At 44.4% G+C, this 72,089-nt stretch overlaps 3 protein-coding genes across 4 annotated transcripts; 2 read left to right on the top strand and 1 right to left on the bottom strand.

Annotated features, from left to right (window-relative positions):
* The first annotated feature begins 21,419 nt into the window (after positions 1-21,419).
* Positions 21,420-29,009, top strand: LOC109787382 (CBL-interacting protein kinase 7). The gene is made up of 3 exons (XM_020345943.4): positions 21,420-22,796; positions 27,470-27,632; positions 28,654-29,009. Exons 1-3 carry the CDS (start codon positions 21,505-21,507, stop codon positions 28,798-28,800), a joined length of 1,602 nt encoding a protein of 533 aa, XP_020201532.1. The 5' UTR covers positions 21,420-21,504; the 3' UTR covers positions 28,801-29,009.
* A 218-nt stretch (positions 29,010-29,227) lies between these two features.
* On the top strand, positions 29,228-35,501 carry LOC109787381 (protein OSB1, mitochondrial). Of its 2 annotated transcripts, XM_020345942.4 has the most exons (5): positions 29,228-29,663; positions 30,379-30,517; positions 30,625-30,697; positions 31,354-31,511; positions 35,054-35,501. In XM_020345942.4, exons 1-5 carry the CDS (start codon positions 29,305-29,307, stop codon positions 35,249-35,251), a joined length of 927 nt encoding a protein of 308 aa, XP_020201531.1. In that variant the 5' UTR covers positions 29,228-29,304; the 3' UTR covers positions 35,252-35,501. The 2 variants fall into 2 exon arrangements, with proteins under 2 accessions (XP_020201531.1, XP_040246798.1); XM_040390864.3 differs by lacking the exon at positions 31,354-31,511 and having other exon boundaries at positions 29,259-29,663.
* Positions 35,502-37,147: 1,646 nt separating this feature from the next.
* LOC109787380 (auxin-responsive protein IAA12) lies at positions 37,148-38,413 on the bottom strand. Its single transcript, XM_020345941.4, has 3 exons — positions 38,051-38,413; positions 37,574-37,942; positions 37,148-37,484 (listed from the first exon to the last, which is right to left on the bottom strand). Exons 1-3 carry the CDS (start codon positions 38,254-38,256, stop codon positions 37,412-37,414), a joined length of 648 nt encoding a protein of 215 aa, XP_020201530.1. The 5' UTR covers positions 38,257-38,413; the 3' UTR covers positions 37,148-37,411.
* Positions 38,414-72,089: the final 33,676 nt, after the last annotated feature.

Here is a 72,089-nt window from a genome sequence, read left to right on the forward strand (position 1 = left end):
TCCCGTCGCTGGAGGTGGGATGGGAAAACGAAGGAAGGAGAAGACCAGACCGAGAGGAAAGGATAAGGTGGGCGGGCGGTGCGTGGGTCCCATGGGGACGCGTGTCACGCGAGGGACCGGGCCAGTGCACGCGCTGCCAGGACACGTGGCTGGCTGCCAAGGCGGTGGATCGGTGCGAGTAATCAGCCGGTTTAAAACAAGAGTTTTCCTACACCAAATAAGAAGTCGTACTAGTTGTTTTTGTTTTTGTTTCCTAAGATTTAATCAAGTCCGTCGTTATGTTTTGGTAGGTCATTGTTTTCCCTTTGGATTAGGAGTTTGGTTAGCGTGTTGGACAAACCATGTACGAGTCAGCTATGCTTGTATAAATAGCCACAGTCCGGTCATTGTAAAGGGCAGGTTATATTTTGATAAAATAGACACGATGTGTTTTTAAGGGTAGACACCCGTATCAAGTTTTAGAGGGATCTTTAGAAAACCTCTGTGTTATGATTTCTTGGTAGAAATTGTTTTTGCGCGTGAGTATCATCGTCGAGATTGATTTTCTCGTGCTGGGCCGCAAGGTTCAAACCCTCTATTTCGTGCATATCGTGTGCGCGGGCGAGAGGCTATTGCTGCTGAAGCTGGAGTGTCGTGAAAGGTCGGGCCACAACAACGGAACGGATCTCGCCAACGGGGTTCGGTCTATATCAGTTTTTTTTTTGGGTTTCCTTTGTCTTCTTTGTTTTCTTGTGTACTTTACACTTCAGGTGTACTGGCTAAACACGGGAGTAAAGTTGCATCATGCGGGGAGTACATGTTGTATTGCATGATGAACAAGTTGCATTGTGTGGGCGTGAAAGTTTTGCAACATGAGAGTACAGTACCCATGGGGGAGTACACGTATGTTATTGCGTGAAGTACAACTATGTTATCGCAGGAGCAAAAGTTTGTTACATTTGGTATTACATGTTACACCAAAAAACGTTCTTCAACACCTATCAACATGGAACCAAGTTTCAATTGTATTAACGCAAAACAACACAAACTGTGACAACAAATTAATAATTTAGACGCTCGGTTCAAGAGATATTTTGTTTTCAAATTCAGATCTAAATGCTCTCCCATGAAAAAAAATCTACCAAAACTCTCTAGTTACGTCATATGTCCCTACGAGAATAGTTTTACAGTAACCTTTGCAAGGGATGCTCATTAACATGACCTCCGATTTGCTGCGTAGATCGGCAATTAGCCACCAATCACGCAACACATCGCGCCCCGGTGTGCATTTTGGGCCAGCCCATGTACGGGCTGGTCACCCTTCATTTCTTTTTCTTTCTATTTTGTTTCTTTATATTTATTTTATTTCAAGAACCGCTCATTAATCTCAAATTCGAAAAAAATGAGATTTTAAAATTGTTCCGTAATTCATGAACATTTTTGGAAATACGGAACAATGTTCTGAATTTTAAAAAATTCCCCAATTTGAAAAAATGTTCTGGATTTCATAAAATGTTCATGAATTTGAAAAATGCTTACTAATTTCAGAAAATGTTCATCAGATTTAAAAAATGTTCTCAAGTTTTTGAAATGTTCACAAGTTTGAAAAATGTTCATGAATTTTAAAAACATATTCATGAATTCAAATATGTTTGTGAATATGATTTTTTTTGCATTTTCAAAATGTCTACGTGAATTAAAAATAGATTCATGAATTAAAAAAAGATCCACGAATTAAAAAACTATCATGAATAGAAAAAATATTCATGAATTCGATTTTTTACTGAATTTAAAAACATTCGTGAATTTGAAGATTATTCACAAATTCGACAATGGCTCATGTATTTTGAAACTATTCAGGAATTCAAAAGGTATTTGTGATTTTAAATAATTCATGATTTCAAAAATATTTGCTATTTAGAAAAAAATAAAATTCGAAAAACTAATTGTGAACTGGAAGATAAAAAGGGAAAGGAAAATAAAACAAAAATAATTGTAAAAAAACTGGGAAAAGGCGAAAAGAGAAAAGACAGAAAAAAGAAACAAAACGGCCTTCGAAGCTTCTCCCGAAAAATCTACATGGACCGGCTCTGTATCTGTCATAGAAAATGAACATGGTGTGCGTTTGCTTGCTACCTAGGGACGAGAGCAACTAACTAATGGGTTACCCCTGCGGCGATACTTACCGGGCACTTTTGGTCGCTATGAGCGTGCCACTTGGTGCGCCCAGCAACCCACGTGTCGCGTGGTGGGTGCTCACCGCAGGAGCACATTTTTTTTCTTTTTTGCATGTGCTTCCACCAAGAGGAAAAGCACAGCATGTGCTTCTACGGGAGGCACCGACGTGCTTCTGCGAGAGCACAACTTTACTTATGTGAGAAGCACTAGTCTGTGCCACCGTGCCTGAAAAAAGAGAAAACGACAACATGTGCTCAAAAAAGAAACTAAACGCAATTGTGCATCCCGGCCTAAGGTTTTTTCTTGTGTTTTTTCTGTTGCCGGTTTTTAGTTTCTTCTAAAAACGGAATGGTGCTTTCGGCCTCTAGTTTTCTTCTTTTGGTTTCCATTTTTTTCATTTTTATTCCAGTTGCTGGTTTTTATTTTGTTTATGTTATGTTATTTTTCTATTTCTGGTTTTCGATTTTTCATGAAAAAAGATTTGGTGAAACATATTAACGTAGGATTTAGTTTCGAAGATCTCAACACTATTAATCCAATGGTGAAAATGATTCAGGATTTGGACACATGATTTAAGAGATAAATTGCTCTAAAAAATGAATCTACTGAAAAACGGTAACTTGTCAGCATGAGAAAAGGTGGGGGAGTGATCTTTGCAAGGGACACCTTAACTACTGAGTTCGCCTAGCGACCTACGCGATAAATATGGCTGGTCCTCATTAACCGGTGATTTTGATCTTTTTTATTGATTGGCTTGTGCGCAATGTGTACATGCGTCCAGCGCCCCTCGATTTAGAGGGCGCCCCTATATCTCGCCTTCAGCGAGTATACCTTGCCACTCACTGAAGGGGAAAACGACATAGGCTGGCCCACGCGCGCGGGAAGCCGCAACCTGTCTTTTTTTTTTAAAAAAATCTGCTTTCTTTTTTTGCTTTATATATATTACAAAATACACTCGACAAATAATATTCAAAAACAATGTTGAACAAGTATTTCAAAATGTTGAACAAGTACTTAAATGTGAATCCAACATTAAAAAAATGTTGAACACGTATTTGAAAAATGTTAATCAAGCATTCAGAAATGTTGAAAATGATAGAAAAATTGTTAATCATGTATTAAAAAATGATCAACTTTTTATCATGTATATAAAAATGTTAATCTAGAATTTGATAGGAATGTTGAAAAAGTATTTCAAAAATAATAATCAATCATTTGGGAAAGGTTAAATGTGTAAAGAAAATAATGTTGAACATGTATTAAAAAAATGACGAAAAAATTCGATCATGTATATTAAAATGTTAATCAAGCTTTTGAATAAATATTGAACAAGTGTTTGAATAGTGTTAATCAAATGTTTGGAAAATGTTAAATATGTATAGAAAAATGCTGAAATGCATTGCAAAATATTAATCTTTTTATTTGAAAACTTTTAATCAAGCATTTGAAAAAAAGTGTGTATACAATTTTTTTGACCAATTACTCACAAAATGTTAATCTTGTATTTTAAAAATATTAATCTAGCATTTAAAAATATAAAAAATGTGTATTAGAAAAATGTTGATCATGTATTTAGAAATGTTAAATTTGCATTGGTAAAATGTTAAACATGTTGTTGACATATACAAAAAATGTAGAATGAAAACCAAAAGAATCAACGAAAATCAAAACGAAAAGAAGCAAAATAAACTAAAGAACAATAAACAAAATCCTGAAGAAAAATGAAGAAAAGGAAAGAAATAAAAATAGGCAGTGAAAACTAAAAAAGAAACAAAGAAAAATAACAACAAAAAAAGAAAGAAGAAAAAACAGTAAAACCAAACAATAGAACAAAGATAAAAAAGTGAAAGAAAACAGAAAAAAAAAAGAAGAAAACCCGGCTCTCAAGTATGTGGCAACCCTACTATTTATTAAGAGGAGGACATGGACGCTGAGAGCAGAGCTCAATCCCACTCCTTTTATTCAGTGCGAGAGCAACTAATTAAGAGTACTCTTTTGGGAGCCCTTCCAAAGGGTCACTTGAAGTGGACAGACGTCGCCATGTGTCGCGCTCTGGATGCTAGAGCTTCTTTCGGAATTTATTTATTTTGTTTTCTAAACGAGCTTTTAGCTTTTAGATAAAAAAATGGTTTTTTGGCTTCTTAATTTTTCACTGTTTTTTCTCAGCTTTTGGATAAAAAATTCAATCTTTTTGTGTGTGAAAAAATATGTTTTCTTTTTCCCGCTTCCGCGAGAGACATAAATTGACTTGTCGTGAAGGTACAGATTTTCTTACGCGTTTTTTTTCATTCCACAAGAGGCACAATTACTTCTCTTGGAGGCACGGGTTTGCTCTTGCGAGACGCACGGTCGTGCCTCTCGAAAAGAGAAAAACGTGCTTCCGATTCGGTTTTCTTCATCCCTTTTTTTGTGATTTTTTTTCATCGAAACCTATCAACATAGGATCTAATTTTAAAGATCACGACACGAAGAATCCAACGGTGAAGACAGTTTGAGACTTCGACGCGCGGTTTGAGAAGAAACATTTTGAATAAATGAATCTATGAAAAAAATTGAAAAACTCTCAGATTGCGACAAATGACGCACATGCAGTGTGACACTTGTCACAAGATCAGAAAATGGAAGTGACCTTTTCAAAGAGTACTCTTTAATTAGTGATTTCGACTCAGTGCAGCCTAGTTTTGGGCCTGGAGACTAGTTTGTGATTGATGTTCTCTTTTCCAATCCATCGACAGGGCATAGTTTTGCCGCGAATCCTATTTAGTGCATCACGTCTGGTTAAAGGCATATTTGTACCCAACGCAAAGGGAGGTTTTCACTACGTGACTAATGGCAAGGTCCATTTCTAGTCTATTCCCTTTGACCTTTTAGAACATTCTAGGAGGTTCCCTCCTGTTCTTACAGGCCAGTTTTGTTTCAGTTTTCCCCTGCTACCTTTTTTCCTTTTTTTTTCTTTGTTCCATTATTTCCTTTTCCCTTCCCATTTTTTTCGTTTTCTTCTTTTTTTATTTTCTTAAATTTCTCATGAACTTATCCTTTTTTTGAAATTTATGAACTTTTTGAAAATCATGAATATTTTTTAATTTACGAACATTTCCAAATCCATGAATGTTTTTCAAACTCTTGAACATTTTTAAATCATATAATTTTTTCAAATCCATATTTTTTTTAATCTTTGAATATTTTTCAAATTCATGAACATTTTTTCAATTCTTGAACTTTTATTTAACCCGTGAACATTTTTCAAATCCATCAGGTACATGTGCGACCATCGCTGCTGCATAAGCATTCCTCTACATCAAGCCATCATCCATATGATAATAATAATTTTATTATTGTCTCTAGGGCATATTTTCAACACATGCCACTACGCGGGCACAGTCTGAGACGCCATAGAGTGGGCGCTCACTGATGCCCATGCTGTCACGCGAGCAACAGTCTCGCTGCCACCTGATGGCTCCAAGCCGCCTCGTAGCCACAAATCTAGCCGTGGAAGGACCAACTGCGTCGTTGAGGCCGAGAGACGCCCATTGCCCGGCTACCCAAGGAATCACCACAGCACAAGTACCACTGAGAGATCTCGGGGTCGCCGCCCCGGCACCCTAGCTCCACCGCCAACACCATGCCGTTCGTGTCTGCTACGCTATAACAATAGGAGCGCTCCCAGTCAGAAGAGATGTCGAGTGAGGGAGCAACCCCTCTGCCGTCGTCGAGCGAGCGAGCTTCGCTTGCCGGTGTCCCTCGGTGGCAGTTAGGGTTTCAGCCCGAGCCCCCCCATGAGAGTGACACAGATGACGTGTACGTTTTGTGTCCCGCTTGATGCCATCGGATTTACATGGAGAGTTAAAACAGTTTAAAGCTTTATTGAATTTGTAAAAACAAATGTTGATGACTCATTATTTGTATCGTAGTGCAGGCATGCTCTTGGAATATAGCGCGTACATCCACCTGTAGTGGTGCCCTACAATAATATTATTACACGTACAAGTGCTCACAATAGTATAGGATCATTTTCCATATGCGTCTCTACATGGCCAGAAACCATTCTTCCCCGGGAAAAAGATCTTGACGTGGGGCGAGGGAGGCTCTACCACCAGCCTGGCCGAGCAGGGCCGGCCGGCCGGTGGCTTGGCCACTGGTACCTAGAAAATTTCATACAAGAACAAGTAGTCACCAATGGACCTTTGCTTTCCCTAACACCATTTGTCTTTGTTTAAGCAAAACCCCAGGGCCTGTAGGCCCGATTACAGGGACGCTGATGAGACGCGCAGCATAACAATATATATGATCGCCAGCAAGAAAACAAGGCGCCCGATTGGCTCAATCTTTCCGGTCCGTATCTTTGTCCTTTAAGCACGGTCTAATTTAGTGTTTACAGTAGCGAACAACGGCGAAGGGCTCCATTGACAAATTCGCCGGATCGCCCTACCCCACGAGATATTTATCGCTGTTGTTCCTCAGATGATACGGACCACACATTGTGCGATTCGCAGCGTGGGTCGATGGTGACTGCCAACCATGAATTGTCAAGATTTGCTCCCGGAGATTTTTGTTTCTGATTCCTCCGAGTGGCCTATGCGAATTTTCAATACTAATTTAGGGCTTGTCCATGAACAGCACTGTTGACACTTTGAATTACTGCTAAATACGGAGTACTCATCAGCCGAGGCCATTTCCCCGGCAGAACGCCGTGAGCGGAAGTGTGCCATGGTTAACTGTTCAAGTTCAATTGCATGCACTGCTCGACGAAGTTAGTGGGGCTGTTTCTGAAGGCATGCATCATCACCCTACGTCAGCCCTCAACAGCTTTGGAATAAAAAATCTGAGCGTGGAATTAATAGATCTCGGATCTAGACCTCCAGCAGGTCAATTCTGTGCTTGAACCACAACATCATCAAATGTTAAACACCGCCATCAACCGAACCTTGACAGCGAAATGCGGATCTAAAGCTTGGCTCTCATTTCACGCGAGATCACTATCTGTGGAATGGATGGCCTACGCAAACGTGTGGTTAATTTATGCCTAATCATGTGGGGTTCTTCTGCTGCTTACTTGTCACAGTCTGATCATTATATTTAAGCTAGAGATAGCTGCATTGCACCGCTTTGTTCGATTGTATGTTAGCGGGTTGTTTAGTCCGCGCGGTGTTTGCCATACAGACATTTATACTGCACAAATATGCGTAACTATGCTCCAAACTATTGATGTCTACTTCAATTATCTATCATGGGACTAAGAGCATCTTCAACGTTAGAGCAACGCCAATAGCTCCAAATAACTACCATTACAGAAAGTTGAGGCAAAAAAAAAAGCCTCCAATAGCTCCCGTAAACCCCTTTCTTTACATGATCCCGTATAATTGCCAAAAACTCCCCTCCGTAAAATTTTGGCGGGCACTCGAGGATTATGCTTCACTAACCTGGTCCTTACTCACTCATATGGACTCCAGGGAGCCTTTGGTTACTGGGTGCACCCAGTGGGAGATGGTAGCACGGGCTATATTCAACCGGTTCGGATGGCGGTCGCATAATAGGATTGGAGTCTAGGGAGCTTATCCTTTATTTTGCCTTACCGGTTGTGATTTTGAGCATGTACTTCTTTTTCTTTGTTTTGCTCCGCTAGCGAGCTGTAATACCTTTATGACTTTGTGATACTTTGAGACTTTTTAATAAGATGGCTGCATGCAACATTATGATGCAGAGACTGGGGGTACGCCTCCATTTCCAAAAAAAAACCTGCTAGTGCTTATTATCGGACAGGGACAACAGAATTTATACTAGAAGTAGAAGAGTTACACAAAGTTCGTGGAAGGATCACAAAGGCTTATGCACTAAGAACGGCCAAGCCTTTTTGGGTTGTATCTTAGAAGACATGGAAAGGGATATTTTTAGGTCAGCAGACGAAGCCAAAAACTTCACGAATGGAACGCCAGGCCGCTGCCACGCCATCAGAATGCCGTGCCTCCGCCGCCGCTGGTCGCGCCGCTGCAAGCTCGCATCGTTATGCTGCCGCGCCACCCTGCCACCAACAGCTCATCGTCGCACCTCCCCGCGCCGCAACATGCTGTCGCCCGTGACACTAACTTGCGGCCCTAGGCTTGTTTAGTGGGAAGTAGAAAAAAAATAAGGAGATGATGTTTACTGGAATGGAGAAAAGACCTCGCCGGACAACTTCCCCTAGATTATACAAACTTTTCGTAAAACCCCTTTTACAGGAAGGTTTTAGGGAGCTATTGGAGTTACTCTTATCTCCTAAAATGGACACACTATCCATCCACAGGCCGTGTCTGGACGCATCCGCGGACACGATATCGGAGTCGGCCATCCCACCCTGTCTCCCAAATGCATGTCTGCCTCTATTATCCTAAAAGAATTAACTTAAAATATAGCAATGCCCTGCTGCCAAATCAACCTTCCATAATTGCCTTCAACCATTTGTGCTATTGTCTTCCACCATTTGAGCTATTGCCTCCCGCCAAATAACAATAGTAGTGGAGTAAAAATAGCTAACAGAAATCAACCTTCCACCAGCATAGCTATTGCCTTTCGCCAAATAGCTAACACAACTACATGATTATTGATTTAGTGTTCTCCTTCCACCAAATAGCAGTTGTCTTCCACCAAATAGCAGCGGACGTGGATACGTGGTAGCTTTTGGCGCGTCCGGATTCCCGCAAACGTCCCACGGGTTTGCTTCCGGTTTACGAGAAAGCGGACACGTCCTTAGACAAATATGGGTCCGTGTCGGATGGCCCAGTTCGGAAGTTTGCGGGCTATTTGAGGGTTCGCGTTGGAGAAGCCCTAACCATATCTTTTGAGTGTCGTAATCTTTAAGCATGAGCCTACCTAGCTATGATAATTGTGCATGCAAATTCATTGTCGCACATAAACATATGATCAACATAAATTAGTTAGTTAAGACTAATCCATTGGATCATTTAATAAATAAAAAGTTTTGTATATTAATCATCCTTTGTGAGTGCTCTTTGTGCTGCACTCATGTGTGTTTCTACAGCAGGGTCTATAGCTTTGTCGGAACAAACAAGATTACAAAGTTTTAGAAAAAAGAAAGATTTGGCTGAAAGTAAGCAAAAAAAAGATGGGAGTGGTAGTGTTTCATGGGTGAGAAAAACAAATTTGAGGTGACATGTGGTGTTTAATTTTTTTACACATGCCAAGTTGAACCTTTTTGCCTAAACTTTGCAGGTAGCATTTGGATGTAACTATGAATACGTAAAAAATTGGGATTTTTTTGCCAATTTAAAAATCATTTTTCACGTGCAGGAGCACGTGCTCCCGGGAGCCAAATTGGATTTCCAGAGTAGGAGCATCGATCAATCATTGGGCAACATGAGCTCTCGTGGAAAGGCTTTCAAGCCATCACATTCCTTTGAGACTGCCTTGAGTCTTTTGTGGAGCTTCGTCGGAAAATATCTTGTTTGTTGTCCTTCTGCAAACCTACCTAGTAGCGACCAGCAAACAGAATGGATGTGAATAGTTCTAATAACACAACACTCTTTTAGGGCCTTTAAATTGTTAAATGAGATGTCACATATGTGTGACATACTTGTTGGAATAGTTAAAAGGTTAAAATCAAAATATATTGTTTTATTTTCGTCCCCTAACTCCTCTTCCCAGTTTACTTCTTGCAATGAGTATAAGCAGATCCCTTGCTTTTGTTCCAAAAATGCATTGTATTTTTTTTGCCAAAAAACATCCAATCTATTCATAAACTGTCAAAGTAGTACAAAGAACACCAAAAGTAAAAAAGAAATACATCCAGGTTCTTAGACCACCTAGCGAAGACTACAAGCACTGGATCAAGTCGAAGGCGCGCCACCGTCATTGCCCCTCCATCATCGGAGCCGGGCAAACCTTGTTGTAGTAGACAGTCGGGAAGTCGTCGTGCTAAGTCCCTAGAGGACCAGCGCACCAGAACAGCAACTGCCCCCGATGCATAGAAGCGTAGATCGGAAGGATCCAACCTGTAAACACATGAACGTAGACGAACGAAGACCAGATTCACCAAAGACAAACGCCGACCAAATCCCGCGAGATTCGTCGGAGACAAATCTCCACATACCTTCCGATGATGCTAGAAGCACCACCAGGACGGGGGCTAGGCAGGGAGAACCTTATTCCATCTTCAGGAAGCCGTCGTCGCCTCGCTTTCCTGAGCAGTACATAAACCTTATGAAAACTCAAAGAATCGCCTGAAACAGGGCCCTCCCACCGGCAAAGACCGTATCCACCACATCTCTATGGCCCTAAGGCCACAGGACACGAGGAAGGCCGGTGGCGGGAGGCAGTAGAAACCCTAGCGATGGCTAAAAAGGGACACTGTATTGTCCCTCTTAACTTTTAAGAGGTAAGAGGAGAATTTAATCCTAGCCACTGATTTATCAAGGGCATACATCTCATATAAATATGGTAAGTATATCAGACTTGACAGGAAATATTGTTGACAGATTTGTTGTTCACTCCTTGCAATTTCCAAATATATCACGCATGTTGAGGAACAAAAGTCATTATAGAATATACCAAAGGATATGCCTATTTTCGAATGTGAAAGGTTGTACAAACTATATTTATGTAACGCGACATCAGAAATGGAGAATGAGCTTCACATCCTATTATGTTCACATTAAATAAACTTAGGGCCAGTTCCTTTGCTAGCTTCTAGAGTAAGCTGGAATAAGCTACCCCCTACCCGGCTTATTGCAGAAGCCCAACCAAATTTATTTTTGTAGAAGCCTACTAATTAAGACCCGACTAGCAGGCTTCTACAAATATATTTTTTGTTGGGCTTCTAGAATAACCTGGGTAGGGGCAGTTTATTCTAGAAGCCCAAAATGCCACCAAAAGAACTGGCCCTTAATTAGTTCATGCATAAACTTACACAAAATTAATAGAAACATTGGATTTGTTAATTTTACCCACCTTTACACAAAACAAATATCAGGTTAAATTTCTCTAACCCCCTTTACTACCGGCGCAGGTGACAGTGGAGGGGCCCAAATCCCTGGTCTCCCCGGTGTCTTAGCTGACTCTAGGAGCTTGTCGTTGTGGAAGGAGAGTGGCTGCGGGTCACGGGAAAAGCAATGGCGACCGTCGATCCCGTTCAATGCTTGAGGTAGCAGGTATTCTATGGATCACACGCCGTTGTTCTCCTTGTGTCTCCGTCCATCCACCACCTCTCCCTCCGGATGCGAGTCTAGGGATAAGTTTTCTTCTTGAGTTCATGTTCATCACATGGCTCCTTTGCAAAAGTTGACTATTTCATGATTGCTTTAAGGATCTTTTGTTGGTTGCACCAGTTCTGAAATTTGAGATTTCTATTCCATGTATGTAACATCTGTAAGTTTTGTATGTTGAGGTTTCTACATCCTGATTCAAATCTAATAAAAATCTAAATTTTAGGATTATCTTATGCTCTTCAAAGTTTCTTGACATGTATGTTGTACAGTGGGGGTGAAAGTTCTTAACCATACATTATAATGTAAGAAATAATCATTATCAAGTGGAACCAAACAACATAAAGGAAAAAACTGTTAGTTTCAATTCCTTTACTGCTTGATTTTCTTTTACCGTTCTTGTTAACATTAGGGGAAACACCCTCAAGCCCCCCACCCCACCCCACCCCCACCCCGATAAACCAGAAAACACATATATCCTTCACATGTTTATAAGTTAAACCTATTGTCCACATCCACACCATGTTGAAGCAGTTTTCTTGGACGTGGTGATGAAGGTGAAGTACGATGACAAGGTTCGGGCCTATATGATGAGTAATCCAGTTCGAGCATTGCTCCAGAAAGCGCCCATACGATATATGAAGATAAAGTGTTTTTTCATGAAAATGCTCTAGCACTGAAGGTTCGCCGCGTTTTTAAGCTTGGTAGCTTGAAATTTGTCCTTATCTGTCTTCCGCTCTATGTGACATATGGGAGGCTCATGTCTTTGCTTAGAAGGTTTTAGAAGATAACTGTGTCTTGAGGATGCAATGACCCGGAGTGATCACAGTGTAGTGTTATTACTATTAATAATTTAGGACAAACATACAACTTTTCTCTTATATTTGGCATTGCTATGTACTGTTCTTGCCCGCAAAATATATGGTTAAGCGACAATCCTAAATTGCAGTTGCTTCATAAAAAAAGTCAAACCTATTTTCACAACCCACTCCCATTTTTCCCAGAAGAGAGCTTCCAGGTCCAACACCCTTAAGCCCACCGTTACAAGTCTACCTTTTTTTAGAGAGAGAGAGAAAGCAAGTCTACTAATTTTTAGCAAAGTCACAAAATGGAAAGCTACATCTATAATTAAGTAGCACGCTATAAGCATTGCTCGTGAAATGATATTACTGGGTGCATGCTCATGCTGGAACTCGGTATCCCTGAAGTATTTTGTTGTGTAATGGCGTTAATCCTCTGTGATGTGCCTAGTGGGGTTAGATGGGCATTAGGTGAACACATGCATATCAGTTGATTAGCTAGTCCTAGTGCGTGATCTTTTGGTAGTGTAGTGACTAATGTAACGTGATAAAGATACACGTATGCTACTTTGCTAGCCTTGTTTATTCCCCGGTTCCTTCTTTCCGTAGTGCAATTGCTTGCTCTGCATATTTAATTCTCCCCTTGTAATAGTAAGACAAAGATGTAATATATGTTTTCTCGAAAGTAGATCGATACGGCAGAAAAGTAGCGGATTTCAGCATATTTTAGAAGCACATTGTGTACGTTGCATTTTTCTAGAGTCTGTACAACTTACAGATCACTACTGCCCTGGAAAGTTCTTCGTGGAAATATTCGTGAAGGCGAAAACTCCTTCAGAGGAACTCTCGGAAGTGTTCTATTGAAATCACACGTTGTTGTCCTCAAGCTCCGATATTTTGGGCGCTCGAGCTAGTTTAGCAAACATATAGTATAATAAAGAAGTACATTATTTTCTCTCAGAAAGAAAAACAAGTACATTATTTTGGTGGTTAGCTGCTGGGAATATTCTCATCATTTTTCTACGTGGAGCGGTTCAGTATGTACGCATAACATAATGCTGGGAAAAAAAAAGTTGCTCCCTGTACTGTTTACAGAAGACCCACAAGGAAAATGTTCTTTTGCTCATGAGATCAGATGCATCCGTGATGAACAGTGAAATAAATAAATCAATCAATCAATCAAAAAATTGAATTTTTCGGGCAACAAGTATTGACAAATAGTCTACACATATGTGTAATTTTTTTGTGAAGAAAAACATTGCTAAATATTCTGGGCAACAAAAAACAAAATCAACGCTCTAAAATGCTTTCAGAAAGTCTTTTTGGAGCATGTTTTTTTTTCCTCAGAGCATTTAGAATTTTTTTCTTCACGGAAATTTGTGCCTATGTCGACAATTCGTCAATATTTGTTACCAAAGCGCTAGGGTTTCTCGTGCCTCCCGTCGGCACCGCCATCGGTCTATCTCGTCTTTTATGGTCATAGAGCCATGGAAGTGCAGTGCATCCCGACCCTTGCAGAGGGGAGTGCTCCGTTTTCAGATGGTTTTTCAGGTTTTGCTACGGTTTGTGTCCTACTCAGAGAGGCGAGGCGGCGGCAGTTCTCTGAAGATGGAATAAGGTCCTCCCGCCTAACCCCGTCCCGATGGTGTTTTAGCATTGTTGGAGGGTGTGTGGAGGTTTGTTTCCGGCGGATCTCGTGGGATCCGGTCGGCGTTTGTCTTCGATGGATCCACATGAATCCAATCTTCGTTCGTGTGTGTTCATGTGTCTACAGGTTGGATCCTTCTGATCTACGCATCTATTCATCAACGGCGGTTGTTGTCCTGGTGCGCTGATCCTATGGGGCCTTAGTACGACGAGCCTTCGGCTCGATACAGTGCTTGTTGTCGTCGCTAGGTGGACTACAGATCTGGATGTTTTTTTACTTCTGGTGTTCTTTGTAATACCTTGACAGTTGATGGCAAGTTTTCCTCGCAAAAAAAAATGTTTGTTGCCAAAAAGTCAGATTATATATACATTTTTTACTTTTTTGAATTTCACAATTCATGAAGAAGCATTTGAGCTCGCGAACAAAAACTCCATGTCCCCTGCTCTCCTCTTTCAAGAGTCGCGGTTTCAAGTTGTACACACACGTGCAGTTCTATCGACCACATGTAAATTTCCCTAAAAGAACCACATGTAAATTGATCTTGAACCAATATTATATTAAAAAAGTGTATTTATGTGTTATTATCCAGAGTATTACGTTTTTCTTTTCCGAAGTAGTAACCTACTGTACATGACATGGCACTATAGAGCACACGGTGTGACTGTGACACGTACGAAAGAAAGTTAGACGAGTAGCCAGTAGGCATCACCCTGCACGTCAGGCCAAGCCAACGCACAAGGGGGAACTAGCCGCTTCTGCTCGATGGCAATGGCGGCCTCTCCATTCGCTGCACCTGCTTTCGAAACTGACGGTGACACTGATGAAGCTACCAGCTGCCTGCCTGATCAAACAACTAAAGCAATTTCATTCACGCATTGACTTAGTCCATATGCGTGTGCCGCATCTCCCATGTGCCGAATTGCCAGTATGATAAGTGAATGATAGTACGGTATAGTACTCATCTTACTGTCCTAGCCAATCAACGTGGCATGTTTGAGCAAAGCAAGTAGACGTGGGAACCTAAATTGTGCACGAGGAGAGATAGAAAGCAGCCATACTCCAAACCGTCGTTACCAAGCGACCAAGCCGCACAGCACAACCTACCAATTATCTTCGAACTGGCCATCTTTGGGTTCTTCGTCATAGGAGTCCTCTTTCTTCTTCTTTCTTCTGCCGATATGTAGACATGCGGACAAATACCCCGTCTTCTTCTTTCTTCGAACTGATCACTCATATGTGTCTTCTTTCTTCTTCTTTTAGCGAGGGAGCCAATATGTTTTTCCGACAAAAGGTAATATGCTATTATTAAAATGATATCAATTACCCCGTCCTCTGCAACAACACAACATCGATCGCGGCCTAGTTGAGACATTCACGAAGAAGAAGAAGAAGAAGAAGAAGAAGAAGAAGAAGAAGAAACAAATAAAGCCGACACAACCAACGACTTGTAACAGCCCAGCAACAACGTCATCCACCATCCTTGACAACAATCGACTTACGAGAAAGGTTATCCAAAAATAGTTGTCGTTGCAGGATCCAACCACTACAGGTCAGATCTTGGGTTTTCATCCCGGATATCACGTTTGATCACACTCCAAAACCAGTGCCTCCAACAAGGACACGACATGTAAGACACCCCCACTGCTAGGTGCAACCATCGAAGGTCGGATCTAGGGTTTTCACCCCAGAGTTCAAGAATCAGTGCTCAAAGAGCACCACCGAACCGAAAACACAATGTGTTGTCACCACCCTCTGCTGAAGGAAACGAAGTTACGCAAATGGAAAGGCATCCAAACACACCATGGTAACGGGGAATTGAGATCCATAGGCTCCATGGAATTCATGCCCGGAGGTAGTTGGTCACGTGCATATTTTTGAAGCATATATCATCAGGCGATCAAATTTATGTGTGCGAACCACCGAATTGTCATAGAATGGGAGAGCAGAACGTCGTCGGGGTCCATCTTAGGCGCATGTGCTCTAGAAATTCCATGGTAGAGCCGCCGCCAACAACTCTCTAGCCGCCACAAGCCATAGCAGCACCACCCCCAACCCGCAAATACATGTCTTTGCATCACCGTAGTCGCTATCGCTGCCACCACCGACCAGCCCCTGAGTCACCATTGTCAAATCTGGGCATCGGAAACCCATCACCGGACGTGGCTACCCATGCAGACCGCCTTAATGCACGCAACACAGAGGCACAACCACCACCTAGGGCACCCCGGGTCGCCTCCCAACATAAAAACTCCATCAACTGCGACATATCATTCAGTATCGCTACATCGCACGGTCAGAGGGCTCCCCACACGAGAAGGCACCCCCATCACCACCGTTGATCAAGCAGGCTTTGTTCGCCGGCGTCCTCTAGTGACAGCGGAGGAATTACCGAGAGGGGACGACGATACGGTGGCTGCTAGGGTTTTGTTCGAGCCGCCTCCCCATGGCAACCCGTGCGTTGGATTGGATTCTTTTGCCTAATACCATCGTGAGCTAATATGTGTGTTCGGACATTGTCTTATTGAAGATCTATGTAGATTGAGGTCAAAATGAATTTCTAGGCATGTAGCCAACTTATATATGTGCATGATCCCACCTAATTTAGACTTTCACAAGAGAGGAGATTAATTTTCATTCTCCTATTCAACAACGATAAGTCATAAATGTAATGAGAATGTTTTACATGTCAATTTATCACCATTATAAATAATATTTTATATTTTTTAGACTAACCTACTGATGAATAACTAGATGAGCGGATTTGCATGTTTAATGTGGGTGATCCCTCGCACTTTCATACACAGAAAAAATTGGAGAGAAAAATCAAACAAGTATAACTTCCTGGATCACGAAGGCACGCAAAAAGAATCCCTCGAAAGTTAGAACCAATCTTGAGGGAGAATCATGTCCTCCAACCACCATGGCCAACCAAAACAAAGGAAACCCGTCTCCTTTCTAGGAAGAAAGCCAATGAAAATGAAGAAGGAGGGCCTTTCCCCTCTATACCAACAGCGCCAGAATGTCACTGAGGGGCACCAACATCACCTTCATTTCCACCACCATCTCCTTCTTTTGTCCAACGGTGTATCTCTCTTCGAACCTCTGTAAAATGTTCGTTACAAAAACACTAAAAATTTTGACGTCGGATTTTTAGGCATTGCAGATCTGACGTTTTTCATGGCAATTTATATTGGCGCAATGATGGCAAATTTAGTTTGCAAGCACGACAATTTTCTGGAAAAAAATGAAGTAAGGTGGATTTGCCATGCTCGCCAACTAAACATTCCATCCTCAAAGAACATAATTTGCCATGAAAAACGTTCAATTTGCCATGGTAAACAATCTGACATTAGATTTGTAGTGCAGTCCTTTCCTTATCCCGTGTAGCATTGGTGATCAGATTTGATTGGTATGAATTGTGTGTTCTGACATAGTTTTCAGCAAGGTATTTTCTGCAAGCACTGAAATTGTCGGAAACATATTGTTTGATAGTAAAGTAATTTGTAACGAGCAACAAGTAGCAATAGTAACAAAGGTGCAGCAAGGTAGCCCAATCATTTTTATAGCAAAGGACATGCCAGAACTTTCTCTTATATCAAGTAAAGCATTCTTGAGGACACATGGGAATTCATCTAGTCACTTTCATCATGTTTGTTTGATTCGCGTTCGTCACTTTGATAATTTGATATGTGGGTGGAACGCTTCTTGGGTGCTATTCTTACTTGAACAAACCTCCCACTTATGATTAACCTCTCTCGCAAGCATCCGCAACTACGAAATAAGAATTAAGATAAATCTAACCATAGCACGAATCATATGGATCCAAATCAGCCCCTTACGGAATAGCGCATAAACTAGGTTTTAAGGTTCTGTCACTCTAGCAACCCATCATCTAATTACTACTCCACAATGCATTCTGTTAGGCCCAAAGATGATGAAGTTTCATGTAGTCGACGTTCACATAACACCACTAAGGGAATCACAACATACATATCATCAAAATATCGAACTAATACCAAATTCACATGATTACTTATAACCAGACTTCTCCCATGTCCTCGAGAACAAAAGTAACTACTCACAAATCATATTCATGTTCAAGATCAGAGGGGTATTGATTATCATTAAGGATCTGAACATATAATCTTCCACCAAATAAACCAACTAGTATCAACTACAAGATGTAATGAACACTATTAGTAACCCACAGATACCAATCTGAGGTTTTGAGACAAAGATTGAATACAAGACATGAACTGGGATTTGAGATGAGATGGTGCTGGTGAAGATGTTGATGAAGATTGGTCCTCCCACGATGAGAGGATCGTTGGTGATGACGATGGCTTCGATTTCCCCCTCCCGGAGGGAAGTTTCCTCGGCGGAATCGCTCCGCCGGAGAGCAAAAGTGCTACTGCCTAGGTTCCACCTCGAGACGGCGGCGCCTCGTCCCCAAACCGTTCTTCTAATTTTTTTTCCTAGGTCTAGTGACACCATATAGGAGAAGATAGGCCGCGTAGGCCTGCCAGGGGCGCCATAAGCTCGGGGGGTGCGCCCCTAGGCTTGTCGCTGCCTAGTGAGTCCTCTTCTGATATTTCTTTCTCCAGTATTTTTTATATATTCCAAAATAAATCTTCGTCAATTTTCAGGTTGTTTGGAGTTGTGGAGAATAGGTGTCTGAGATATAGCCCTTTCTGGTCTAGATTCCAGCTGCCAACAATCTTCCTCTTCATGTGAATCTTGCAAAATAAGAGAGAAAAGGCATAAGAATTGTATCATAAAGTGAAATAACAATCCATAATGCAATAAATATCGATAGGAAAACATGATGCAAAATGGACGTATCAAACACCTGGGTGTTAGAAATATATTATGAGGAATTGATGAAGGGAGGTCGGAGTGAAACAATATTGTTCCTCGAGTTTGTGAATTGTAGCATGAGGGATATATAGGACCCGTAGAACTTAAAGTTATGGTTGGTTTTTTGGTGTTTCGTTTATAATTTCCAATTGCTAGGTGGGTTGGAATTGTAATGCTCATTTATAAGTGGCATGCGATTCAATGGTTTTGAAGCATGATGAGCATTATTCTCGCTCCTATCTATTTGCAACAAGTATGTGTATCGATTTTATTCTCGTGGCTAATTGCCTAGGGAAATTTTATCATCTTCTTCACAATATCACACACATGTTGTCTTTATTGAATCACAATATCCTATCAAACTTATAAAAACACATATCTACTTAAATGCTTAGTAAAATAAACACTAAATGTGCTTGAAAGTTTGTATCAGTAGCAGATAGAGCTTGGGAGGATAGGAAGCATGTGTATTTGTTGCTTTGGGGCTCGGAACTCATTATTTTCACATCCATATTGGTAATAACTACAATTATCACTGCACTTTAGGATAATCATGCTCTTTCTTACTAACGTTGACGGTGGGATAGCATTAAGTTAAATATTCTTGTTTGCATTTGTTTGCTTTGCTATTAGCAAATTTGTATCCATCTTTTTTTTCTTAATAACATACCACAAAATAATAGGTCTCTTTTCTATAGGTTGTTGACGGGTTACTTTAATAAGGGTGATACTGATACTTATGATATCTCTCTTGGTACTAATAGTTGGCATGAAGAAAAGAATGTTTACGATAGTGAAGAACCAATGAAGCAAGCTGATGGAGAAGGGAGGAGCTACTTCTGCCTACATTTCAATGATGGTGGTAACTCCCTAACTCGAAATGACGTTCTCATTTTTTTATATGTTGCTATAATGATGAATTTTAAAATAAACCTTTTGAGAGTTTAAGCAAAGATGAAACAAAAATGAACTGTGACCATATTATGCTTGGTTACCCTCCATGTAAAACAACCATTGCCAGCTTATGAGATTTCCTTTGTGAGAGTGTAGATAAAGATGAAACAAAAATAAATTGTGATCTTATCATGCTTGGCTACACTTCATGTAGAACAATTATTTCTAACCTATGGAAGAATGAAACTGATATTAATGGAATATAAGATCCAATTAATGCTGGTGCCCGTAGGGTGAAACCCTATCGCTTGCCACGAAGGACTCTGGTCTGAACCTCTCATTTATCTGGTGAGGAATGTACCTCTACTCGAGAAACGGGCGAGGACACAAATTAAAATGATAGAATTTCGTGATATTTTTTTAGAGTCAGAGGCACATCAATTTTTGAGCTTATCCCCGCCGTGCTTCTCATTTTCCCAATATCATCTTGAGACCAATGGCAGTATTTTTTAGTGAAAGAACATCATGAAACCATGGGTGTTGACGGTGGGATTTCCATGCGTCCAAATCGTGTAGTTAATAATGCCAACTACAAAATAAGAGAAAAAGGGAAACGCGAAATTCGCATGGTCGGAAACGAGGAGCTGCGTCCATCTATCTCAGGTGGCTGGATAGAGCCACGCCAGAGATGTTCCAATCGTGAAGGTTCCGGCTGCCGCAGGCGACGGGAACACGGCCGCTGTTGACCTCTGGTGTACGCCAGACGGCTAGCCAGTGCACCGCGCTGGAGCGCGACTGGAACCAGCCGCGCGGCCACACGGCGGTAGATCTCCCCTAGCCGTCCCCTTTCGCGGAAAAGTTTGCCTCACCTCAGCGTGGATCTCCTGATATTTCTGCGCCCCTTCCTCTCCGCGTCCACTGGGGTCTAGGTGGGCAAGTAACAAAGCGATACAACAGCACAGCAAAGCCCAGCTTCGCGGTGCATGGGGATGATTCCCTCCTACGCTCTGGGACCCAGCCCCACCAGCTATAGCTGCTGCTGCCTTTCTCTTGGCCCCCGCCCCCCGGCAATAGCAAGGGCCGACATGCCGATATACGTGCAAATTGAATGACACCAGCAGGGACGGGAGCACCTCCCCTCCCCACAAACCAACAAATTTTTGCATCGGCCGGTAGCCTTTACAGTGAGTAGATCTTTTTAGCAACACTCCATTTCCAAAAGAAAATAAATGTCAGTTACTTGCTTTTTTTTTTCTAAATAAAGCTGTTTTTATCGGACGTCTTTTTAGAAGAATTAGCGGAGGTTACTTAAATTATTTGTCAGACGTGCGCCTTTATTTATGTACGTAGACAAGACACAAACCGATGATTCTGCGTTTAATTCCAGAGCAAGATTTACTATAGTATGTTTACAAAAATCAAAATACTAGAAAGAAAGTACAAAATGAAAATCTGCACTTGATGAGGGAAAAGACAACTTGGTGGAGATATTTTTTTAAACGATTTTGGCATGTACTATTATATTTTACACTTGATATTTATAAAGGATTTTTATCACACGTAGATGTAATATCCATGTGAAAGCACAGTGACAGCTCAGTCCTCGCCGTGACATGCGAAGTTCAGCTTCAGCCGGACCATATCTTCCTGCCAATGAAGAAGATCTACTTTTATTATGCTTAATTTAACAAAACGAATATCATGCAATTTCTACGCTCCAATTACCATTTGTTTCTCCGAAGCGAATACTCCACGAGAAGTAACACTCTTCTGCCAGCACTAATACAAAAAGCTTAGAGACAAAAACAGAGAGGCCACTGGGGCATAAACAACGTGAGGAGCCCAACCACAGTCGCCCCAATATATACCGACGCCCCCTGTAAACCACAGCACCACCGCGTAGCCCGCCAACCAGAGCATCCCGCCCGCTCTCGCCTCGGTGTCGCCGCCGCCCATGGCCGTCGCCAAGAGCAAGGCAGGCAAGCACGCCGCCCCGCTGCTCGGCAAGTACGAGCTCGGCCGCCTCCTCGGCCGCGGCACCTTCGCCAAGGTCTACCACGCGCGCTCCCTCGTCGGCGGCGAGGCCGTGGCCATCAAGGTGCTCGACAAGCCGGAGCTGGCCGCCACGGCCGGCATGGACGCGCGCGTGCTCGGCGAGGTCTCCGCCATGCGCCGCCTCCGCCACCCCAACGTGCTGCGCCTCCACGAGGTGCTCGCCACGCGCTCCAAGGTCTACCTCGTCATGGAGCTCGCCCCCGGCGGCGACCTGCTCTCCAGGCTCGCCTCGCTCCCCAAGCGCCGCCTCCCCGAGCACGCCGCGCGCCGCGTCTTCCTCCAGCTCGTCTCCGCGCTCATCTACTGCCACGCGCGCGGCGTCTCCCACCGCGACGTCAAGCCGCAGAACGTCCTCATCGACGCCGACGGCAACCTCAAGGTCTGCGACTTCGGCCTCGCCGCGCTCCCGGAGTCCCACCGCGACGACGGACGCCTGCACACCGCCTGTGGGACGCCCGCCTTCGCCGCGCCCGAGGTGCTCCGCCGCAAGGCCTACGACGGCGTCAAGGCCGACGCATGGTCCTGCGGCGTCATCCTCTACGTCCTCCTCGCCGGCCGCCTGCCGTTCGACGACTCCAACATCGCCGAGATGTGCAGGAAGGCGCACCGCCGCGAGTACACGCTCCCGGAGTGGGTGTCCCAGCCGGCGCGCCGCCTCGTGAGCCGCCTGCTCGACCCCAACCCAGCCACCCGCCTCACGGTCGCCGAGCTCTCCAGCCACCCGTGGTTCAAACGGTCGCTCAGCCTCGACTCGCAGCTCGGCAGCCTCCTCGGCGGCGCGCCGGAGCGCGACCTCCTGTTCCAGGCCCCGCCGACGCTCAACGCGTTCGACATCATAAGCATGTCGCCGGGGCTCGACCTGTCGGGACTCTTCGGCGAGAACCGGCGGAGCCGGGAGAAGCGGTTCATGACGACGGCGACGCCGGAGCAGATGGTCGAGCAGCTCGGGCACTCGGGTGCAAAGCTCGGTTACTTCATGGTGGGCAAGAAAGGAGTAGAGCGGCTGCCACTAGGCGGCCTGTCGGGGCTCGTGGCCATGTCCATGGAGATGTCGGAGGTGGCGCCGCCCCTGATGCTCGTCGAGCTTCGGCTGGAAGCAGGCGACGACGAGGAGGTCCAGGCGTTCGGATGGGACGAGCTCAGGACGGAGCTTGGGGAGGTGGTCATGGCGTGGCATGGCTGCGAGGAATTGTGAGGAGGAGTTGGGGGATGTACATGTATGATCTGATGCCAGAAAGAGCTAACTAGGACTTTGTGGCAGATTGAAGGGGGTAGATTTGTTATTAGTTCATTCACTCTGATTTTGATGCTTGTGATTAGAAATTTTGTGCGAATGAATCTAGATTCTGTGTCTTTGTGGTGCTAGCCTGAAGGTCTGAATCTAATGATAATAACCTTGCCTGGTAATTGTGTCACTGCATGTACCAAATTGGAACCTAAATTAACACAATGACATAATTTTTGTCCTTGGTTGTTAGTCCATTCAATCAAAGTGATGTTTGCTTTGCAAGGAGATGCTAGGTTGTTAGTTGAACCATGATTTGTGATGCTTACTTCAACTTGAAGGCTTGAATCTAATGGTACTACATGGTAGCCTTAGCCCATAGGCGACATGATTCAGGTTGCAACATTGTCTGAACTCTCTGGAAGGTAGCCTACTTCTTTCCTTTAAAAACTCCACATGCATAATGCAGACCTGAGGGCTTTCCAAAGACAATTAGTGCCAATAAATTAGTGCCAGGACAGCTGCTACAAGGTGTTTCATTCGAGCACAATAAACTCTTCTTCCCTGGCAGGTACTCTACTCCGCTGAACGTCTGAACCATAAGAAAACTGCAGCTCTGCTGCCTGCAACTGTCCCTACGAATTATGCACACATAGCTGCTTACCCATTAATGACTACTGTAATTGTTTTCAGGATTTGGAAATTGAAAAGGACCAAGGAACGAATTCCCTGTCTTACCTCGCAACAATATCTCAGCGCGTTCTTGTTTGTTGTGCTGGTCGTTTTCCATGTCAGTTCCTTCATGTCTGTCCTTCAGTGGTGGCCTGATGATTGCCCAGATATGGAAGAGTCATCTGCGTCCGTCCGTTTGAAGCGCCAATGAATTTGCCTTGCTGAAGAATATGCCGTGATCGCTTTTCATGCCGCACAAGGTTGGCAGGATGATTGGAACCTGTCGACGAGTAAGCATCTCGGTAAAAGCAGTTTATTTTTTTGAGCAAAATCTCGGTAAAAGCAGTGGGAGTCGTGGTCAAACAGAAGCAATCGATTCCAATAACTGGCTCGTATACGCTATGGAAATGCCTGAATATCAGAACTGGAAATGGACACTAAAGGTTTTTATGCATGATCCTGTTTAGAAGTATAATTGGTGATTTATGTTAAGTGATTAGCACGCACATTCTAGTTTCCCAAACTCCTAATTTCTGTTAAGTGATTTGCGCGCACATTCTAGTTTCAGGAACTCCTAATTTGTGTCAAGTGATTAGCATCAATGGTAAACCTATTGCCGGTGTCAGTGGGCAGTAGTGAATGAGAAGTCAAAACAGGTTCAGAAAGCCTATGAGTTGATCGATGTCGACGAAAGCGAGTGGGTCAGATATCAGCGGGCGAAAAAGGAGAGACCTTGACATGGGCATCCTGGAATTAAGGTACTTGACAGTAGCTCAGGGACAAAACTATAAGTAACTTGCAATGCCAGCTTATCTCCTACAGTAGTTTATTCTCTGAAGCTACTGTAGTCGGAACAGGATCCTCTAACATTGAGAAGGGAAGTTAGAGAAGTTACAGTACCCTAACTTCCCTTCTTTCTATTCATATGATTAAGGTTAAAATGATTCAAATTAATTTGCAAATTGATGATCTACTGTGTACATTTATATAGTAACTACACACAAATAAATTGATGGTGAAATAAAATTAGTTTAAAACACAATAGTAAATAACCTGCTAACTACCTACTAACCTTCTCTAACTTTCCTTCTTCATTTTACACTAGGCTAACACTGTAGTACCATGACTTTCCTTCTCTATGTTAGAGGATCCGGTTCCACTATAGTCTGCAAGCTCTCCGGTCTAAACTGGTGAAAAGGGAGAACGAGGTATAGCATTTGAGTATGTGTGCTGGCCGACAAGGCCATGAGAAGAAAATAGGTGCAATGGAGCAGCTGCAGCATGAGCGAATAGAGAGGCGCATGCATACTGAAGTTGGTGTTTGACAATCTGCTGCCAATTCTGAATCGACAGACATTGCAAAGAGAAGCCAAAACAATCTTCTGTTCTTTTCATCTTTTTCTTGGTAGGCCTATCGTCATGAGTACTACTACCGTCAGCGGAGAGGAAAATGGAGAGGATTGGTGGCGATGATGAACACGTACGACGGCATATATTCCACAACAGTTTGGCACGTCTGCACCTGATAAATTACTCTCTCCATTGACAAATATAGGATTTTTACATATTTCAACAAGACTGCATTCGGACCAAACTAAGTGAAAAAACACACTAAAACATGTATATATCCATTCAATTCACAAAAAATTAAAACACCTTATATTTATGAATAGATGAAGTATACCTTTTAAATGAAGGATCGAGATGAACCCGACTTTATGTTAATATAAACTATAAAGCCAACAACCAATCAGGAATTGCAGCGACTAACATCATATAGACATGTTTATACAAAAAACCACCATATCGACATTAAAAAAACAGCCACAATAGTGTCGAGGAAACAACTACTCATAGAGAACAACACAAGGAAGCAAAATAGATACAATGTCAAGGCCTTGTTCACCCTGCTGACTACACCAGAGCGGAAAGGCGGTATCCCAAAGGGAGAGAGGCCATCGGAGAAAGATCTCACCTTTATTTGCTCCCAGTCGGCGAGATGTTGTCAAAGTGGCATATATCTACACGACTGAAGAAAGCCTCTCCCCTCTCGCCCAGGATCGAAGGGTGTTGCACTGCCGGCAAGGCAGAACCACTCAGCCGAGAGCCCGCATGAACACTGGATAGATTGCCAGGTTTCCAAAACGCCATGCACGCACCAAGAAAACAAACCACGAACACCGCCGCCTCCCGCAACACATATCACACAGAAGACATAAGCATTAGAATGAGGTCGACGAGAGCTGAAAAGATAGTTCAACAATGCCACCAAGACTGGTTGGAGCTCTTCAAGACCATTGGATCATCACCACCCTTGAAAATCTCATTTGAAGTTAAAAAAAATTCTAAGAATTCACATGCATTCATATTGATGTATAGTACATGTGTGTAAAATTTGAAGATGAAACACATTATGGTGACAGCTACACAAAAAAGGAGAAAATCATGATTTTAAAATGGTGGACAGTACACACACTGTTCACTATAAAAATGCGCAAATTTGTCTTTTTGTGTAGTTGTCACCATAATGTAGACTTTACACACATGTAAAACACATCAATATAAACGCGTGTTATTTTTTTCAGATTTTTTGAATCTTAAAAATATGATACTCAATTTTTTCAAAAAAAAAGTGCCATGGAGCTCGTCCTCCAAAATGCCCTACTCTGCACATGCAACATTTTTTGCGAGCACCTTACTTAAAAAAAACTGCAAGAGGATGTAGTCATCCCAATCACAGAAGAACAGTTGCAGCATTGGTTTTAGGGGAAAGAACAATTGCACAAATGTTGGGTATCTGATCAGAGATAGCCATTGGACTGAAACCCAGAAGATCAATCCTAATGGTTAGCCGGCTATTGCGAGACAGCGGCCTCTTTGACCTAGCCAGCCGCCCCTCCAAAAAGCTAGGGTACTCTGCCTCCCGCCGGCGCCGGCGCCGGTCCGTCCCGTCTCCGATGGCCTTAGGCCATGGAGGCGGAGCGGATCTCGCCCCTTGCCGGTGGGAGGGCTCCGTTTTTAGATCTTTTTTCGAGTTTTGTTAGGGTTTGTGTCCTGCTCAGGAAGGCGAGACGGCGGCGGCTCCCTGAAGATGGAATAAAGGTCTCCCCGCCTAGCCCCCGTTCCGGTGATGCGTCCAGCATCATTGGTGGGCGTGTGGAGTTGTGTCTCCGGCTGATCTGTCTTTGGTGGATTTGCTCGGATCTGTTCGTCGTTCGTCTTCGTTCGTGTGTCTTCAGGTTGGATCCTTTTAATCTACACTCTTCATCTACGGCGGTTGCTGTTCAGGTGCGTTGGTTCTATGGGGCCTTAGCACGACGACTTCCTGACTGTCTACTACAACAAAGTTTGCCCGGCTCCAATGAGGGAGGGGCGATGGCAGTGGCGCGCCTTCGGCTCGCTTCAGTGCTTGTAGTCGTCGCTAGGTGGTCTACGGATTTGGATGTAATTTTTATTATTTCTAGTGTTCGTTGTACTACCATGATTGAAGATGAATAGATTGGAAGTTTTTCCCGCAAAAAAGAAAAGAAACCCAGAAGATCAGTGATGTTCTTCTTTTTGCAGCAGAAAATCAGTGATGTTTATTTCTCGCCTGCTCGCACAAAACAATTATAGCCATTGTCAGTGGCCCAATCATATGGGCCGGACCATATGACGGCCCATGTGCATCGAACAATCGTCGAGGCACGAGACAAGCACGTGCTAACGCAGAAACCACAGAACGCTATCCCATCAGAAAAATCTCCGCGACTCCTCCCATTTCCTATCACTCCGGCGAGCGAGCGGCAGCCATGGTGATTGCTCCAGTCGCGACCTACTCCTCCTCCCGAGCGCCACCGCCGGCGAGGAGCACGGCGTACCGAGCGCGCCTCGCCGCAGCCGGGCTCTCCTCGAGGGCGTCCTCCTTCGCCGCGGGCAGCGGGCTCGCCGTGGCGGCGGCTTCCGTGGCGGTGGCCGCGCGGCCCAGGCGGACGGGGGCGGGGGGCGGCGCGCTCGGGTGCAAGTGCCTGTTCGGGCTCGGCGTGCCGGAGATGGTCGTCATCGCCGGCGTCGCCGCGCTGCTGTTCGGGCCGAAGCAGCTCCCCGAGATCGGCCGCAGCGTCGGCAAGACCGTCAAGAGCTTCCAGCAGGTACGGAATTGGACCCTAAATTAGTAAAGATAGCGTGTATCCGTCTGTAAAATAGCGAAATTGGATGAAACCCTGGCACTGGCAGTATAGCAAAGTCGTGTAAGGAAAGGCAACTGAAAAACCAGTACTCGACTTCTAGATGCCTAATTCAGGTAGTTAAATCACTGAAATATTTGAGCTTATGGGAATATGGGACATGCTTTGTGCCTATTGGCTGAGGTAGGATTTTGGCACTATTCATGTGCTGCTATCTGATATTGATATAGGAGCACTTTATTTATTGTATAAACTGTAAATGGGTATTCGTGGTAGCTTCCGTGCTATATTACTTTCAAATGTAACCGTGAGTGGGTTTCCATGTATGTGTTCTGTCCTTTCAATCATTTTAACATGAACTGAACTAGCTCTAGCATTTTCATTGGGCATAAGCATGTCAATCAGGGAATATGGGTTGATGTGAGAAACTTATCGATTAAGACGGGGTAGTTTGGGAATATTTGAAGCTTTAAGCTTGATCACTATGTCCATTTTGATTGTGCCAACAGGCAAGCTTGAGCTTGTCTGCACGGTTTGCAGTTATCAGATTAAGTTATCAAGGAATTCAGTCGGTGGATACATATGCATATATGCCTTAGTAGATGATATTGGTCTCTGTTCATGCTGTCGTTTGCTTCACAATGCGTATGCGTGGTTGTCCCATTCCTTTTAGTTTGTGCAACCATGCTGATTTGTGCTTGCACTTGCTGATGCATGGGCCAGCATGAGTGTGAGTCTCGGATCTGGGGTCGACTCTAGTGCGCTTTTCATTTGCCCGTGAAGCAATGGGGATATGGGAGACATATTGGAGAGAAATAGAGAGTTATGCTAAATACATGGCTAGGCAGAAGGTCTGCACTGCACACACTTGATTTCCTTACCTGTCAAGTGATATAACTATTATACACTTCTCTGTAGGCAGACCATTCAATTCCAGTTTACGACTTGTTTCCTTACCTGTCTGTCTATCTAAATCCATTCTCAGGCAGCCAAGGAATTCGAAACAGAACTGAAGAAAGAACCTGAGGAAGGCGGCGACCAGCCTCCACCCACAACCCCCACCGCGGTCAGCAGCAGCGACGATGAAGAGAAAAAGGAGCTAGAGGCATCGAGTAGGAAAGAGAGCACATGAGGACCAGGCCAACCATCGCGAACTAGAAGAGTAAAGTTGTGTATGTAAAAACATCGTGATGTTCTAGCACATTGCTCCCTGTTTTTGTTCTTCTTGCAGGCCATGCAGCAATATTGTTTGTAACCGGCGAAAATGTGTCCCCCCTGAAATACCATGTTGCTAATGTATGAGTTTAATTGTGTACATCAATGTATGAGGTTACTTTTGTACATCTCTGCTGTTTTTCCTGTCGAAATTATGGAGTATTGGTACATCAGTTTGGAATAGAGCTGTGAAGAATTGTGCCTGACATTGCTAGCCCAGTTGGATTTGTGGTAGTGAGGATGTGCCAGAATTTTAGTCTGAGACACTAGAGGGTGGGCCCGCATTGTCAGACACTATAGCCGAACGTTTTGGGCCCCAGCAGCAGAGAAAGAAGAAGCGGGGGCAACTTTCCCCCGGCAATAAACTCGCGAGGCCACACTCTCGAGAGTGAGAAGGAAAGCAAAATCCGAAATTATCGCCATGGCTCTCCTCGCCGTCGCGTCCCCGCTCAAAACCCTAAACCCTACCTTGAGCCCCAGCCCAAGCCCCAGCCGCCGCCGCGGTCTCCTCCTCGGCTCCTCCCATCTCCGCCTGCCGCCGCTGCTCTCGCGGAGCGGCCGCCTCCGCTGCTCGGCCGGCTACGGCGATGCCGCCGCGCCGCAGCAGGCGGCTCCGACGACGCAGCGGCCGGACGAGATCCCGTGGAGCAGGGAGCTCTGCAACTCGGTGCGGCTCATAGGGACGGTGGGCACCGACATCGAGCTGCGCCAGCTCCCCAGCGGCGCCTCCGTCGCGCGGGGGCGCATTGCCGTCTGGAAGTCGGCCACCGAGACCACCTGGTAAATAATTTCGGCATTGGCTGAGCCTGAGCTGTGCTAGCTCGTGATTACAGCTCGAGTGGATGCCGTTAACGTGTTTGGCCGTGTTTATTAGTGTAACTAGCATGGTTGTTCATGGATGCCGCCAAATGTTCGGCACTATGCAGAGGGGAGCAATTTAGTGCTGATGTAGATATGGAGATGTTACAAATTACTAATAGAACAAACATGCGCTATGTGCGGTTCCTTGCCATAGATTGATGCCTCAGTTTAAAGGGACTTTAGTCGGGGCAGGAAAAGTTGAAGTATGCTTCTTCCTTGGGGTTATTAGCTAGCTATAAGAGTTATGCACCAAGATTCAGAAATATGTTATCAACTAATGTGCTGTGGACATCTTCTGCAAGAATCATTCACAGATTAAGCATGAAACTGAGAGCAAGGTCCAGATTAAGCATGAAGTCAAGAGTATGATTAACATGTTAGTTAAGCCTGAAACTCCACTTTGCATTATGCAATAATTGTTTCCCTTTGTCTAATGAGTTTGCTAACCCAAAACTAAAGTTTTTTGCATGGCTCAAGCAAAATTAGGAACCATACCTCTTTGTTGCTATGTAAGTCATGCAGTCATGCTATATCGTCTTCTCGTCACATGTTAAATAATGTATTAGATGATTGTCCATTACATTCTTTAATATGAATTAGTATTCATAAGTGTTTAATGGGGCGGTGCTTGTAGGGTAACTCTTGCATTTTGGGACGACTTGGCTGTTATGGCCTCTGAGCATGTAAAACAAGGAGACCGAATATTTGTTTCTGGACGGCTTGTATCAGATACTGTTGAGGAGGGGCCTGAGAAGCGGCAGGTTTACTACAAGGTACATCTCTGCAAATAATTTGTAATTGACTTAACATGTTTTCTTTTCATGCTGTTGTCATCACTGCTCTTTCTCGTGGTTATGAACAGTATCATATATTTTTGCAGGTTGTCGTTCAACAGTTCAACTTCATTGAGTCCTTCCAACCTGTGCGGTTATATTCAGAGTCAAGCCAGGATGGTATGGATTTAACTCGAGCTGGCTTACTTATATCTTCATTTCGTATTGTAAAACTACTGCTTCTCTTCTCACTTGTTTATACTTCTGTCTTATGGTTATTTATTTGTCTGTTTGCGATATTTACTTTCAGTAGACAGCAGTACTGTAATTGTTTGCATTTTGTATTGCTCACATTTCCTTCAAACTGGCTATGTTCAATGTCTAATCATTCTGGGGCTTGGATATTGTTCTGTAGTCTTCAAAGTCATGTGTGATAGGCCCCTTTATTTAAGGTCTGTATTTAAAGTGTTACCCTGTGCACCTTTTAGAAGATAGCAAGTTACTTTTGAAAGATTGCAGGGAAGGTTGTGAGAAGTTATCTCATGTAGCCAAATTTATCATGGGTTTTAGTGCCAAAATTTGCAACACAAGATAAGTACTCTTTCTTGCTTGATTGTCAGACATTTGCGCACCGAGTTGCATCAAGTTTCATGGATATTTTCAACCGGGTATTTTTGGTTCGAAACAACATCTTTCCTGTATATATATAGCCCGGTCTTAATTCTTAAGAGGCTCTAGTCCAGTGATACACATAACTGGATGCTAGGTAGCTGTATATTGATGTAAGAAAATATATTGAAAAATAGTAAAGGTTGACACTTGGTTGTGAATTAAAGGTGGAAAGCATGGAGATTATGTTGGTAATGATTCTACCTCTGGTTCAACTGAGAATAAAAAGGGAGATTACATGAGTTCCTCCTCTCGTTCAACTGAAGCACTGTGGCAAGCATTCTTCGCTAATCCTCTTGACTGGTGGGATAACAGGAAAGATAAGGTGACATCTCCTTCTTTTATTCCTTTTTGGGGCATTTAGAATTTTAGATGCATTGACGTATATTGTTTTCTCTGTGTTAATGTCTGTCTTTGTATGTAAACCACCTACACATTTTAGGAGTGTTTATCCAATAGCAAATGACTGAGCGCAAAACATGGAGTACGCTGTTAAGGCCCTATTTTGATTGAAGGAATTTCATAGGAATTTTGGAGGATTCCAATCCATATGAATTTTTCCAAGCCCTTTGGATCTCATAGGAATGGGTTTACCAAATTACTATGGAATCCAGTCCTATAACCTCCTAAAAAGCACCAACACGGAGACGGCAACACGGTGATACGCATACGGGGACGCGGGATACAGCATTTTCCAAAAACAGCCATTCGGGGATACGGCGAGTATATATAAAATAAAACGAAAAATATGCCATGTAATATAGAGTTAAGACACAAAATTTAATGAGAAATTGAGATAATATCAGAATACTACCCCCATTAAGGCCTCGTTTGATGGAAGAGGTTTGAAGAGGATTACAGGGGAATATCCTTGCAGGGCCCAAAATCCCCAGAAAACCCTATCAGCCCATTTGATTCTCAGGGATTAAACTGGCCAAACCACTCCAATCCCCGCCAACCCCACCCGACCCACGCGGCTCAACAACCATATCGGGGATACGGCGGGTATTTCCTTCTTTTTTTAATATCGGAATCATGGGATACTGCAGGATACGTGTATCCTGGTGTATCTTGGCATGTCGCCGTATCCCGCCTGGGACGGCTAGTTGGCAGTTTCTGCTGTATAGGTGCTTGCTAGATACCCTCCATTCCATAGGAATCTAAACATAAGCTCAAACCTCATTTTATTTTTCCTTTGAGAAGTCCAATGCACTTACACCCTATCTCTCTCCACTCTCTCCTAAATCCTGTAAAATTCCTGTGTTCATTTCCTGTACATCATTCAAAGACGCATAAAATTCATGTGTTTTGAAATCCTGTAGGAGTTCATAGTACATGACATCTCATTCCTACCTTTATTTCCTATTCCTACATTTCTAAATTCCTACAATCCAAAGAAGCCTGCGAACCTTAGTGGCATAGTAACATTCTAACTATACATTGCATGTGATTTGACGTTAATTTGACTATTTTTATCAGGAGTTTATGTTTTTCCAATTCCCGTGAAGTGTGAACCGAACGCTCAAGTTGACATAATTTCTGTTTACCAGTCCTCTGTTTTGCACATGCATTCCTATCCTATTCCTGTGCTTTTAGAATCCTGCGAACCAAAGGGGCCCTAAACATCTTAAACCACCAAAGAAATGCTGAAATAGTTGAGAGCCAGAGAGGAGTATTGGAGTGTAGCCAACATGGAAAAAAAACGGCAAGATGCCGTATGTAGCCGAGAAACTTAAAATAAAATAAAAGGTCTCTTTAATGTTATTTTTTCATTTGTACCAAGAATCAGGGCTTGTCTTTCCCTTCGGACAAGAAGACTGGGCATGGCTTCCGAAATTTGAGAAGAGTGCCCGCCCCCCTCCTTAGTGTTCTGCACGCCTTATATATTCTGTGCCAACTTAATTAACATAAGTACTGTGGTAATATTGCTGTGCAATCGAATTTTAATGGGTTATGCCTTATCACTTGTGTCAGTCATGATTATAAGGCACCGCCTAAGTGTTGCTTCAGTGCTGAGGTGCCCTAGGGTGGTAAGGTGTTGCCTCTGCCTTAGACATCTAGCGTATGGCGGCCTCATTGAAGTGTCTGCCGCCTCCAGGGGTCTCTCCCGCTTCATGTTCCTCGATGTGGCTGACCCTGGGGCTTGGAAATGACGATCCTGCCACCTCCTGCACTCCGGCGAGTGTCCTGTCGTTGTGTGTGCTTCCAGTCACCTTCCCCTCCTCGATCAAATCTGCTGTTCTTGTGAGGATGAATAGTGGTTGCAGTGAGGGAGAAGGGTCAAGGGTGGGGTTGTGAGGAGAATGGATGAGTGTGAGGGTTATGTGCTTGTATGAGGAGGAAAGGGAGCAGAAGATGTGTGGTGGTTGTGCTGAGGGAGAACGGAGGGACAGCGGAATTAGGCCATAGGAGGAGTATAGTGCTACTACTTGGGCTTTTGGGCCATGGGGAAGTGCATAACTAAAGGGCCATTGTTCATTCTTTCTATTTTTCATTGTAATATACTCCCTCCGTCCCAAAATAAGTGTCACTGATTTAGTACAAAAGTTATACTTAATCAACGACACTTATTTTGGGACGGAGGGAGCATGTACCCACTGTTCTGTTCCTGTAATATCTAAGGCACCGCCTTGCCACGCCTTAACTGTTTAAATGTTAAGGCAGGGCTTAGGGGCCTCACCTTGCCTTACCGCCTTAAAAACTATGGTTCAGTGTTATATGCTCACAGAGAATTGTCAAAGTCATTCATCTTGAATTTGGAAAAAGATCAATAACAAATGGAAGTAAAATGTGATTCATCACCATCCATGTTTTTAAGGTTTCCATAAGGCGACACTTAGACACTGCTTAGGCTGTAAGGTGCCCTGGCAGCGTCCTAGCATTTCTTCTGCCTTAGGAGCTTAAGTGGCAAGGCGGTGGTTGATCACGTTATGGCTGCTGCCTAAAAAACCTTGGTTGCCATGATATGTATAGTACACCATACTTTTCAAATGTGTGGTCAAACTGTGATATAGTTTTGTTCGATGTGCTTTAGGGTTCGCCAGCGATATAATTTGCTGGGGAACAAGACCCATAAATCCAGGGGGCATGGGCCAGAGGGGAGGACTGTGAGCTGCCACCATTGCTTTTCGTCTTAGCTATCACCACTGCTGTTGCACCTCTTCATTGCTGAAGCTATTGCTGTTGGTGCACTGCTGTGGTTGCTGCCACGTCAATAGCTCTGTTCACTGATCGCTGGACATGAGAGAGGGAAAGGATGAGATCCGGTCATGTACGCTAGCATTGAGCTAGCCAAGGGAGCTATTGGACTGAGAGAGGAGAAAGATTATGATCACTGATGAGATAAACAAAATGATGTGACCCGGTGGATGGGTTGTCTTCCTCCTGTTCTTATCTCCACTCACTTGGATCCCCGCCATATATTCTCTCTCCTCTACTGGCATTAGGAGTAACAAAGTAGAAATTTCATGTGGATTGTTTTTTTTATCCTTTTCTCCCAATTTACATGTAGTTCATAATTTATTAGTTTCCCCTCTCCATGCTACAAGATATTGTATTGCATTGGACAGCGACTAGTTTTAGTTTGGTCTAATTATATAATTAGAATCTCCAAATAGCTCTGACTTTTCTTTTCCTCATAATAACTTGCAAAAATGATTCATCATGTTAGGTTGTGAAATTCATGCCATCTTCCTTTCCTAGCCTCCACCCCACAAGCTTTATTATAGCAGCTGGTTGCATTTTCATTCTTGTATTCATTTGCTTGCACCAATGATTTGGCCATCATACGTATTCTCTGAAGAAATATATGCCCCCTCCCCCTAACCCATACAATGATGACTAATGATTTTACGTGCGTGTCAGCAGAAGAACCCAAGGTATCCAGACTTCAAGCACAAGAGCACCGGCGAAGCGCTGTGGGTCGAGGGGAGGAACAACCCCAACTGGGTCGTCTCCCAGCTGGCGGTCTTGGACTCGAGGATGGGTTCCCTGCAGGACAAGCAGAGGAAACCAGTCTCCTACATGTACGCCGACGACTTCATGACATCTGATGCCAGCGACTAAGCTCTGCCATAGGTGGGAGGAAGCTTCTGATCCCCCAAGCATCCAGCTCCAGCATCGTATCATGTACTAGAAAGGTGCGTTAGTTGCGCCATGTCATCGGCGCGTCTCGGTTTTTGTTGTACATAGGTAGGCTCCGGAAGCTTTATTATTAGTCCATGTGTTCTACGTCGGTGGTAGTGACAAATTGTGAACATGACTATGTACGAGAAGCTCGATCGTCCGCACATCAGTTGATGCGTTCCAGCAGTAAGAGTCCCGTCCAATCAGATGGCTAACAAGAGTTTGCCGAATCTGTCCCCGAATATTGCAACTTGTGCTAGGAATATGTATCTCACTGTTGAGGGGCGCACATCGAACCAGCAGGATACACGTCGATACTCTGATGCTGCTGGCCAGATTTGCACCGAAAAATATGTCGACCAGACAGTGATGATTTGCACCGAAAATTTTGTCGACCAGACGGCTATTCTCTTCCTCTCTCTTTTCTGATGAAGGGCACACGTGCCTACCGTTTCTCCAGGCACCATCCACTCCAGCAGCCAAGCCATCGCACCATCCCAGAAGGCACAAGGGGGGTGTACTGACTTCGTTTTCTCCTGTATCTTAAATTCTTAATAAAATTAAGATGGCTAATTTGGTCTTGGGATGTGGATGAAGACCCCAATCTTTCCGGTAAAAAAATAGGGAGAAAAGGCCATAAAGACCATCCCAGAAGGCACAAAGGGTGGCTTCGATTTCTTTTATGCTTCTATAAAGATGGTTGCAGCCAGTTTATGTAATTTTCTCTTGAGAAGTGGGATAAAGAGCTTACTCTTTCCTTCGGCAAAAAAGAAAGAAGAAGAAGATGAAGACCTCACTCGATTTATTGATCGATGCCGGTGGCGTGGACGCTTGGATCCAGCGCTCATGTGCACCACATGCGCGCTGTCCGCCCACGGATCGACCGGCGCATGTGTTGACAGCAAAATGCAGGCCGGTTTGCATGGGCCGTGTGTGTTACTCGCTTGACCAGTCTTGTGAATCTCTCTCTCTCTCTCTCTCTCTCTCTCTCTCTCTCTCTCTCTCTCTCGTTTGACTGAGCTGCTGTCTACAATAGGTATTTTGGATCGAGTAATCGGCCATGAATGAGGCCGCGATCGAATTTTGATCTCATCAGCGGCACATGGTCCCGTTTCAAGTCAACGTCTCTGGTAACATGGCTAAAGATTCGGATGGAACTAGTGTCATTAGGTCTAAGATTCAAAAGAGCCTCCACGGTTCGCAAGATTCTAAAACACAGGAATGTGAATGTGATGTTAGAAACTCTAGAATCTTAACAGGATTGAAAACCATGTCGGAACGGAATTGGCACTATGGCGTTTTTTTTACATAGCATATGAACTCTCGAATGGAAATTTCGATTTGGTATCGGATGAGAGGTGGCTCACAAGTAACATCTACGTATCAGGTTTCTAGTCCTACATATCAATCTGTAGGTGATATCCAAAAGGTTTCTTATCCAATCTATCAATTTCTCTAAGCATATTGAAATCATACACAATATGTTTGCAATTCCTTCGATCAAAGATGCCCTAAAATGTTGCAGTGATACAAAAGAAACCAAATGTTTTGCATCTGTGTTTGCAGTCTTAGCTAAACAAGTGGAAGATCCATCCAATTTGGTTGTACCATATACAGCAGATCAAAACATTGTCGAAATGCTCGATCGTCGCATATACCACTGTCCACCGCACCTTAACATCATTGGACTCGAACTGAGAACGCATAAACAAGTGGTGCTCACAAACAACAACCAACATAATTGCGTTGATGATAAAGTGACTATGACAACTTGAATACAAAAGCACATGCCAAGGGGAAACCGGAAGGAAAGCCCCCCAGCAAAAACATGCATGATGATAAGTGATCAACAATCAATATAACTGTTTCGTTTGTACAAACACATGGAGAGTTTAACCCAAATCTCCACATCTCCTTTGTGCTTCTAAAAAGGCCTACTTCAAGGACCCAAACAAAGGGCACACATCCATGTGTGCTCTCTGATGCACCAAGCTCATCCCTTTTGGCTTGGTGATCGAACCCAGATCGAAGAACAAAAAGTATAAGCCGTAAAAAAAAAAAAAAGAGCCCATGATATCATCTTTGCTTCTCAGATCTTCATTATTTGGATCCCAGGCCTGTGGCTTCGGATCTCTTGATGATCCTCAACTTCTTGCATGTGCCGCTGAACATACTGCAAAAACGCAAGAACAGAGATCATAAGTCACTGCTTCACAAAATGATCTTTAAGATGAAGAAGTGATCAAATGGATCAACACTTACTCGAAGGGCACATCTCCGACAAGCATGAGGTCGCCGTCCTTGTCCTCGTAGGTGATGGCGTACTCGGCCGGGTTCGCGCCGCCGTTGGAAGCGCCGCCGTCTGCCCCGGAGAAGCAGACGAACATGGCCTCCAGGGCCTCCCTGAGCTCCCGGTAGCCCTTGTACATCCTCATGTCGACCTTCCTTAGGTAGGGCGCTCCGTCCATACTCACTTTGACGAAGGAGCCGTTGGTGCTCGCCGGCGCCGCTGCGGACGGCGTGTTGTTGCTGCTGGCCTCGTCTGCTTTCTTCGCCTTGCTCTTGCTCGCCGCCGCCTGGAAGCAGCTCTTCCGGTACGACCTCACCGGCGGCCACCCGACAACTTGTGCCCTGCGAGAGTTGAGAGAAAGCATGCATGTAAGAACCCTGGCCTTGGACTTGGAGGAAGAAGAATAAGGTAGTGAGCCCGGAGGCTGAAGGGGTTGGGCTGGTACTCACTTGGCCACGGGGGGTGCGGTCTCGACGTCGTCGGACCTGTCGGCCTCATCGGAGGCGGTGGCCTCGAAGGCGTCCAGGGTGCGCTTCCTGCCTCTGGGAGTCGCCGGCGGCGACATCACCGAGGTGATCTTGTGTGGCTTGTCGTCGGTGCCGGGGAGGCCCAGCCTGAGCTCGGTGGCCATGAGGAGGCTGTCGGTAGCTTCCATTTCCAGTGGACGTACGTGCGAAGATGCTTGGTGCTTGCTTGGTCTAGCGAACTTTGCAAGTACGTTTGGATGCGATGTGAATGACGAGATGTGATAGCTCTGGCTCGGTGAGAGGAGAAGACGATGTGTGTGTTGCTTGCGTTGGCTTGGCAAGGGTAGGGTTGGCGCCCATGTTTTATAGGCGGCGAAGGGCATCGCGAGTAAGTAAGTTGGCATAGAGCCAGCGCGCATGGGCTGACAATGACATACGCGGACACGTAGGTGCATCGATCGATCGATCGAGCGCAGCGCACGGCGGGGGCTGGGTGTGGTGTGGCTAGGCTGGGGTGTCGGGGTGGCTGGGGCGCAGCGTGCCGGGTCGGCCGGCGACAGCGCGGGCCCGGGCGCGGGCGCGGGCGGGGCGGGCGGCGCACGACCGTCCGGGATCCCTCGGTCCACGGGCTACACGGCGCGGCAGGCCATGTGCCGATGCCGATGTGCGTCGCCGCCGGCTGGCTGTGCCGATCGGCCTGGCTGTACGATAGTATACTATACTAGCTTGATAGATGCTGATGGAGTATTGTATCTCCCAGTTGTTTAGCTACATACCTAAACAAAACAAAACAATCGAGAGCTGGACTGACTGATTGATTGATTATCCTACTAGCTAATTCGGATGGGTGGATGCGTACGCGGTTTTCCGGGTCTCGGGGCGGATATTGTATTCCGTGGGGCACATGGCATGTCTAACGGGCTGTCTGCCCCGTCCATCGCACAACGCAACGGGTTTCAGTTCGATCCGTTACGTAAGTGTGGGTAGCTGAGCACTCAGGCTGGAAGCTTCTGAGCGGCGATCGGGAATCGGGAATTGGGACGGCATGGGCGGCGATCGCAACCCGGCACCCCTGTAACCCGGCCGGATGGGCCGATGAATCATGCATGTATGGTATGGAGCGATGATATATGATGATATCATGGACTTTCATCCGGAATGGAGTGAAATAGAATAGAAAACGGGTGGGGTGGGGTGCGAGTTAGAATGATTATCGATTAGCTAGCAAGGCGCCATGATCGGGGATACTGGGGAGCATCCCTCGCGCATTCGGCGCTGCTTCCTTTCGGCCCTATCCATCATGTTACGTACGCTACGTTTATTGGATGGAGAGCGATGCGTCCCGGGATATATGGGCGCCCTGTCCCTCCCCCCTTTGCTTTACGATCAGATCCTTGCACAGTTGCACCCCATGCAATCAATCCCTTTCTCTTCTTTTCATCTCCGTTCTATTCTAGTAGTGTGGATCATCCAGTTACATGTAGCTACGTGTGCCGAATCGACAAAGTTCTGTGCCATGACAAACTTCTGATCGTGTGAAGAACCGTGGGAAAAAGTGAGTGACCACTAGACTAGTCGTCGTGTACCCAACACTCAGGCCACCATACCACAAGATGATTTGGTAATATATACTACCCGACGGCATGAGGTGCACGCATGAGTTCCTCTCTTTCTCCTTCTCTACTACGTCAACCATTCATGCATTTTCACCTCCTCGCTTTGGGAGAAAATCTTACCGTGCAGAGAGCTGTGTAGTGAAACGGGCCAATGGGGTAAGTGGTACTAGTGCTTAACCAACTTTTCTCCATATATGGATCGATCGTATCTCTTCCCACTCCTACCGGCCATCTCCCGCGTCCGGCGCCCTATTACAAAACGAGATACTGCTCTTGAGCGAATCCCTTTTGGTTGTTCTTGCTTCTTTTTGGTTGGGTCAGTGCCCAACAGCGCCTAGTGGGAGTTGTTTGTTTCGAAATCTTCACACAAAGTATGTGTATCCTGTTGCGGTACTATGCTTGCTCCCTAACCTGAGTGGAGGGCTTAGTTTTTGTGTGTGGCATGTACCAGATGGTCCCCCTCTGGAAAGAGATTTGCCGAGCTGAAATGAGGTATCATGGGAGGTGGGGCTCGTAGGGTTTGCACTTGGACTTGGAGGAGGCGACCTTTTGGAAGTCTAGTTTACTTGATACTAGGCAGTGCTAATGTATTTTGAGCATTCTAGAAAGGTAGTAAAGTGCATGGGTGCATGCTTTCAGGAACAAGCAACCTGGCTTTGTCCAGTGGGTCAAATCTCCATGTAAAATATTTCTCGAGTTCTTCGTTGAATTTATCTCTTTTTTTCTTGGGTGAACTCTGTGTGATTTCTATATAATTTTGGTCAAGTACTTCATTCATCATCAACTGTTCACAGTTTACATTGCAATAGAAAACGCTTGAATCACTTGACAACTTAATTATTAAAGCTGTTTATTATTGTATGCTTCTTTGCTAAAAGCGACGGAGTGGATACATATTTGTTGCTACGAACGATCAAAGAAGGATACGTGAGATGCATCGAAATGAAGGTCATTGATTATCTAAGCACTATAGAAAGCTAAAGTTCATGGGGGCTTAGCTTTGAGGATCCAGCAAACTTTGTCATGTAGGTCAAATCTCCATTTATAATATTTTGTCTAGTCTTTTCTTTACCTTTTCAAGATTTGTCTTCTAGGTCAAATCTCCCCTATAATATTTTCTCCAGTTATTTCCTTTAATATTTGTTCATGTTGAACTTTGAAGTTAATTGATTGCCTTGCATAATTATGGACTTTATATTTCAGTCATAATTAACAACAATATACTCATTCCAGTGTTTTAGTATATGTGCTATTCATGGAAATACTACCAATCACCAAAACTACTTATTGACACTTTCTCATCTCGGCCAAAGTGCACTAATGTTGGGACCTCCGGGTCCCTAGGGTCTAGGGACCAGGTCCCCGAAGTCTAGGCTTTCTCTCTGGATACTCTGGGTCCCCAGGCCATCTGACTCCCGGGCCCCCGGGGTCCCCCACCTCGTCATGACACTAGTGCAGAACCGGCCTTTATCACCGGTTCGTAAGGGCCTTTAGTGCCGGTTCTGCAACCGGCACTATGGAGTGGAGACTAAAGGCCCCCCTTTAGTACCGGTTTGGCACGAACCGGCGCTAACGTGCCACCACGTGGCACGAGCCAGGCCCGGGTGCGTGTAGGACATTAGTACCGGTTGGTAACACCAACCGGTACTAAATGTTTGGGTGTGTTTTGTTTTTAATTTTTATTTTTCCTTTAGTTTTGTGTTTTCAATTTAATTTAGTGATTGTTTTACATTATAATGAGTTGTTAAATCATTAGGTGAAAGTACCGTAGATTAGTTTCGACTGGATGCATGTGGATCCTAGCTAAGTGATCAAGTATATGCCATATCCATATTACTTAGATCACTTATATGGATATGGCATACACTTGATCACTTAGCTAGGATCCATCCAGTTGAAACTAATATGCGGTTTCTTTCATAAATGATATAATAACTCATCATCATCATCATCATCATCATCATGATCATATTAATATAAAAACTCTTGCATCATATCATCACCAACAACAGTATATACTAGCTAGCAAAGATATCATCGAGTTCAACATGGTCATGATACTATAAGCGTTCATAACACCACAAAAGCAAATCACTCTTTGAGATTAAGTTCAGGACGAAGAACACGGACACGCATGAGAGGACAACAAGTACTAAGAGCATGATAACTAGCTAAATCACTCCTGCTGCTCTCTCTCAGGTAAAATAGCATAGAACATGTATAGCTCTCCTGATTCATCATATTGGAGCATGCAGATGAACCTGTCTCCTAATCGTGGGCCGCGCTTCTGATTGCTGCCCCCTAGTACTTCTCTGCGATCGTTAACAATTTTGCTCTAATCTTTCACTATTAAGCATTCATCGCTTTCAGAAATCCTGAATGCACTCATGTGCACTGTAGGATATCTTGGCCGTAAGCTAACAATTGACATGCGACCTTTAGTCTCGATCCACTGAGGCACAACTGTCATCGGGAGTCCCTGTTGAAGAACATCGTATAGTAATTAATATACTTAGCAATGAAAGTTTAGCTTGAAAAATAATGTATGCAAAAGATGCACTGAGGACTAATAGTAAAAATCTTACCATCTTTCCTAAATACATGTGACCGTAGTTCAATACGATCACTATTGGTCGCACGTTTTGAGTACTAAGATTTTCAAATTCAGGAAAATGATTTCTCTTAACAGCATCAAGATCCTCAAGCCATGAAACATAATGACTTACCTCCTCGCAGTTTAGTTCAGCTCCGGGACAGTAGTAGGTCCTGTCTACCAAGCGCCGGACATGTTTGCTTGAATGGAAATAAGCTGTCAATAGAAATTAGTTGTCAACTATTTTTAAATAAACAATATCAAAGACATAAATATGGTTGAGAAACTCACATAATGGTAGAACTGGAGGCGTCTGCACATCAACCCAGATGTCCCTATTACCTTCAATATCATCTTCCGGACGAATATCAAAGGTGATAACCATATCAGGCTCAAATGCATAAGCCTTGCATAGTGCTTGCCAAATTTTGCATTCAAAATAGGTGTACGTGTCTGCATTGTATAATTTGACGTTGAAAGTATAACCAGCATGCTCGGTCTTCAGGTAAACTCTCTTTACCTCCATAGTTTCCATAGCACTGAAACCTATCTTATCCAAGACAAAAATTCTTGCATGGCAGGGGATGCGCTAGTAGAATAGTGAAAATTTAAAATTATAAGTTGAAGCAAATGAAGCATATATAAGTCATGCTTAATTACGAAAAAAGACTTGTCGTTGTGACTTACTGTATCCACTTCGAATGTCTCATCCAGCTTGATGCTGAAGCGCCTATCATCAACAAGGAAATTTCTGTCGCACAGGCCGCGCTGGTCTTCACAGAATTCACACTTAATGAAATCTTTTTCGTCGTCAGACGACATTTCCTATGTTCATATAGGTGAAACATTAAACACTTACTAGTTCTATTAATTCAACTAATTCAACTAATTCAACTACTTCTATTAGTTTAACTAGTTCTATTAATTCAACTAATTCAACTAAGCATTTAATAAAAATAAACGTGTTCTATTAATTTTCTTACTAAAATAAAGTAGCTAGTTCCATATAGTAATATTTTGATTAGATCATCAAATCTCAGATATCTAAATTTTCTTACTAAAAATAAACTAGTCCTATTAATTCAACTAAGAATTTACTAAAAATAAACTAGTTCTATTAATTCAACTAAGAATTTACTAAAAATAAACTAGTTCTATTAATTTTCTTACTAAAATATATAAAGTAGCTATATATATAGTAATATTTTAATTAGATCATCAAATCTCATATACCTAAATTTTCTTACTAAAAATAAACTAGTTCTACTAATTCAACTAGTTCAACTAAGCATTATTAAAAATAAACTAGTTATATTAATTCAACTAGTTTAAATAATCTCATATACCTAAATTTTCTTACTAAAAATAAACTTGTTCTATTAATTTTCATACTAAAAATAAACTAGTTATATTAATTCAACTAGTTCAAATCTCATATATATACCTAATTAATATCTAGCTAATTCATCAAAAATTGACATTAATATTTAACATCTTTTCCATATAATTCATCTAACATCAACATTCTAACATTCTTATCTACGTAATTTATCTAACATTAATCTAAACAACAGAAAACATAAAATAAGTAAAAACAATATGTGTGTGTGTGTGTGTGTCTTTGTGTGTGTGTATGTGTGTGTATGTGTGTGTGTGTGTGTGTACGAGCGGGGGGCGGCGGCATACGGGCGACGGCGCGAGACGGCGATGCGACGGGGACGGCACGACGACGAGCGGCAGGCCGGGGGCGCGGCGCGATCGAGACGGCGACGTGGTAACGGGGCGGCGGCGACGGGCGGCGGGGGCGACGGCGGTGACGGCGACGACGGGCGGTGAGGGCGACGGCGGTGACGGCAACGACGGGCGGGGAGGGCGACGGCGGTGACGGCGACGACGGGCGGCGGGGGCGACGGCGCGCGGCGGGGGCGGCGAGGGCGGCGGCGATGTCGCGCAAAGTAGTTGGAGAAGAAGTGGTGGTCGATGAAACTGAATTTTTCGTAAGTGCCATATATATAGGAGGGGCCTTTAGTACCAGTTGGAGCCACCAACCGGTACCAAAGGCCAATTTTCGCCAGGCCAAGGGGCGGGAAACTGCCCCTTTAGTACCGGTTCGTGGCTCCAACCGGTACTAAAGGCCCCTCTTTAGTACCAGTTGGAGCCACGACTCGGTACTAAAGGTGTGCGCTGGCGCATGAGTGGTGCGGGCAAGTTTAGTCCCACCTCGCTAGCCGAGGGGCGCCCGCACCAGTTTAAAAGCCTCGGCGCGGCTGCTGTCTCGAACTCCTCTCTATAGCAGGTTTCTGGGCCAAACTTTAGCGCGCTGCCCGTTGAGCCTTCTAGCCCTGTATTTGCAAACCCTAGGGTTGGCAGGCCTAGCGGGCAGCGCCCCAACAATTTTTTATATAATTTTCTTTTATTTATTTCTGAGTAATTTTTTTGCTGTATTTAGTTTCTTTGTGAATATAAAAAAAATTATATAGTTTTTTTTCTTTTCTGCATTATTTATTTTCTGCTATTCATTTTGTAGTGATTTTCAATTTCACCGTCATTTAGCTCCCTAAACAAATCGGTAAATGACTGAAAAACAGCAAATGATGTCAGAACGTGTTGGAAATTGATGACGTCGCTTTGAATGATGCATACTGAACGCAAAAATAGGCTGGAGTTCAAATAAGTTTAAAAAACATTGAAGTGCCCGTGTAACAGATGAGTTCTCGTCCGAAACCCTGATACTCCGAAAGAGATTGTCCAGTTTGTACACGAGGTGCGTCCAGTTTTCGCCGTGACTCTCTCTACTCTTTTGCACATGCTATGCGGGCGAAATGATGATACCATGCCAAGTTCCAACATTTTCAGAGTTCATTTTGTAGTGATTTTCAATTTCACCGTCATTTAGCTCTCTAAACAAATCGGTAAATGACTGAAAAACAGCAAATGATGTCAGAATGTGTTGGAAATTGATGCGTCGCTTTGAATGATGCATACTGAATGCAAAAATAGGCTGAAGTTCAAATGACTGAAAAACAACAAATGATGTCAGAACGTGTTGGAAATTGATGGCGTCGCTTTGAATGGTGTGTACGGAACGCAAAAAAGTCTAGAGTTGTAATAAGTTTAAAAAAATTAAGTGCCCATGTAACAGATGAGTTCTCGTCAGAAACCCTGATACTTCGAAAGAGATTGTCCAGTTTGTACACGAAGTGCGTCCAGTTTTTGCCGTAACACAAGAAGTCCGGAGTTGTAATAAGTTATTAAAGATAAAAAAAGAGGCACAATGCTCGTTAATTAGCTTCAAGCCTTTCGGAATAGTGCAAACTGCACTGCACATAGCTCCGTGCAGTCTACACTATTCCTCAAGGCTTAAAGCTAAGCAACGTGCAGATGAGCATTGCGCCTCTCCTTCATCGTCTCTGCACTCAGGGCTTATAAACCGCTCCTAGTGCCTCTCTCTTCGCGAGGTGGGACTAAAAAACTGTTGGGGAACGTAGCAGAAATTCAAAATTTTCTACGCATCACCAAGATCAATCTATGGAGTAATCTAGCAACGAGGGGAAGGGGAGTGCATCTACATACCATTGTAGATCGCGATGCGGAAGCGTTGCCAGAACGCGGATGAGGGAGTCGTACTCGTAGCGATTCAGATCGCGGTTAATTCCGATCTAAGCACCGAAGAACGGTGCCTCCGCGTTCAACACACGTGCAGCCCGGTGACGTCTCCCACGCCTTGATCCAGCAAGGAGAGAGGGAGAGGTTGGGGAAGACTCCATCCAGCAGCAGCACGACGACGTGGTGGTGATGGAGGAGCGTGGCAATCCCGCAGGGCTGCGCCAAGCACCGCGGGAGAGGAGGAGGAGGGAGAGGGGTAGGGCTGCGCCGAAAGAGAGACGTTCTCATGTGTCTTGGGCAGCCCAAACCTCAAGTATATATAGGGGAGGGGGAGGGCTGCGCCCCCATCTAGGGTTCCCCCCCCCAAGGGGTGCGGCCAGCCCTAGATGGGGCTTGGGGGGGGGGGCGGCCAAAGGGGGGAAGAGAGGTGGCGCCCCACTAGATGGGCCTAAGGCCCATCTGAGACTAGGGTTTCCCCCTTCCCCCTTTCCTGCGCCCTGGGCCTCTTGTGGGGGGGGGGGGGCGCACCAGCCCACCTGGGGCTGGTCCCCTTCCACACTTGGCCCATGCAGCCCTCTGGGGCCGGTGGGCCCACTTGGTGGACCCCCGGGACCCTCCCGGTGGTCCCGGTACATTACCGATATCACCTGAAACTTTTCCGGTGACCAAAACAGGACTTCCCATATATAAATCTTTACCTCTGGACCATTCCGGAACTCCTCGTAACGTCCGGGATCTCATCCGGGACTCCGAATAACATTCGGTAACCACGTACATACTTTCCCTATAACCGTAGCGTCATCGAACCTTAAGTGTGTAGACCCTACGGGTTCGGGAACCATGCAGACATGACCGAGACGACTCTCCGGTCAATAACCAACAGCGGGATCTGGATACCCATGTTGGCTCCCACATGTTCCACGATGATCTCATCGGATGAACCACGATGTCGGGGATTCAATCAATCATGTATTCAATTCCCTTTGTCCATCGGTATGTTACTTGCCCGAGATTCGATCGTCGGTATCCCGATACCTTGTTCAATCTCGTTACCGGCAAGTCTCTTTACTCGTTCCGTAACTCACATCATCCCGTGATCAACTCCTTGGTCACATTGTGCACATTATGATTATGTCCTACCGAGTGGGCCCAGAGATACCTCTCCGTTTACACGGAGTGACAAATCCCAGTCTCGATTCGTGCCAACCCAACAGACACTTTCGGAGATACCTGTAGTGCACCTTTATAGCCACCCAGTTACGTTGTGACGTTTGGTACACCCAAAGCATTCCTACGGTATCCGTGAGTTGCACAATCTCATGGTCTAAGGAAATGATACTTGACATTAGAAAAGCTCTGAGCAAACGAACTACACGATCTTGTGCTAGGCTTAGGATTGGGTCTTGTCCATCACATCATTCTCCTAATGATGTGATCCCGTTATCAACGACATCCAATGTCCATGGTCAGGAAACCGTAACCATCTATTGATCAACGAGCTAGTCAACTAGAGGCCTACTAGGGACATGGTGTTGTCTATGTATCCACACATGTATCTGAGTTTCCTATCAATACAATTCTAGCATGGATAATAAACGATTATCATGAACAAGGAAATATAATAATAACCTATTTATTATTGCCTCTAGGGCATATTTCCAACAGTCTCCCACTTGCACTAGAGTCAATAATCTAGTCCACATCACCATGTGATTAACACTCATAGGTCACATCACCATGTGACCAACATCCAAAGAGTTTACTAGAGTCAACAATCTAGTTCACATCTCTATGTGATTAACACTCAATGAGTTCTGGTTTGATCATGTTATGCTTGTGAGAGAGGTTATTTAGTCAACGGGTCTGAACCTTTCAGATCCGTGTGTGCTTTACGAATATCTATGTCATCTTGTGGATGCTACCACACGCTATTTGGAGCCATTTCAAATAACTGCTCTACTATACGAATCCGGTTTACTACTCAGAGTCATCCGGATTAGTGTCAAAGTTCGCATCGACGTAACCCTTTACGACGAACTCCTTTTCACCTCCATAATCGAGAAAATTCCTTAGTCCACTAGATACTAAGGATAAGTTCGACCGCTGTCATGTGATCCATTCCCGGATCACTATTGTACCCCTTGACCAACTCATGGCAAGGCACACTACATGTGCGGTACATACTATAGAGCCTACGTCTAAAGCATAGGGGACGACCTTCGTCCTTTCTCTCTCTTCTGCTGTGGTCAGGTCTTGAGTCTTACTCAATACTCACACCTTGTAACACAGCCAAGAACTCCTTCTTTGCTGGTCTATTTTGAACTCTTTCAAAATCATGTCAAGGTGTGCGTTCTTTGAAGTATCATCGGGCGTCTTGATCCATCTCTATGGATCTTGATGCCCAATATGTAAGCAGCTTTATCCAGGTCTTCCTTTGAAAAAACTCCTTTCAAACAACCCTTTATGCTTTCCAGAAATTCGACATCATTTCGGATCAACAATATGTCATTCACATATACTTATCAGAAATGTTGTAGCGCTCCCACTCACTTTATTGTAAATACAAGTTTATAACAAACTTTGTATAAACCCAAAAACTTTGATCACTCCATCAAAGCGTATATCCTAACTCCGAGATGCTTGCTCTAGTCCATGGAAGGATCGCTGGAGCTAGCATACCTTTTAGCATCCTTAGGATCGACAAAACCTTTCTGATTGTATCACATACAATCTTTCCTTACGAAAACTGGTAAGGAAACTTGCTTTGACATCCATCTGCCAGATTTCATAAATGCAGCTAATGCTAACATGATTCCGACGGACTTAAGCATCGCTACGGATGAGAAAATCTCATCGTAGTCAACTCCTTGAACTTGTGGAAATACTCTTTGCCACAAGTCGAGCTTCATAGATGGTAACATTACCGTCCATGTCCGTCTTCTTCTTAAAGATCCATTTATCTCGGATTTCATGGCTTCTAACCATTTGTCGGAATATGGGCCCACCATCGCTTCTCCATAGCTCGTAGGTTCAGTATTGTCCAACAACATGATATCTCAGACAGGATCACGTACCACTCTGAAGTAGCACGCATCCTCGTCGTCCTACGAGGTTTGGTGGTGACTTGATCCGAAGTTTCATGATCACTATCATAAGCTTACACTTCAATTGGTGTAGGTGCCACAGGAACAACTTTCTGTGCCCTGCTACACACTAGTTGAAGTGACGGTTCAATAACCTTATCAAGTCTCTACCATCCTCCCACTCAATTCTTTCGAGAGAAACTTTTCCTCGAGAAAGGAACCGTTTCTAGAAGCAATTACTTTTGCTTCCAGATCTGAAATAGGAGGTATACCCAACTGTTTTGGGTATTCTTATGAAGATGCATTTATCCGCTTTGGGTTCGAGCTTATCAGCCTGAAACTTTTTCACATAAGCCTCGCAGCCCCAAACTTTTAAGAAACGACAACATAGGTTTCTCTAAACGGTGTCGTCTCAACGGAATTGCGTGGTGCCCCTTTTAAAGTGAATGCGGTTATCTTTAATGCCTAACCCATAAACGATAGTGGTAATTCGATAAGAGACATCATGGTATGCACCATATCCAATATGGTGCAGTTATGATGTTCGGACACACCATCACACTATGGTGTTCCAGGCGGTATTAATTGTGAAACACTTTCCACAATGTCTTAATTGTGTGCCAAACTCGTAACTCAGATACTCATCTCTATGATCATATCACAGACATTTTATCCTCTTGTCACGACGATCTTCAACTTCACTCTGAAATTACTTGAACCTTTCAATAATTCAGACTTGTGTTTCATCAAGTAAATACACTCAGCATCTACTCAAATCATTTGTGAAGTAAGAACATAACGATATCCACCGCATGCCTCAGCACTCATTGGACTGCATACATCAAAATGTATTACTCCCAATAAGTTGCTCTCTTGTTCCATCTTACTGAAAACGAGGCCTTTCAGTCATCTTGCCCATGTGGTATGATTTGCATGTCTCAAGTGATTCAAAATCAAGTGAGTCCAAACGATCCATCTGCATGGAGTTCCTTCATGCATATATACCAATAGACATGGTTCGCATGTCTCAATCTTTTCAAAAACGAGTGAGTCCAAAGATCCATCTACATGGAGCTTCTTCATGCGTTCTATACCAATATGACTCAAATGGCAGTGCCACAAGTATGTGGAACTATCATTACTATTTTATATCTTTTGGCACGAACATGTGTATCACTACGATCGAGATTCATTTTAGGTGCAAGACCATTGAAGGTTTTATTCAAATAAACAGAGTAACCATTATTCTCCTTAAATGAATAACCGTATTGCGATAAACATAATCCAATCATGCTCAACGCAAACACCAAATCTCGATGGTAGAGGGAGCATGCGATGCTTGATCACATCAACCTTGGAAACACTTCCAACACATATCGTCATCTCACCTTTAGCTAGTCTCCATTTATTCCACAGCTTTTATTTCGAGTTACTAACACTTAGCAACCGAACCGGTATCTAATACCCTGGTGCTGCTAGGAGTACTAGTAAAGTACACATTCATATAATGTATATCCAATATACTTCTGTCGACCTTGCCTGCCTTCTCATCTACCAAGTATCTAGGGTAGTACTCCTTCAGTGACCGTTCCCCTCATTACAGAAGCACTTAGTCTCGGGTTTGGGTTCAACCTTGGGATTCTTCACTAGAGCAGCAAACGATTTGCTGTTTCATGAAGTATCCCTTTTGCCCTTGCCCTTCTAGAAACTAGTGGTTTTACTAACCATCAACAATTGATGCTCCTTCTTGATTTCTACTTTCGCGGTGTCAAACATCGCGAATGGCTCAAGGATCATCATAACTATCCCTAATATGTTATAGTTCATCACGAAGCTCTACTAGCTTTGTGGCAGTGACTATGGAGAACCATCACTATCTCATCTGGGAGATTAACTCCCACTCGATTCAAGCGATTGTGGTACTCAGACAATCTGAGCACATGCTCAACGATTGAGCTTTTCTCCCTTAGTCTTCAGGCTTAAGAAACTTGTCAGAGGTCTCATACCTCTTGACGTGGGCACTAGTCTGAAATCCCAATTTCAGTCTTCGGAACATCTCATATGTTCTGCGACGTTTCAAAAACGTCTTTGGTGCCACAATTCTAAACCGTTAGCATTACGCACTGAACTATCACGTAGTCATCAAAACGTGTATGCCAGATGTTTCGCAACATCTACAGACGACGCTGAGGTTCAGCACACCGAGCGGTGCATTAAGGACATAAGCCTTCTGTGCAGCAATGAGGACAATCCTCAGTTTACGGACCCAGTCCGCATAATTGCTACTACCAACTTTCAACTAAATTTTCTCTAGGAACATATCTTAAACAGTAGAACTAAAGCGTATGACATAATTTGTAAAGACCTTTTGACTATGTTCACGATAATGAAGTTCATCTGATTATTGAACTCCCACTCAGATAGACATCCCTCTAGTCATCTAAGTGATACATGATCCGAGTCAAACTAGGCCATGTCCGATCATCACGTGAGACGGACTAGTCATCATCGGTGAACATCTCCATGCTGATCGTATCTTCTATACGACTCATGCTCGACCTTTCGGTCTCTTGTGTTCCGAGGCCATGTCTGTACATGCTAGGCTCGTCAAGTCAACCTAAGTGTTTTGCATGTGTTCCGAGGCCATGTCTGTACATGCTAGGCTCGTCAACACCCGTTGTATTCGAACGTTAGAATCTATCACACCCGTTCATCACGTGGTGCTTCGAAACAACGAACCTTCGCAACGGTGCACAGTTAGGGGGAACACGTCTCTTGAAATTTTAGTGAGGGATCATCTTACTTACTACCGTCGTTCTAAGCAGATAAGATGCAAAACATGATAAACATCACATGCAATCAAATAGTGACATGATATGGCCAATATCATTTTGCTCCTTTGATCTCCATCTTCGGGGCACCATGATCATCTTTGTCACCAGCATGACACCATGATCTCCATCATCATGATCTCCATTATTGTGTCTTCACGAAGTTGTCACGCCAACGATTACTTCTACTTCTATGGCTAACACGCTTAGCAATAAAGTAAAGTAATTTACATGGCGTTATTCAATGACACGCAGGTCATATAAAAAATAAAGACAACTCCTATGGCTCCTGCCGGTTGTCATACTCATCGACATGCAAGTCGTGATTCCTATTACAAGAATATGATCAATCTCATACATCACATATATCATTCATCACATCTTCTGGCCATATCACATCACATAGCACATGCTGCAAAAACAAGTTAGACGTCCTCTAATTGTTGTTGCAAGTTTTTACGTGGCTTGTATAGGTTTCTAGCAAGAACGTTTCTTACCTACGTAAGACCACAACGTGATATGCCAATTTCTATTTACCCTTCATAAGGACCCTTTTCATCGAATCCGTTCCGACTAAAGTGGGAGAGACAGACACCCGCTAGCCACCTTATGCAACTAGTGCATGTCAGTCGGTGGAACCTGTCTCACGTAAGCGTACGTGTAAGGTCGGTCCGGGCCGCTTCATCCCACAATGACGCCGAAACAAGATAAGACTAGTAGCGGCAAGAAGAATTGGCAACATCGACGCCCACAACTACTTTGTGTTCTACTCGTGCATAGAAACTACGCATAGACCTAGCTCATGATGCCACTGTTGGGGAACGTAGCAGAAATTCAAAATTTTCTACGCATCACCAGGATCAATCTATGGAGTAATCTAGCAACGAGGGGAAGGGGAGTGCATCTACATACCATTGTAGATCGCGATGCGGAAGCGTTGCAAGAACGCGGATGAGGGAGTCGTACTCGTAGCGATTCAGATCGCGGTTGATTCCGATCTAAGCACCGAAGAACGGTGCATCCGCGTTCAACACACGTGCAGCCCGGTGACGTCTCCCACGCCTTGACCCAGCAAGGAGAGAGGGAGAGGTTGGGGAAGACTCCATCCAGCAGCAGCACGACGGCGTGGTGGTGATGGAGGAGCGTGGCAATCCCGCAGGGCTGCGCCAAGCACCGCGGGAGAGGAGGAGGAGGGAGAGGGGTAGGGCTGCGCCGAAAGAGAGACGTTCTCATGTGTCTTGGGCAGCCCAAACCTCAAGTATATATAGGGGAGGGGGAGGGCTGCGCCCCCATCTAGGGTTCCCCCCCCCCAAGGGGTGCGGCCAGCCCTAGATGGGGCTTGGGGGGGTGGCCAAAGGGGGGAAGAGAGGTGGCGCCCCACTAGATGGGAATAGGCCCATCTGAGACTAGGGTTTCCCCCCTTCCCCCTTTCCTGCGCCCTGGGCCTCTTGTGGGGGGGGGGGGGGCGCACCAGCCCACCTGGTGCTGGTCCCCTTCCACACTTGGCCCATGCAGCCCTCTGGGGCCGGTGGCCCCACTTGGTGGACCCCCGGGACCCTCCCGGTGGTCCGGGTACATTACCGATATCACCCGAAACTTTTCCGGTGACCAAAACAGGACTTCCCATATATAAATCTTTACCTCCGGACCATTCCGGAACTCCTCGTGACGTCCGGGATCTCATCCGGGACTCCGAATAACATTCGGTAACCACGTACATACTTTCCCTATAACCGTAGCGTCATCGAACCTTAAGTGTGTAGACCCTACGGGTTCGGGAACCATGCAGACATGACCGAGACGACTCTCCGGTCAATAGCCAACAGCGGGATCTGGATACCCATGTTGGCTCCCACATGTTCCACGATGATCTCATCGGATGAACCACGATGTCGGGGATTCAATCAATCATGTATTCAATTCCCTTTGTCCATCGGTATGTTACTTGCCCGAGATTCGATCGTCGGTATCCCGATACCTTGTTCAATCTCGTTACCGGCAAGTCTCTTTACTCGTTCCGTAACTCACATTATCCCGTGATCAACTCCTTGGTCACATTGTGCACATTATGATGATGTCCTACCGAGTGGGCCCAGAGATACCTCTCCGTTTACACGGAGTGACAAATCCCAGTCTCGATTCGTGCCAACCCAACAGACACTTTCGGAGATACCTGTAGTGCACCTTTATAGCCACCCAGTTACGTTGTGACGTTTGGTACACCCAAAGCATTCCTACGGTATCCGGGAGTTGCACAATCTCATGGTCTAAGGAAATGATACTTGACATTAGAAAAGCTCTGAGCAAACGAACTACACGATCTTGTGCTAGGCTTAGGATTGGGTCTTGTCCATCACATCATTCTCCTAATGATGTGATACCGTTATCAACGACATCCAATGTCCATAGTCAGGAAACCGTAACCATCTATTGATCAACGAGCTAGTCAACTAGAGGCCTACTAGAGACATGGTGTTGTCTATGTATCCACACATGTATCTGAGTTTCCTATCAATACAATTCTAGCATGGATAATAAACGATTATCATGAACAAGGAAATATAATAATAACCTATTTATTATTGCCTCTAGGGCATATTTCCAACAAAAACAGCTTACTAAGAAACTATAGTACCGGTTCATGGCACGAACCGGTACTAAAGGTGCCCGTGGGGCCCCAGCCTGACCACAGCCTGACGCAGCATCATTAGTACCGGTTCGTGACACGAACCGGTACAAAAGGTTGCTCACGAACCGGTACTAATGATCTCCGCCCGCCTAGCCGTTGGAACCGGCACTAATGGACACATTAATGCCGGCTCAAAATCAAACCGGCACTAATGTGCTTCACATTTGACCCTTTTTCTACTAGTGTGACTACCTCTGTGGATAGGTCGGCTCCCTAGGGTCTGAAACCCTTGGGTCCCCGAGCACTGGCTCTCTGGGTATCTGGGTCCCCGGAGTGGTGGCTCTGCTCCTGGGTGTGCCCGGGTCCCCAAGGTCCACATGTTGGCAACGATCACTTGGTGTTGGGTGTATAAATACCCACCCTTCTTCCACCTGCAACCCAAATCCTTGACTTGAGATTCTCCACCATTGCCAAACCCTCAAAAGGTTGATTGTTCTTCACCCCCCCCCCCCCCCACACAAAAACTCCACAAAACTTTGAGGATTTGAAGAGAATCCCCCGATATAGACTTCCACCAAACCAATTCGTCGTCTTCATATATGTTATACACCAAATTTGATAATCTTGGAGATTTGAGACACCTAGGCCGTAGGAGTCAAGCCCCGAAAGCTTCCTATTATGTGGTTGATAGGTCTCCAATGTATATATAATTTATGAAGTATTCATGCTATATTTACATGAGTTCTACATGGTTTTTGTGCACTTCTATATTATTTTTACGGACTAAGATATTAATCTAGTGCCCAATGCCATTTCCTTTTTTTGTATATTTCTTTGTTTCATAGAAAAACCATACCAAACGAAGTCCAAACGCGATAAAAATTTACGATGATTTTTTATGGAAGGAAAAAGACCCACGAAAGTTCGGGAGGGAGCCAAAAGGTGCCCAGGGGGCACAAGCTCAAGGGGCGACACCCCTAGGGGCGCGCCATGTGAGCTTGTGGGGCCCTCGGGACCCCCCCTGGCGTGATTCCAATGCTGAAAAATCCTATATATTCACAAACCCCCGAAAGTTAACCTAGATGAGTTTTTCTGCCGTCGCAAGCCTCTGTTCAGAAGCGATCTCATCTGGGGCCCTGTTTCGGTGCCCTGCCGGAGGGGGGAAGCCATCACCAGAGGCCATCTTCAACATCCCCGTTGCCTCCATGACAGGGAGGGAGTAGTTCAGCCACGAGGCTGAGGGTATGTACCAGTAGCTATGTGTTTTATCTCCGTCTCTCGTGGTCTTGATAGGACACGATCTTGATGTGCAATGAGCTTTGTTAATATAGTTGGATCATATGGTGTTCTTCCCCTCTATCTCTTTTGTGGTGAATTGAATCTTGCTCTTTGAGGTTTCTTTGTCATCGGATTTAATATTTTGGATTTGAGATCACTTTGATGCATGTCTCACTTGCGGATACTCATGGTGATGTTGGGGAATCTAGGTGACATTAGAGTTGATTTATGCGTATCATATGGTGTTGTCGTAGTACGATCTCTAGAACTATTCGTGACACTTTGGGGTGGTTCATAAGATCGATTGGAAACACAACTTTGAGGTGGTTTACTACCTACGTGATTCCATCCTACTTTCTCTGATAGGAATAGAGACTTTGGAGCGATTATTCACCGCACTTTGAGGGATTGTTATGTGATTCAGTTATGCTAATGATGTTGAGAGATCACACTAGTGAAAGTATTAACCCTAGGCCTTGTTTCCAAGCATTGCAATACCATTTGTGCTCACTTTTATCACTTGCTACCTTGTTGTTTCTATTATTTCAGATTACAAAAACCTATATTACTATCCATACTACACTTGTATCACCATCTCTTCGCCGAACTAGTTCACCTATAGAATGTACCATTGTATTGGGTGTGTTGGGGACACAAAAGATTTCTTGTATTTGATTGCAGGGTTGTTTGAGAGGGGCCATCTTCATCCTACACCTCCTATGGATTGATAAACCTTAGGTCATCCACTTGAGGGAAATTGTTGTTGTCCTATGAAACTCTGCGCTTGGAGGGGCCCAACGGGGTCTACAAGAATAGAGTTGCATAGTAGACAACAGTTGTGCACTACGAGAAGTTTGTAATGGTTCAGTGTCACCTTCAGGACCAACCATGATTTAGGATGATTCGTGGGGGGTGACTCGGAGGGAGACTAGTGTGAGATACTTGGTGGCGTTCGGGAGCTTTGGCTTTCACACTTCTCCAATGGATATTAGCACTCTCCAAAAGTGTGAACTTCGAGATACATTTGCGTCTCTGACTTCTATGGTTGATTTGTGTTCGCGCCTTTACTTGTGTTTTCTTGCTATCTAACTTGTTTCTCTTGCTTCCTAGTGGGTTAGCTTGCTTTCCATATAGGTTGTTCGCACCGTAGAGTGCATATATGGTGAACTTACTTTATTCGCACCTACCATAAAATTGGCAAGTTAAGCTAAAATTTTGTAGTCTCCTATTCACCCCCCCTCTGGTCGACCTATTCAATCCCTTGAATGTGTACATTAACCCCGGCTCCACAACTTCACCAAGGGAAAGGACACCACTGTCGCTTGGACTGTGAATGTATAATATGAAGATTTTACCAGATATTCCAGTAGAATATATATGTGCATTGAAAGAAATTTCGTATGGCCAAAAGCACTGGATGCCATAGAATGCATCACATGTCGGTTAACCAGGTAAAACTAGCAGCATAACTATCTTGTTTCTTGCTAGCTTTACCAGGACAAAAAAAACACTCTTGTTGAAATTCACTTCCAATCCTGAGAGAAGTTCAAATAAACAAATAATTAACTTTATATTCTTAGCACTTTTCAAATCATCATTATTCCCTAAACATAAATGCGGGGTCATCTGGATATTTCAACATGTTAACACCATGGGAATTAAATCTTGAGCTAAATTCTAAATTAAACCATGTTCGTGTGCCTTTTTCATAAGTAGGTGTGATGTATCTATTGCAATATTAAACATAATAGGAGAAAGGGAGCCCACCCCCATCTCAAACCTTTTTTTGTTTCTAAAAAAGGTTTAGTCTAGTCATTTACCATCACATCTACTTTACCCCTCTGCAATTTGCATGACCCAATTAATGTGCTTAGTAGAAATCAGTTTTCCTCCATACTAAGTTTTAGAAATTTCTAGTTAATTTTGTGATATGCCTTATCAAAATATGTTATAAAAAAATTACATCATCTTTTTTCTATGAATTTCATGTAACACTTCATTTAAATCAGTGACACGACCAAGTATATGTCTACCTTTTATGGATGCATCATGTACTGGAGCAGCTATTTATTAGCTACCATGATAGCTCTATTATTGATGACCTTAGTAAAAACCTTGAAAATAACATTGAGCAGACAAATGGGTCTATACTGCTGCAAAGTATTAGTTCCAGCACATTTAGGCAGTAATATAAGCAAGCCATAATTAAATCTAGTCAAATCTATTTTTTCATTATAAATCTCTAAACAAAGCAAGAAAATCACTTCGCACTGTATGCCGACATTTCTGCTAAAACTCTATTGTCAAACCATGAAGGCCAAAGACCAACTTACGTGTCATATAAAAAAAACTACAATCCTAATCTCTTCTAAAGTAACTTCTCTATCTAAAAATGTACTATCTAGATCATCCAATATAACTGGCATATCTCTATCTCCATATCTATAGTACTTAAAAAGAATGTATGGTTTCATCTTTCACTTTCTTCCCACCTTCCCTTCGTCCAACATCCGACTTTCCATCGATTTTTCCCGGTTTTCCATCCCTAATCTTTGGTAACTCAGTAAATACGAAAAAAATCCGGTATGTAAACAAACAAATATTAATCGATATCTTACCTTTGTTAAGCCAATAAAGCAGATCAATCACGGGCACATACCTATTTTGACAGTTTAAGAAATGATAGAAATTTTACACTTTATATAACCAAAACATTATTTTATTTTGTCTACTTGCTGTGCATCAACATTTACCCCATATGATCGTCTTATTTTGTTAAAAAATATTTGGTCCCCGTGGCACCGCATGGGCACATATATACCTAGTCAACATCAAGTGAAGTATTCAGCATATCAGCAAGTCCAAGTAAATTCTTATAAAAGTCAGTGGCAAATAAGAATGGATCTCTATCTCCATGTATCACCTCATTACAAGACGCCTAGATTGGTTTTCGGAGCAGTGCCCCATTTACTGTGGCCTAAGCAGGACTCGGCCATAACGCAACCAAAATACCCATTGACCCTATGGGATAATCAGGGAGATTGGGGTCGTCAAATAGCATGATCCAATGGCAATGAACGTCAAATCATTGAGATCAAAACTATGCCTAAGCAAAGAAGAAGAAGAAAACCAAGCGATTAAAACAACAATCGACAAATATAAGAAGACGTTCCAACTTTCTTGTGAATGGATGTAGATAGAAACGTTTTAGTATGTTTGTTCATTCATTATAGTCCATATATAGCTCACATTAAAATATTCAAAACACCTTATATCTATAAGCGGAGAGAGTATCACATATCCAGCCCATACGCATACAATTTCGCCAAGATCGCGAGCCATACAGTAACAAAAGAACCAAACGTCTAGCGAGATTTGGTAGAACCACTAATCAGAGGACAAGACCCCCTGGCAACGCATGGCACTAATCAAAGTTATAGGCCGTCGCTTAGCAGTCTCTCTACTCTCTTCCTACCCACCCAAACGTCCTCTATTTCTTTAAGTCCAGCGTACTCGGGATGCCCCTGCATATGTCGACACATCGTACTGCATCATGAGAGGATTTGCTTTAACTAATTGTTTCCGCGGCCAGAGCCAGTTGTATGTGCTCAGTACCTTCCTGTTGTCACTTTGTCAGCATCAATCCAATCCAATCTAACCCAACCCAACCCAATGAATCTAAGCTGCTCGTTTAATTCTCGCGATCGGTGGTAGTAGCCAACAACTAACCGATCTAGCTGCCTGATGAACTTGTTCGTCCACCCAATTAACGCGCTACGAACAGATTCCCTGTCTGTCAGTCTGTCTGTCACATTGGTCTAGCCCCCATTACATGCATGCATGATTGGCTGCATCAATGCAGGAGCAATTTGACTATTCCAGGACGAGATACCCTCTGTTCCTGCAACCTCCTGCACACACAGGCTGACATATGCTTCCTGTTTAGATTCTTCGGTTTGTGGGTAGTAAACTAGTGACATATGCTTGCTGTTTAGATTCTCCGGTTTGCGAGTAAAGTAGGCTATTTGTGCGTGTTTCAACGGTCCTTGATTGGAATATTGTTGTTGAGCGTTACTGTTGATGTCGCCCACAGAGAACGTACCCTGCCCTTGGATTCTGGTATGGGCCGGGCGGGGTGCACGCACGTATGACATGTGAGACGATCCTCCTGACAAGTGCACCGACTAGCTGCTAGTACTACGTACGTGTTGATGCGAGACGGTGTGATGGTGATAAATTATATCACCTCGGCTGGGATTCCCACGATCAGTGCACATATTCCTGTTCGGCTTGTCTGAAAAGATGCCATGTGTTGCAATGCCCTCGTACATGATGGCCATTAATAACTGTAGTTTGCTTTTGGAACTATGTACTGTGTAGTTTTCTCCCTAATCATCATTTGGTTTAGCTTATCAGGCCTGATATGTACTCACAGCTACCATGACTAGCGTGGGTTTGTAGGGTCAGCAAATATATATGCAGTGTGTGTTTGTTTGTTTGTTTTGCGAATCATATACGCAGCACTAGTATACAAACCCAACCGGAGACTGTTCGGAAACCTTTCCGGACGGTTTTCCTTGCCATTCTTTTTGAGGTACCATCAGCTTGTTGTCGTGATGACCGTCGTGGTCGTTTCTTCCCTTGATGTTTAGATTCTAAACCCAACCGAGGACCTTTCTCCTTTCCGAACGGTTTTCCTTGCCATATGCCACCGGCGTCGGCGACGAGGCTTGACAGCCCACGTCCACTAGGTCATTATTGTCGTTGTGGGTGACTGTCGCCAGGACGAGTGCGGTATATCGCCTCCAGGGTGATCCACGCGTCGCTGTCCGACCCGAGTCGGCTATGTACCGAATCAGCGGGGCGTTGGCTTGCCTCCAGGGCATTTGCACAGAAGCTTTTGCTAAGAGCCTAAGACTACTCACAGTGAGGAGTAACTTCAATTACTAACATGCATATATTACTAGTCTATATTACTACCTTCATAGTGGGAGTAACATATATATGGTGTCATGCAACACTTCACTTATTAGCTTGTAGATTCATCTTGTCTTGGTATGAGTAACTAGCTATGTTACTCAATTCATCTCTCTCCTTATTAAATCATTGTCACATAAGCAAATTTGTTGAGTTGGACCTTATGTTACTGCTGAAGTTACTCCCACTGTGGGTAGTCTAAACCTATGAGAGGATTAAGTAGCGAGGGGATTACCAGGTGATTTTGCCAGCGTTTTATTGGTCATTAGTTGGGGCGTGGGGCAACCCTGAAATTCGGAGGGGGTTTGATTAGTGGGGAAGGAATTTATGTAGATTACGTGGATACTTTGCATAGGTCTAGTACTTTTATTCCGCACATCATGGTTTTGTACGACTCGACTATGGACCCCTCCACCAACACCACCCCCATAATCGCCGGCCGTCTCCCGGTGCTTCCGGCGGAAGCTGCACGGGCCTCAAAGATCGCGTCCTACTAGAGAGTCGCTTCTTTACAAGATCTCGAGTTGGCAGAGATCGCCGTGATCTGGATTGCCCTCGGGGATGTTGATGCCTTGTGCCACTAACGTGGTGGCGACGTGGTTGTTACTAGGAGTCGGAAATGTTCAGATACCATCTGTCATGGATATTATCCTGACAATACTAGGGGTAGGTGAAAATAAGAGTACGCACAAGAATTTATATAGGTTCAGGCCCTCATCGAAGAAGGTAATACCCTACTCCTGCGGTGGTATCCTTGCCTTTGCATGTAAGATACAAGAGAGAGTTCAACCACCAGCCCGATGGTAGTCTTTGCCTGGGTTATATAGAGTGTGCCAGTATGTGTCTGCCTCTTATCCTTTTCTTTTGTTGGTTCAGTTTTTTAAACTAGGGCTAAAGATTAGCCTCGTCGATTAATTAAACAGGAGAGAATTGTCCAGTTATTTAACAGAAAACTGAGCAAAATCGATACGAAATGACCATCAACCCACTCACATATAGCATGCAACCCCATAAGCGCACCAGCCCGACAATCATACCCAACATGCAATGACCACCAACTCCCACACTGCTACATCGCAAAGAAACCCCAACAGCAGTACCTTGGTCGAAAACCATGGGTACCACTGGTGCAGAGACCTACTATACAAACGGTTTTTAACCCCTTCCGCGACGGCGTTTGGAACCGTCGTCAAGATGAGTGTGGGCGATAGGGGGGGTCCTTCCCACACGACCCAGAAACCGTCGGGGATAGGCCCTCCTGGCGAACAAGCTGGGGGCAAAATGAGCTCGTGTGCGATCTGGCGAGGCATCGAAACTCAATCGTTTCCGTTCGTATGTACATCCCACACGGTGAATCCCAGAAAAACATTTCCGTTCGTATGTATATCACACATAGTATTTTGTGTGGAAACGTTTGTGCAAGGTGGCCTAACGCAAACAGTTCTCTGCCGAAAGCCGTGTGTGATTGTTAATTGATCGAACACGCCTACTTTCTAGAAACCGTGTGGGTTGTTTGAGTTCATCGCCCACGGTGTTGTCTGAGTAACCGTCTGCAATTGAAAACCCCAATAAGCATGGTAATTAGCCTATTATTGATAATCCATGTAGTAATCAAATTGATATTTCTTATAAAACACACAAGATATTTCATATTTGTATAACGACAACCAGGATTTCATTATCGAATTACATCAGATAGCTTCGGCACTTAGTCACGCCATTACACAACAGCACCAAGTTTCACATGCAACATCGAAAACCTTTGGAAAGTAGCATCATACACGGTAAATAGACAGATGAATCTCATTTGGGAAACTGCAGAAGCGGAAGGCAAATATTGAGCCTTCGGTGATGTTGAATGTCCTTGCAACTTTAGGCCAGTGGCTATGGATAATTGCCCGCCCAACCTTCGTCCTCTTCAGGAAGACTTTAATATTGTACCGTGAGTGTTGAATGAATACCTTCCTCACCTCTTGACCATGCAGGTGGTTTGAGAGGTAATCATGGGTGAAATGCTTTGAAAAGTACTGAAAACACAGATATGCATAAATTGTTGTTATAAATTTTGAAATGGCGCAAGGGGTAAAAACAAGGTAAAAGAGTTAGTACCATCCTATAGTTGACTGATGTCTTCTTCATTGTGCAAAAATAGATTTTGTTGTTATTCGTCTCAAGTTTCTTCATCCTAACAATCTTTCTGAGTTTCTTGACCCCATATGCAAAATGGGTCGAATAGTGGGTCTAAGCCTCTGATAGCAGGACCTACATGTGCAAAACCAAATTGTAAGAAACCTAAATATTAGAATGATTCCTACAACGACACAATAATGTGCTATTAGCGAAAGAACCATGCATGAGCAAACCTTGATGGTAAACCGTAGTGTCTCCCATTGTTTCCCTGCAACACACATGAGGAAGACCTTGATCAAGTTAACTGAGAGTTGCCATACTATCAGTAGAATATGTATTGAGTACAGCCAAATTCGATTTATTTCACATGCATAACAATACAAAATTGTACCCACAGCAAATGAAAATCAAATTGCAGAATTGAACCAAATAGTTAAATGGACAGCAGGCAAAATGAACCAAAACAGTTAACTGAGCACGACATTGCAGAATAGAAACATGTACTAGAAGATAAGACAGTTAACAAAACAAAGAATGCTTGATAACAGTACTACGGAATGTAGCAATTGTTGGACCAAACTGTTAACAGGACATTACATTTCAGAGGACCAAACTGTTAACTGAACATCAGATTGCATATTAACATTACATAGGACAAATCACTAGAAGGCACTGGTGGTGGCCTCGAGAAAACAACACAAACTTTATTTTAAAGTAGACAACCGCGTGGCAGTGTCGACGATGGCCTCGAAGACGAGGTGCTCCTCCAAGATTTGGCAGTCGGCACGCATGGCAGTCATAGCGACCTCTTGCGTGCGTGCGGCCGCGATTTGCTTCTTCGCTACTAGATGCTACTGAGCTCCACGTAATACTGCGTGCAAAATGGCTGTGGGCGGCGCTTAATTGGAGGAGGGGGACAGTGATTTTGGCGGAAGGTGTCGCGTCGTCGGTCGGGGCATGTGGGAAGGGGAAGAAGGAGGATGGTGTGGGTGGGGTGTGGATTACCTGACAATATCGACGAGGCCGCGCAGCAAGAAGAAGGGTCGGCGGCGAGGAGGCCGCGCAGCAAGAAGAAGGGTCACCTGCGAGGAGGCGGCACTGCAAGATCGCCGGCGAGGAGGCGGCACTGCAAGATCGCCGGCGAGGAGGCGGCGCTGCAAGAAGAAGGGTAGGCGGCAAGGAGACGGCGCTGCAAGAAGAAGGGTCGCCGGCGGGGAGCCTGAGCTGCCAGTAAGAAGCAGTGAAGGTGTGAACTTGGAAAGCAAGGAGGAACAATGGAAATGTGGCTTTTGGTGGGAGGGAGGGGGCGGAGAGATAGATATTTCCGCGGCGGCAGAAAAAATTCGCTCGGTGCCGTGAGAAACTAGCGCGCAAGTGTGGTTCAAGCGGGGGCGGTGGACTATAGACGACGAAGCTTTCTGCGTAAGCCAGACAAGACGGTGCGCCAAGATATTTTATACCGTATCCCACACGATTCTTTCTAGTAAACTGTTTGTGGTATACCTGATTTTTTCATTATATTTTGAAAAACAAAATGGTGTTACAGAGGGAAAGGATGGTGAAGTGTATGCTAGAACATTTATGTACAGTGTGTTGGAAATATGCCCTAGAGGCAATAATAAATGGTTATTATTATATTTCCTTGTTCATGATAATTGTCTATTGTTCATGCTATAATTGTGTTATCCGGAAATCGTAATACATGTGTGAATACATAGACCACAACGTGTCCCTAGTAAGCCTCTAGTTGACTAGCTCGTTGATCAACAGATAGTCATGGTTTCCTGACTATGGACATTGGATGTCATTGATAACGGGATCACATCATTAGGAGAATGATGTGATGGACAAGACCCAATCCTAAGCATAGCACTAAAGATCGTGTAGTTCGTTTGCTAGAGCTTTTCCAATGTCAAGTATCATTTCCTTAGACCATGAGATCGTGCAACTCCCGGATACCGTAGGAGTGCTTTGGGTGTGCCAAACGTCGCAACGTAACTGGGTGACTATAAAGGTACACTACGGGTATCTCCGAAAGTGTCTGTTGAGTTGGCACGGATCGAGACTGGGATTTGTCACTCCGTATGACGGAGAGGTATCTCTGGGCCCACTCGGTAATGCATCATCATAATGAGCTCAATGTGACTAAGGAGTTAGCCACGGGATCATGCATTACGGTACGAGTAAAGTGACTTGCCGGTAACGAGATTGAACAAGGTATTGGGATACCGACGATCGAATCTCGGGCAAGTAACGTACCGATTGACAAAGGGAATTGTATACGGGATTGATTGAATCCTCGACATCGTGGTTCATCCGATGAGATCATCGTGGAGCATGTGGGAGCCAACATGGGTATCCAGATCCCGCTGTTGGTTATTGACCGGAGAGGCGTCTCGGTCATGTCTACATATCTCCCGAACCCGTAGGGTCTACACACTTAAGGTTCGGTGACGCTAGGGTTGTAGAGATATTAGTATGCGGAAACCCGAAAGTTGTTCGGAGTCCCGGATGAGATCCCGGACGTCACGAGGAGTTCCGGAATGGTCCGGAGGTGAAGAATTATATATAGGAAGTCCAGTTTCGGCCACCGGGAAAGTTTCGGGGGTTATCGGTATTGTACCTGGACCACCGGAAGGGTCCCGGGGGTCCACCGGGTGGGGCCACCTATCCCAGAGGGCCCCATGGGCAGAAGTGGGAGGGGAACCAGCCCCTAGTGGGCTGGGGCGCCCCCCCTTGGGCCTCCCCCTGCGCCTAGGGTTGGAAACCCTAGGGGTGGGGGGCGCCCCACTTGCCTTGGGGGGCAAGCCACCCCCCTTGGCCGCCGCCCCCCCTCAGATGGGATCTCCAGGGGGCCGGCGCCCCCCCCCAGGGCCCCTATAAATAGTGGGGGGAGGGAGGGCAGCAGGACCACAGCCCCTGGCGCCTCCCTCTCCCCCTGCAACACCTCTCCCTCCCGCTTGTGCTTGGCGAAGCCCTGCCGGGATCCCTGCTACTTCCACCACCACGCCGTCGTGCTGCTGGATCTCCATCAACCTCTCCTTCCCCCTTGCTGGATCAAGAAGGAGGAGACGTCGCTGCTCCGTACGTGTGTTGAACGCGGAGGTGCCGTCCGTTCGGCACTCGGTCATCGGTGATTTGGATCACGGCGAGTACGACTCCATCAACCCCGTTCACTTGAACGCTTCCGCTCGCGATCTACAAGGGTATGTAGATGCACTCCTTTCCCCTCGTTGCTAGTATACTCCATAGATGGATCTTGGTGATGCGTAGAAAATTTTAAAATTCTGCTACGATCCCCAACACAGTGAACATGCAACTATATGAGTTTCGTGTTTAAATTTGGAATTATTCCGGATTCGTTTGGCATTTTCATGCATTAATTGAGTTTCTAGGTATTTAATGTGCATAATTCAAATTTGAACTACAAGCACTCCAGTGCACCAAAGTTTGCTGGAAAATCACATGTGTGTCTTTGGGTGAATTTACAGGTCCCATGCAAGAAATGGGAATGAAATTCAAACATCTGGGCGTCGTGGCTCTACCGGGAACATTAAGAAACTTGGTTTTTAAATTCCTGGAAATTCAAAACTCGCCTGAAAATCATGAAACTTGGCATGGTGTCATTTCATGGCACAAATATGCTGTGGTAAAAAATTGGCCACATTTGGACAACTTTTTGGTATAAGCTTCTTGCAAACCGGAGCTTCTCTCGAGAAGACTTGTGGTTTCCGAGGGGGGACGTGTCACCTTTGTGTGCGAGACGATATACGCTGCCTCCCCCCTTGATTTTTTACAGAGGCAACATAGAACTATATAAGTGTCGTGTTCAAATTTGGAATTATTCCGGGTTCGTTTGGACTTTCTTATACATTAATTGAATTTTTGGTCATTTAATGTGCATAATTCAAATTTGAACTACAAGCACATGCTCCAATGCACCAAAGTTGGTTGAAAAATCACATGTGTGTCCTTGGGTGAATTTCTAGGTCCCATGCAAGAAATGGGAATGAAATTCAAACATCTGGGCGTCGTGGCATCATGAGCTAGGTCTATGCGTAGTTTCTATGCACGAGTAGAACACAAGTTGTTGTGGGCGTTGATTTTGTCAATTTACTTGCCGTTACTAGTCTTATCTTGATTCGGCGGCATCGTGGGATGAAGCGGCCCGGACCGACCTTACACGTACGCTTACGTGAGACAGGTTCCACCGACTGACATGCACTAGTTGCATAAGGTGGCTAGCGGGTGTCTGTCTCTCCCACTTTAGTCGGAACGGATTCGATGAAAAGGGTCCTTATGAAGGGTAAATAGAAATTGGCATATCACGTTGTGGTTTTACGTAGGTAAGAAACGTTCTTGCTAGAAACCTATAGAAACCACGTAAAAACTTGCAACAACAATTAGAGGACGTCTAACTTGTTTTTGCAGCATGTGCCTTGTGATGTGATATGGCCAGAAGATGTGATGAATGACATATGTGATGTATGAGATTGATCATATTCTTGTAATAGGAATCACGACTTGCATGTCGATGAGTATGACAACCGGCAGGAGCCATAGGAGTTGTCTTTATTTTTTTGTATGACCTGCGTGTCATTGAATAACGCCATGTAAATTACTTTACTTTATTGCTAAACGCGTTAGCCATAGAAGTAGAAGTAATCATTGGCATGACAACTTCATGAAGACACAATGATGGAGATCATGGTGTCATGCCGGTGACGAAGATGATCATGGCGCCCCGAAGATGGAGATCAAAGGAGCAAAATGATAATGGCCATATCATGTCACTATTTGATTGCATGTGATGTTTATCATGTTTTGCATCTTATTTGCTTAGAACAACGGTAGTAAGTAAGATGATCCCTTATAATAATTTCAAGAAAGTGTTCCCCCTAACTATGCACCGTTGCGAAGGTTCGTTGTTTCGAAGCACCACGTGATGATCGGGTGTGATAGATTCTAACGTTCGCATACAACGGGTGTTGACGAGCCTAGCATGTATAGACATGGCCTCGGAACACACGCAATACACTTAGGTTGACTTGACGAGCCTAGCATGTACAGACATGGCCTCGGAACACACACAATACACTTAGGTTGACTTGACGAGCCTAGCATGTACAGACATGGCCTCGGAACACGGAAGACCGAAAGGTCGAGCATGAATCGTATAGAAGATACGATCAACATGGAGATGTTCACCGATCTTGACTAGTCCGTCTCACGTGATGATCGGACACGGCCTAGTTAACTCGGATCATGTTTCACTTAGATGACTAGAGGGATGTCTATCTGAGTGGGAGTTCATTGAATAATTTGATTAGATGAACTTAATTATCATGAACTTAGTCTAAAATCTTTACAATATGTCTTGTAGATCAAATGGCCCACGTTGCCCTCAACTTCAACGCGTTCCTAGAGAAAACCAAGCTGAAAGATGATGGCAGCAACTATACGGACTGGGTCCGGAACCTGAGGATCATCCTCATAGCTGCCAAGAAAGATTATGTCCTAGAAGCACCGCTAGGTGAAGCACCCATCCCAGAGAACCAAGACGTTATGAACGCTTGGCAATCACGTGCCGATGATTACTCCCTCGTTCAGTGCGGCATGCTTTACAGCTTAGAACCGGGGCTCCAAAAGCGTTTTGAGAAACATGGAGCATATGAGATGTTCGAAGAGCTGAAAATGGTTTTCCAAGCTCATGCCCGGGTCGAGAGATATGAAGTCTCCGACAAGTTCTTCAGCTGTAAAATGGAGGAAAATAGTTCTGTCAGTGAGCACATACTCAGAATGTCTGGGTTACACAACCGCTTGTCTCAGCTGGGAGTTAATCTCCCGGATGACGCGGTCATTGACAGAATCCTTCAGTCGCTTCCACCAAGCTACAAGAGCTTTGTGATGAACTTCAATATGCAGGGGATGGAAAAGACCATTCCCGAGGTATATTCAATGCTGAAATCAGCGGAGGTGGATATCAAAAAGGAACATCAAGTGTTGATGGTGAATAAAACCACTAAGTTCAAGAAAGGCAAGGGTAAGAAGAACTTCAAGAAGGACGGCAAGGGAGTTGCCGCGCCCGGTAAGCCAGTTGCCGGGAAGAAGTCAAAGAATGGACCCAAGCCTAAGACTGAGTGCTTTTATTGCAAGGGAAGTGGTCACTTGAAGCGGAACTGCCCCAAATACTTAGCGGACAAGAAGGCCGGCAACACCAAAGGTATATGTGATATACATGTAATTGATGTGTACCTTACCAGTACTCGTAGTAGCTCCTGGGTATTTGATACCGGTGCGGTTGCTCATATTTGTAACTCAAAACAGGAACTGCAGAATAAGCGGAGACTGGCAAAGGACGAGGTGACGATGCGCGTCGGGAATGGTTCCAAGGTCGATGTGATCGCCGTCGGCACGCTGCCTCTACATTTACCTACGGGATTAGTTTTAAACCTCAATAATTGTTATTTAGTGCCAGCTTTGAGCATGAACATTGTATCTGGATCTCGTTTAATGCGAGATGGCTACTCATTTAAATCCGAGAATAATGGTTGTTCTATTTATATGAGAGATATGTTTTATGGCCATGCCCCGCTGGTCAATGGTTTATTCTTAATGAATCTCGAACGTGATGTTACACATATTCATAGTGTGAATGCCAAGAAATGTATCTCTCATATAAATAGAACAACCATTGGTGTCAAACGCATGAAGAAGCTCCATGCAGATGGACTTTTGGAGTCTCTTGATTACGAATCATTTGACACGTGCGAACCATGCCTCATGGGTAAGATGACCAAGACTCCGTTCTCCGGAACAATGGAGCGAGCAACAACCTTATTGGAAATCATACATACCGATGTGTGCGGTCCAATGAGTGTTGAGGCTCGCGGAGGATATCGTTATGTTCTCACTCTCACTAATGACTTAAGTAGATATGGGTATGTCTACCTAATGAAACACAAGTCTGAAACCTTTGAAAAGTTCAAGGAATTTCAGAGTGAGGTTGAGAATCAACGTGATGGGAAAATAAAGTTCTTACGATCAGATCGTGGTGGAGAATATTTAAGTCACGAATTTGGTACGCACTTAAGGAAATGTGGAATCGTTTCACAACTCACGCCGCCTGGAACACCTCAGCGAAATGGTGTGTCCGAACGTCGTAATCGCACTCTATTGGATATGATGCGATCTATGATGTCTCTTACCGATCTACCGCTCTCATTTTGGGGCTATGCTTTAGAGACTGCCGCATTCACTTTGAATAGGGCTCCATCGAAATCCGTTGAGACGACACCGTATGAATTATGGTTTGGGAAGAAACCTAAGCTGTCGTTTCTAAAAGTTTGGGGATGCGATGCTTATGTCAAGAAACTTCAACCTGAAAAGCTCGAACCCAAGTCGAAAAATGCGTCTTCATAGGATACCCTAAGGAAACCATTGGGTATACCTTCTACCTCAGATCCGAAGGCAAGATCTTTGTTGCCAAGAATGGGTCCTTTCTGGAGAAAGAGTTTCTCTCGAAAGAAGTGAGTGGGAGGAAAGTGGAACTTGATGAGGTGATAGTCACGCCTTCCGAACCGGAGAGTAGCGCAACGCGGGAAGATGTTCCTGTGGTGCCTACACCGACTGGGGAGGAAGTTAATGATGATGATCATGAAGCTTCGGGTCAAGTTACTGCTGAACTTCGTAGGTCCACAAGGACACGTTCCGCACCAGAGTGGTACGACAACCCTGTCCTGGAAATCATGTTGTTAGACAACGGTGAACCTTCGAACTATGAAGAAGCGATGGCGGGCCCGGATTCCGACAAATGGCTAGAAGCCATGAAATCCGAGATAGGATCCATGTATGAAAACAAAGTATGGACTTTGACTGACTTGCCCGATGATCGGCGAGCCATAGAAAATAAATGGATCTTTAAGAAGAAGACAGACGCGGATGGTAACGTGACCATCTATAAGGCTCGACTTGTCGCTAAGGGTTATCGACAAGTTCAAGGGGTTGACTACGATGAGACTTTCTCACCCATAGTGAAGCTGAAGTCCGTCCGAATCATGTTAGCAATTGCCGCATTCTATGATTATGAGATATGGCAAATGGACGTCAAAACGGCATTCCTTAACGGCTTTCTTAAGGAAGAATTGTATATGATGCAGCCGGAAGGTTTTGTCGATCCTAAGAATGCTAACAAGGTATGCAAGCTCCAGCGCTCCATCTATGGGCTGGTGCAAGCATCTCGGAGTTGGAACATTCGATTTGATGAGATGATCAAAGCGTTTGGGTTTACACAGACTTATGGAGAAGCCTGTGTTTACAAGAAAGTGAGTGGGAGCTCTGTAGCATTTCTCTTATTATATGTGGATGACATACTATTGATGGGAATTAATATAGAATTCTTGGAAAGTATAAAGGCCTATTTGAATAAGTGTTTTTCAATGAAGGACCTTGGAGAAGCTGCTTATATATTAGGCATCAAGATCTATAGAGATAGATCAAGACGCCTCATTGGTCTTTCACAGAGTACGTACCTTGACAAGATATTGAAGAAGTTCAATATGGATCAGTCCAAGAAGGGGTTCTTGCCTGTATTGCGAGGTGTGCAATTGAGCACAGCTCAATGCCCGACCACGGCAGAAGATAGAGAAAAGATGAGTGTCATCCCCTATGCCTCGGCCATAGGGTCTATTATGTATGCCATGCTGTGTACCAGACCTGATGTAAACCTTGCCGTAAGTTTGGTAGGAAGGTACCAAAGTAATCCCGACATGGAACACTGGACAGCGGTCAAGAATATCCTAAAGTACCTGAAGAGGACTAAGGATATGTTTCTCGTTTATGGAGGTGACGAAGAGCTCGTCGTAAAGGGTTACGTCGATGCTAGCTTCGACACAGATCTGGATGACTCGAAGTCACAAACCGGATACGTGTATATATTGAATGGAGGGGCAGTAAGCTGGTGCAGTTGCAAGCAAAGCGTCGTGGCGGGATCTACATGTGAAGCGGAGTACATGGCAGCCTCAGAGGCAGCGCAAGAAGCAATCTGGATGAAGGAGTTCATTACCGACCTAGGGGTGATTCCCAATGCGTCGGGCCCGATGACTCTCTTCTGTGACAACACTGGAGCTATTGCCCTTGCCAAGGAGCCCAGGTTTCACAGGAAGACCAGGCATATCAAGCGTCGCTTCAACTCCATTCGTGAAAGTGTTCAAAATGGAGACATAGATATTTGTAAAGTACATACGGACCTGAATGTAGCAGATCCGTTGACTAAACCT

Source organism: Aegilops tauschii, chromosome 5 (genome assembly GCF_002575655.3).
Source record: "Aegilops tauschii subsp. strangulata cultivar AL8/78 chromosome 5, Aet v6.0, whole genome shotgun sequence".
NCBI lineage: Eukaryota > Viridiplantae > Streptophyta > Magnoliopsida > Poales > Poaceae > Aegilops > Aegilops tauschii.

Excerpts from the sequence above, each read along its gene's own strand:
- LOC109787382 (XM_020345943.4), top strand. The coding sequence starts at position 21,505 with ATGGCCGTCGCCAAGAGCAAGGCAGGCAAGCACGCCGCCCCGCTGCTC. Across the intron at positions 22,797-27,469 it reads TGGCATGGCTGCGAGGAATT|GCGGACGGGGGCGGGGGGCG; the intron begins GTGAGGAGGAGT and ends CGCGCGGCCCAG. Across the intron at positions 27,633-28,653 it reads CCGTCAAGAGCTTCCAGCAG|GCAGCCAAGGAATTCGAAAC; the intron begins GTACGGAATTGG and ends ATCCATTCTCAG.
- LOC109787381 (XM_020345942.4), top strand. The coding sequence starts at position 29,305 with ATGGCTCTCCTCGCCGTCGCGTCCCCGCTCAAAACCCTAAACCCTACC. Across the intron at positions 30,698-31,353 it reads TTCAGAGTCAAGCCAGGATG|GTGGAAAGCATGGAGATTAT; the intron begins GTATGGATTTAA and ends TGTGAATTAAAG. Across the intron at positions 31,512-35,053 it reads GGGATAACAGGAAAGATAAG|AAGAACCCAAGGTATCCAGA; the intron begins GTGACATCTCCT and ends GCGTGTCAGCAG.
- LOC109787380 (XM_020345941.4), bottom strand. The coding sequence starts at position 38,256 with ATGGAAGCTACCGACAGCCTCCTCATGGCCACCGAGCTCAGGCTGGGC. Across the intron at positions 37,943-38,050 it reads ACCGCACCCCCCGTGGCCAA|GGCACAAGTTGTCGGGTGGC; the intron begins GTGAGTACCAGC and ends CAACTCTCGCAG. Across the intron at positions 37,485-37,573 it reads GTCGGAGATGTGCCCTTCGA|TATGTTCAGCGGCACATGCA; the intron begins GTAAGTGTTGAT and ends GCGTTTTTGCAG.